We start from the raw sequence: 72,089 nt of genomic DNA, 5'->3' as shown, positions 1-72,089 counted from the left end.
ACCAATTCCAATAGAAACAAACTCAGATATAAATGACTAACATTTATAAAATGATTACTTGTCAGCCACTGTTCTAAGCAATTTACATGGATTAACTCATTTAATTCTTTTTTTAAAAGATTTTATTTATTTATTTGACAGAGAGAGAGATCACAAGTAGGCAGAGAGACAGACAGAGAGAGAGACGAGGAGAAGCAGGCTCCCTGCTGAGCAGAGAGCCTGATGCTGGACTCGATCCCAGGCCCCTGGGATCGTGACCTGAGCCGAAGGCAGAGGCCCAACCCACTGAGCCACCCAGGTGCCCTAATTCTTAAAATAACTCTTTGAAGTCAGACTATTAGTTCTCTCGTTTAACAAGATGATAGATTCAACTTTTGCTGTTCAATTCTGGAGAATCTCGACATGAACCACCGGACTTTACCTCTTCCCAGATGGAGACAATCAAATTGCTTTCTTGCTCCCTCTGGTTTCCCTCCCCCTTTTTTCCTTCCTTTTCTCCCCACCTTCACATACTTAAATCCATTTTGGAAACCCACCGGGAAGTAAGGTTTCAAGCAAATATCCTGGTTCTGTTCTTGATGAATGACGTCACCTTGCGACTATGAGTCATGGAGCAGACGTTTGGTTCTTAAGTTCTTCAGAGCATGGTAGTTACAAGACAAAACAAAACTTCTTTCTCTTGGCAATAATTGGTATTATGTTCACCAACTGTCGGATCTTTTTTTCTTTTTTTAATCAGTTCTCTCTTTCCACAGAAATGGGCAGAGCAGCGAAAAAGGAACGAAGGAGAGGGAGAACTCCAACTTGCTACACATGTAATTGAGAACAAGGAAGGAGCAAAACAAAATAGTCCCTAATAGTTTTGTAAAAATACAATCTAATCATACTTGAATTTATGATGGCAAGTTATTCTGATGGCGTTTGCAACAACAAAGGTAATGTTTTGTTTTATGTTTAGTTTTTGAGCTGGGAACTATTGATTGCCAAGTCATTAAGGCACATCTCCAAGATTGGTTTTGCTTGGAGCTGGTGTTTTGTTTATCTGAAAGAAAAATACTGCCACTGTTGTTGACTGTTACAGACTTGTAGATGGGACATTTTATTTCTTTTGTCTCATTTCTGATTGATTTGGTAAAATGTATTGAGTGCTAAAAATATTCCAATTCAGGGAACGAAGGGGAAACAGGACATGAAAGATATGAATTGCACATTGAACGTGCACATCACTCTATTTGGGGTGACAGGACAAGGACATACTTGTATGTATGCAACAACTGGTTGAATTCCGAATTGCAGTTACAAATTCCAAAGTACAGTTACTCGTGTGTGTGTCAAGTAGATCGTTACTTACCTTGTGGCTTCTGGCAGGAAAAAAAAAAAAATCATTCTTCCCTGTAAGAGAACACTCACATTTCTGGGAAAGAAACATAAAATCGACAAGATGGCTTGTTGTGTGTTTCCTTTATCTCTACTCTGAAATTCAAGCACTGTGTTTCACAAGGTAATTTTTTAAAAGATTTTATTTATTTATTTGAGAGAGAGAAAGAGAGCACGCAGGGAGAGGGAAAGAGGGGAGAGGGACAAGCAGACTCTGCACTGAGCACGGAGACCCACATGGGGCTCAATCCCATGACCCTGAGATCACAACCTGAGCAGAAACTGAGCGTCAACTGCCTAATGAATGAGACACCCTGGTGCCCCTACAAGATTATTAAGCCAGTAGAATGTTCTCAGTTTTCTTGGGGTAGTCACTGAAAGGATGGAAAAGGACCTGGAAACCATATGATCTAAGTAAGCAGTGCTGTTGTATGACCCTGCAGAAATGCTCCTTTTCTATCCGAGAAGTAGATTCTCTTTGAGCAAAGCTCAGTGTTTAGAAGCCAGTCTTCTTTTCTTTATAGATTTTACATCTGGGGAGGAAAAGGCTATAGGGAAGAAAGTTGCAGAATGGACCCCCCTCCTTTTGCACATCTTTCCCAATTTTGGAGGGCTTTGCCACACCATGAAAGAGTGACCCCAAAGAACTCAGGAAGGTCCTTTGCACATGGAGGAAGGCTGTGGCTGGGAGTTAGTCTGTCTCTGCTTGACGACCACAAGGCGTGTAGGTTATGCAGGGCCCCTTAGCTGCTCTGTCTCAGTGGCTTCATTTGGGGAATGGGGTTAGTGACACCAGCGCAGGGTTATATTGTCATGTACGATTCAGGAGCACATGTGAAACGCCTTGAAAATGTGGAAGTATGTTATATGTACAACGTACTGTTCTTTGCTGATGGAGACTGGAGACTCTGCAACAAACACTGAGATGCTTTCTTATATAGGGAAACTACCTATTGGTCATGGGGGTGAATATTTTTGAGAAATACTGGTTTGGATTCTGTTTCCTAGAGGCCAGTGCTATCTTCTGAGTAAACATCACTACCCGACAATTTTGATCTGGGTGTTATTCTTTCCTAACTGAAAGGCAAGACAAGTGTTTTATTCTACCAAGAGCATCTCCAGTGTTTTAAATTACAACTGTACTCTGTCATCATTTGGGGAATATTTGGGTAAAGTGACAGGAATGAACCTTGTAAAATAATTCATACTTAAAGAGCACACTTTACTTCAGAATATCAAGTCTTGCTTTCAACTTTATAGCATCCAATGCTGGTATCATCCACTGTTTACATTTATTGTGTTTGAATTTCATGTTTTTCAAAGTTCTAGAGAGGCAGAAAGAGAAGTAGGAAGACGGGGATTGCTCCGATAGCTCATTCCCAAAGCGAGCCTAACACTGATGAGTCCTGTGGGGATTAAGGCTTGGCAAACAGAAGGAATGGAGGCCAGTGGTCTTGTCACCCCCACCTCAGCCTCACCTGGGTCAGAGAGTGATGACGCATACCTGGGGGCCACCCAGACAAATGAGAGCTAAGTTCTAAAGCCATCTGTTCTCAATGTCCCTAGATACTGAACCCAAGATGCTTCCATCCTGAATATGACTCATCCGAACTCCAAGCTCTGGGACTTCATTCCTTTCAGTTTCTCCACCTTGACTTCAAAATGTCTCTCAATGTTCAAGCACAAATCAGGTCTTCAAGTGCGAACCCGAATAATTTGATAAAAACGTGGTGTGATACGCCTGACCGTTCTGTCCCTCCTTAGTGTGTGGTCCTAGTCTGTTTAAGGACTGAGGGTGGTCTCCCAACTAACAAATGGCAGCTCTGAGAGACCTCCGCAGGATTCACGAGTCTCATGGGAGACACAGCTTGGAGAAAGGGAAGGTCACCTTTATCTAGTTGGAAATAAATTTGAGAGTCTCCCAAACACGAACCCAGAACGTTATTAAAAACAATGAAAGAAGCTCTGCCACGAATGTTACCCAAGCAAATAGCTCAAGGGCCAGTCTTCTGGGACTGAAAAAATCACGTACATGTGCTTAAAGCCTGTAGGAGTCCTCCTGTGTCACAGCTGTGCACTAACTGAGTTTACTGACCCCAAATACCAAGTATGAGAATAAACCTGAGACAGAGCTCATGCTGTGCTCTTCGCAGGAATGAGCTCGAAGCCAACTGCAGGTTTGGCGGGAAAGACAAAGGGATGGGTAGGTTTTCTTCCCCGCAAATCTATTTTAGAGGCTCAGCAATGGGGCAGGAATGAGGTTGAGGAGAAAAGATATGAATAAAGGTAGCTACTGGCGATAATTCATTTTTAAAAGAAAGTACCCAAATGGGGAGGTATTATCTCTAAATGCAACCTCAACTACGGTGGCTATGTCAGACTTTGACAGGATACTTTGGGTCACTGTTCCTCTAGGTGCTTTTCTCAGAGAACAAATTTATCATCCATCTCTGTGGCCTGTTTTACCTAAACAACTGAGATAGACTTCTAGGGGACAAAACTAGAAACAAGAAGAATTATCTAGAATAAGTCCTTACAAGGAGTAAACTATTCTATTCCTGGGCAAGTTCCCCTTCTCTCTGGCTCTCACAGGTCATGAACACTAGGCTTTGTTCCCCCACTGAGCACAGAGCACCCTGAGACTCCCTGATTCATGAGCTGACCTAGAACTTTTGCACAGTCTGGCCAGGCCACAGATACTTAAGTAGGAATGCCTGCTTTCAGTTAATAATTGCCCAAATAACTACCCAAAATAACTACTCAAGCTCTTCCCAGGATACTTATTCAAACTATATGATACTTTTGTTAGGACAGAAATCTGGCTTTCCTTCCGTATTGAGGGAACACATTTAGAGCAGATACTCGGCCCCAATATTCCAAATATTGACTTCTTGGTTTTTCTTTTTCTTTTCCTTTTTTTTTTTTTTTTCCAGTTCAAGTGGGTATATTGTTTTTTATTTTTTAAAAAAGTATTTTTTTATAAAGAGAAAAAAATGAATGTTTTGAAAGGGAGTTTTCTACTCTTCGCCTGTTACAATAAAGGAAGATACTTGAGGGTAGAGGAGAATAAGTAGTGAGTGAAATAATAGCTCATGTGGTCATCAGTATTTAATGAGCTCCTCCTGAGTTTCAGGTAGATACTGATACTCATGACATGCAAGCAAAGGTTGGCGTTGTTAGCCCCATTGATAGATAAGGAAACCAGGCTTCAGAGACAGGAAATAAGACAATACAGAGGGGGAATGTGGATTTGAACTCACAGTGTTTTCAGACAAGCTTGTGTTTTCTCCCACTTTACCACATTTCTTCTCCACTTACTATGTTTATTAAGATCAGTATTTTCTTTCATGAACAGAGAGGACAGGAAGGAGCCATGTTTTCTTGGAAGTGATTAGCTGGGGATGATCCTTCACCTTCTCTCCTCCTAGTGGCTGGTGTCACCCTGGATCAAAAACCTCAAACACCAAGTACAACCCCTTTGCCTTTTCAGATTTCCAGCCTCCATCATCCTACCTTTGGCCAGCCAAACTCCTGTGATACGGCCCAACCCTACATTTCTAATCCCTTCTGCTATGATTTCCCTCTAGGCATGCAGGACGCAGGTCCACCAAGTGACTAGTGTCCTCTTTTATTCTCAGCTCTCCCACCTCCAAGACTCTTCTGGAACCGCCCACTCTCCCAGGGAGACCCTTCCCCCTCCCCCTTCCATGTTCACCAGCCTCACTCCTGCCATTTTGCCCAGCCCTCCTCAGAGCCCTCCCTTACTTCTCACAGCTGGAAGCAATTTCTCCCTCTCATGAACTTTAATAGCCTTCTCTCTGAATGTTTTGCATACACTTATCACTTTTCACATTGTAATATGATTACTTACATTTGAGTCTTATCTCACCCTTTAGGGCCAGGGTAGGATCTATACCAGATTCACTGTAATCCATAGAGTTTAGCTTTTCCTTGTAAGGATGTTAGATTTAGAAGAACTGTATATTTAAAGAGGACATCTAGCTAAATTTGAATTTCAAATCAAGTATACTTTTTAAGTATAATATTTGAATATGCACAATATACTTCATGGAACATCCTTATATTTAAAGAGTCTTCATTCTTTACCTGAAATTCAAATATAGGTAGGTAGCCTGCATTTTACTGGGGACCCTTACTAATAGATGCTCAACACATTGTTTTTAAATGAATGGATTTCATCCTAATGGTCCAAGTCTGTGGTACCCTTAGTACTTATTGAACTAAGCTCAGAGAGTCATAACTGATATATTTGGAAAGGATCATGATGGTAATTGAGCCCGACCTTCTTGTTTTAGGATTATTTTTAAAAATGGGATCTCTCCAAGACTTGCTCCAAATCATGCAACTAACTGATGTTCTAGTGTACACGTCATGGAAACTGGAATAGATCACTGAAGTTTCAGAGAGAGCTAAGGATGGAGAGAACTTGAACCTCATGTCCGTACGTGCTCAGTGGCTCCTTTGGGATCTTCCATTTACAACTGTTTTAGCCCCTGTTTTACTGATCTTTACGTCTCTACACATTTGCACGTTGTTTCAAATTGTAAAGTCTTAAGAATCAGGGACCATCCTGTCTGTTTGGTCACTGGTCAAACCTGCCTGCTAAATGGAATAGAGTTATGAGAAGACCCCTGATACACATCAAGAGAATGGGGATGAACCTCAGTAAAGTGATCAGGCCCTAGTTTCAGCTGCCCCTCCCACTCTGGCAGCACCTCCTCCCTCTCTCCTTGCCCTTTGGAGACTCAGCCCAGCCCACCGGGCTTCTGTCCTTGGTGGGCCTCCTCCCTCCAGCACTTCTTCCTCTCTTCAGAGCCCTCCCGCTTTCTTTTAACAGCCAGGTGGAAAAAGAACCTGACAAACTCATCTGAATATGGATTTAGCGGCCTTAATGGGCTCCTCCTCCCAGAACCAGCTCAAATGTCCTGCTTTGTGTGAAGACTATTGATTCCCCTGGAGATTAGCAGCTTCCTCCTGGGAGCTGTCATCACATTCCATCCTTCCTTCCTTCCTTCCTTCCTTCCTTCCTTCCTTCCTTCCTTCCTTCTTTCCTTCCTTCTATCCTTCCTTCCTCTCTTTCTTTCAGATTTTATGTATTTATTTGACAGAGAGAGACAAAGGGAACACAAGCAGGAGGAGCAGCAGAGGGAGAAGCAGGCTTCCCGCCAAGCAGGGAGCCTGATGCGGGGCTTGATTCCTGGACCCTGGAATCAAGAACTGAGCTGAAGGCAGATGCTTAATGACTGAGCTACCCAGGTGCCCCTGTCACCACCTATCAGCTCTCTGGTATCCTTCTTCTCTAGATGAGGTATAATTAACTGTTCATAAACACGCACGTGCCCAGAGGCACACATGCGTGCGCGCGCGCACACACACACACACACACACACACACACAATTACCTCTTCAAGGACATGGACCATATCATCTATACACTTATACTGCCCACATCTAATACAATATCCATCTAATACTAGGCAATCAATATACATTTGTTAGATAAATATTTTGATAAATTTATGGAAATGGGATACCTACGTCTAGAACAGCCAGTATAATGACTCTTTAATGATTAGAAGCTCAAACGCTGAAAACGGCCACAAAAGACGACTTATTTTGGTCTCATGTTTTAACGAGCCGTCTTCAGTTATGTCTAGCAGTCAGGCCTGGAGAGTCCTTCTAAGAATAGGATCATTACTGGCTCAGGAGTGTTTACAATGCCAAGCACTATAAATCCTAAACTGTTTTGTTTCTTTTAATTATTGCCTCCAACTATGCTATTTTGAATCTCTCTCTTTTGTTTCTTTAATTGCATCTTGGGAAGATTCCACAAATTTTGGGCCACTTTCAATCATTAAAACATAGATTTACCAATACAAAACAGGAGGGGAGAAGCTGAAGCTCTACCCCTAGTCCCCTCTCTTCTTTCTAGGCCCATTTTCTTTGAAACTGAAGGCAGGAAGGAGGGACAAGAGACTCAGAGTTCATCCTACAAAACCAGCTCTATTTTGGACCAACATGGAAGGCATTTCTGGAATCCCCCTGGTTTGGAGTGGCTCTCCTTTGCTCGTGGCTTCTGTGGATGTGGTGGTCTCTGTAAGGAAGGAACACTTAGTTTCTTGGAGAGGTGTTCAATTGTCCTCAGGCTAGACTAACTCCACCTCTGATGTAAAATTTTTAGGAGGTTGAGGGCTCCCTGCCTTGGTCCTATGGCTGCTCAAGCTGCTCTAAAGATCCTGCCCTTGACCCAAACACTCTATCCTTTCATTTGGAGCCTCAGATTTCATATTATGGGTTCTCTTCCCAGGTATTTATTTTGGTGCCGTTGAGCCCTGCAGGCACGGGCTACACCAGCATACCTTCCGTATTCATAATGTCTACAAAAGAAATAGGCACTTTCTGCCATGTTACAAACATGTTCTTATTCTGGATTCCTTGTCAGGTTGTCCTAAGGGTTCTCTCCCCACAGTGTTCTACTGTTCTCCAGTGGGAGCTCTATGGTGGGCCGCAGGTTCTACAGATCAGCGAGGGAGAAGAAGACAGAGTCTCCTGTTGGTAGGCACCTCCATTTTTACGTGGGATTCTCTTGCAGCATACGCCCCTTGACCATCCTCTCAGACAGCTTTCCTTAAGTAGGGTCACTGGTCTTCAGCTGGTCAGTTCTGAGAGATGCTCTGGACCGGCGTCACTGGAAGTGGCGCCCCCTGGTGCTGGTCTAGAACTGCCTGCAGAGCTAAGGTGGACTCTGTCACAGGGCTCCCTGAAAACAAGCTCTTCAACGGTTAGCAAAGCCACATGTTCCAAAGCAGCCTGGGGCTTGGGAACCCTTCTGAAGTTGTTTCTAAACCCATACTTTGTTATGCTGCTCTCATCTTTATCTATGTGTATTTACCAAGTGCCTAGTTTAGAATTTACAGACACTGTCAGTCCTGGGGAAATTTAAAGCAATCCTCCAGGCTCGGTTGCATAAAAGCCCATTTTTTTTCCTCCATGAAAGAGTTCCAAAGAGTCACCAGTTCAATTAACTTTCTGTTTGTTCATTCTGAAGTTATCCAGACTGCTTTTTAAGAGCGCAGTTTCTAAGAAAAATAAAGTGGATCATACGGATTCAGCATGTTGCACTCAAAGAGCATTAGTAATATAAAAATAATAAGTAATTAGCGCTCGGTTTTCAAAAGTATGAATCCAGGAACTGTAATGTGCTCCGAGGGGAGCTGGCACATTTGTCCCGGCTTGAGCCCTCAGGCTATTTATAGACCTTGCACAGGAAGGCTTTTCGTTCATGATGTTGTGATCCATCTTCTGTGGGTTAAATTGTGTTCTCCAAAAGAGGTGTATTGAAGTCCACATCCACAAAGTCTCAGAATGTGACCTTATTTGGAAACAGGGTCTTTCTGGGCACAACCAAGTTAAATGAGATCATTAGAGTGGCCCTTACTCCTATATTACTGGTGTCCGTGAAAGAATGGGAAATTGGGACACAGACGCACATACACAAAGAATGTCATGCGAAGATAAAGGCAGAGATTGGGGTGGTACATCTACAAGCCAAGAAAAACCAGACACGGCAGCAAACTGCCAGACTCTGGGGAGAGGCACAGAAAGGACCCTTCTTCATAACCTGAGAAGGAACCAACACTGTTGACACCTTGATCTTGGACTTCTGGTCTCCATACTGTGAGATAATGAGTTTCTGGTGTTGAAGCTACTCTGTTTATGGTACTAGCTATGGCAGCTCTAACACATAACACGTTTTCTTAATCCCTTAATTTCTAAACTCATATACCAAGAGCACTCACCTCCCATTTGGGAGCAACAAACGCCATAGGAGGCGAGGCTAAAGCAGAGGGCAGGGCTACTGGGATTCTGTGGCCGGGCTGCCCAATGAGTGGTCTTCCCACCCTTACCTCTCCAGCCCCTGCTACCTCTCTCCCTCATCCGCTTTCTGAGAGATGTCATCATCTAGGAAAAAACCTTTATTTTCCCTGAAATGAAATTGTCTCCCCCAACTCAAATGTAGAATTCTACATTGGCAAAGTGGTAAATAGTTGGGAACTTAATAAATAAAATCTTTGCAGTATTATTTGTGAAATAAAAATGAGAATCTTTGTCTTTTTTTTTTAAACCTATCTAGAAAAGGCCTCCATTTCACTAAGAAGGAAACTGAAATAATAGGCAAAATATATGGTTTCTCTCCTCCTCTCCATACCCTCTCCACCCCCTGGTTCCTGGCACAGAGCTTTTAAAACCTTGTAACATCCTAAGCAATACAAACACTAGGAGCATCTTTTGTTCTTGTTTTTGACCCTAGTTCCTGACACGGGGCTCCTAAATTCCTTGGAATTTCTTGGGTGACAGGAGTATCTTTTATTCTAGTGAGGTGACTCTGGGTGGGTTCTGGATGGATTCAGAATGGAGCTGGTCATCAGAAAGACCAAGTCATGATTAGAAGCTTAGAACTTTTCAGCCTTTCCCCCATTCTTAGGGCAGGGAGAGGAGATGGAGATCGAGTTAATGATCAATCATGCCTATGTGATGAAGCCTCCATAAATATTCCAATACGATGGGATTCAGAGAGCTTCTGCTTGGTGAAGGTATTCACTTATCAGGAGGTGGCACTCCAACCTCATGGGGCCAGAAGCTCCTGCACTCGGGTCCACCCTAGACCTCATTCTGTGTGTCTCTTATCACATCCTTTATTACGCAGTAAATGGGTAAATGCGTTCCCCTTAGTTCTTTGAGCCATTTTAGCAAATTATTGAACATGTTGAAGGGGTCATGGAAACCCCAATTTATAGCTATTGGTCAGAAGCACAGGTGTCAAACCTTGGACCTGTGATTGGTATCTGAAGTGGGGCAGCCTTGTGGGCTGGGTTCTTGTGGGATTTGATGCTAATCCCTGGTAGCTAGTGTCAGAATTGAATTGAACTGTAGGTCACCCAGCGGGCATTGGAGAATTGGTCAGTGTGGGGGAAAAACCCACACATTTGGTGACTGGAATTGCGATAGAATGTTGAGAGGAGAAGCAGAGTATTTCCTTTTCACTGGCCTAGAAAAGAATAGAAAGTTAAAACATTATTTTGCACTGGTAATATGTCCTAATTTTTGGTCCTGAAAATATAGTGTCAGACACATAGAAGTTTTCAATGAATTCCCACTGACACACAGTATATTTATAGTCTATACAAAATCTTTGTAATGCTTGTTGAGTTTGCTTTATCTTGGGGTTAGAAGCTTAGTTCTAGCCAGGTGGTTTGCCACTCTGCTTTCTGTCTCCATGCTTAAAATGAAAACATAGGAGGTTAAATAGAATGTCCACATTCTCCCACATGACTACACACTTGCTGTGGTTAGGGGAGAAATAAAGTGATTTCAAGATAAATAATTCCTTGTCAGTCAAGGTGAAAAATCCCTTAGCAGAAGACGGTTTGTTCCCAAGAAATAAGGTCAAAACTGTGTAAACATTATGATTAGGAATTTCTCATGGAAAGCAGATAGTGGTTTTCTTAAGGAAATCAATTCTTGGAGTAGGAAAATTTATAAAATGTGTTTTGTTTTAGTTAATATTCATCCCCGGAGAAAAACCCCGAGAGGAGAGCATGTCAATGAGCAGAACCAGAAGCAAGTGGCAATCAACAAATGGCAATTCTGTGAGGCTTCCTTTTAAGACAAAGGAAGAACCCAGGAGAGCCTAGGACTTCACCCTCTTTGGAGTGATGGTATTCCTAGAGAAATAGGGAGACGTGGAAGCTGCCAAATTGTGGAAAAAGAGGGTTAGGTATGAGAGAATATCTACCTAGGACATCTCTGAAGACCTAGAATCTTCTTGTGAGGCTCCCAACCCACCCCAAAGCCTTCAGAGGGTCATGATCCCTGGAACAACACAAAGAAGCCAACAAGTTGGGTGAAAGGATCCATCAACTAAACCTGAAAGGAGCCATTCAATGTCCCATAGCCCCTCTCGTTGGTTTTGTGTGTGTGTATTGCAGGGAAGTGGCAGAGGATAGAAGGTATCTAGGGATACAGGCCTTGCTACAAGGACCTAGGGATACAAGCTGCAGAACGGAAAGAGAAGGGGTTTGCTGCACAGGCTACAGGAATCAGCCCTGACCCTACTGCTACGCTGCAGGGTTCATTAGGTGGTGCAGTGGAGCAGCGCAGGGCAGGTCTTCTACCATGAGAGTACTTGGGTTCAATGTTCGGCTCCCTGATTTCCTAGCTATATGGCTATGAGTAAATTGTTAGTTTCTTTGGTGATTTTCACTTTTGGTTTTTCATCTGAAAATGGGCATAGAAACTAATTCATGCAGCTGTTAGCATTAATGAGGTAATGCATGCAGAGGAACTGGTATCTGGGACATTTTTTGTAAACACAATTTCTTACTATTAAAACACCACAAACAAAAGATATTATAAATGAGATATATCATAATGGGCTATCCTAGCAGCAATATTCAGTATGAATTTTGAATCTATATGGCCAAACTCTTGTTTACCAGGTTGAGTCTGCTTAATAAGTAGTGGATGAAAATTGACGGGTGAAATTTTTCTAAATACCAGGGATGAAATTAGATACTATTACTTCGTACTTACACCAAAATTTTTTGATAAAACACGCAGAGTATCTTTCTTGAGAGAAAGCAGAATTAGGGTCTATGAAAAGATGTTGGGAACTCAGAACTGATTTCCCTTTCAGGCTTCACTAAACAGAGTCTATATTAGACTTACTCTAGATAACAGAAGTCACTAGCATTAAGGGACTGATAGGAATGACAACATGACACTAGAACTGTGACAAAAGCTGTTTATCCCCAGAGTTTTCTGATTTGTGCTACTCTGTCATTACTGGTTTCATTGTAACTTTCTCTTCCAAAATTTGTTATGAATGATTAATTTTAACATTATTATTCTTTAATTTTTTTCAATGTTTTATTTAAATACCAGTTATTTAACACATAGTGTGATATTAGTTTCAGGGGTAGAATTCAGTGATTCATCCCTTGCATACAACACCCAGGTCTCATCACAACAGGTGCCCTTCTCAATATCCATCACCCATCTAGCCTATCCCCTACCCACATCCCTCCCTCATTATGTTCTCCTATCACTGAGAGTCTCTTTTCTGGTTTGCCTCTCCTCGCCTCCTCATCTGTTTTGTTTCTTAAATTGATTAACATTAATATTCTTTCTTGTGACTCTCACGAGCTCCCTTGAAATAACTGGAAACACTACACGATATTTTAATGACAACACTGGAAATACCCAGGGCATAAAAATTATATTTGGGAAAAAAAGTCATATTGAACAAATATTTTTATCAATGTCCAATTAGTTTGGGCTATCAATCCCTAAGGTGCTCTATATTAACTGTGTTAAAACAAGATGTTGGTGTGAAAGGTGGTGAGGAGGATCCTAGAGGGGTTCGAGTATAACACAACATGTGTTTTCTCCCTTGGATCTGGTTTAGAGCTCATCATAAATGAGCAGAGGACATGTATTTCATGGTTTCAAACTAAAAAATCCATTTGAATCCACAATAAAAATTATGTTTAAACCATTGCAAATGTAGAGTTCAGTTCCCAAATCCACTAACAAAGATGAACACAACTGAGGGATGAAGTACATCAATGGGTCTGGAATGATTAAAAGATAATCAAAGCAGACAGCTACTTTGACTTCAATGCTGTTTTTCTTAAGCCTGAACTCTGCACATGTATTTTAAAGTCAATAAATTTAGAATCTAATTTTTCCCCCTAGAATATTGTGTTTGATGTTTATCATTCTACTTCCGTTGACTTTCAAGGGGCATAAGGTTAACGTTAATACAACCACGCCACCCAGTGAACATGCGATGCATACAGAAATGTTACTCGAATTTGCCATTTTCTTTAAATATTCACACATTTTCAGTAGCTCTATAGCCCCAAACTTTTATATCAAATTATACACAAAATAGTAATTCAAAAATCTATAAAAGCATTGTATATTTTAGTTATTCATTTTAAGTAACTATGGTTAAAATGTGCAAAGGATATTCCAACACTTGTGCAAAGGGTTTTGCATATCAGATATAACCTGTAATGTTGCTGAGAAATAGATGTTAGATAATGCATTGTTTTCTATCTTATGAAATGTTAGGCAGGCATAAAACTATGACACTCCTTTGCACTATGTGTTATCTACATCTCTGGATATGTAGCTTCAAATATTTTGTCTGATGCCCTTCATAATTTTACTTCAGTGGGCTACTCATGATTAGTCATAATTTTTAAGAAATGAATAAATATTATTAAGTGATTTAAATAATGGCATCAACGATGCAGTAACGAATCTGTGAATCAGTCCGTGTGATGTCAAAATGCTGTCATGATTTCAGACAGCATTACGATCCTATCTTACACTGACCAGACCATAGTCAGAGTGTGGTTTTCAGTCTAATGTTCAGAAAAGTTGAGTCGAATACTTTTTTGGCCATCCTTTTATTTTTCTTAAGAAATATAAGCACATAGAGGGGGGACCATAAGTATATACAATCAGAATCTCCTTTTACTCTGACCCCTTTTCCCTCCTTAGAGGTTACTATTACTGATTTCTCCTGTTAGATGAACCTTTTTTTTTTTTTTTTTTTTGGTGAACCATTTTTAAAAAGCAGCTCCTTTCAACAACAAACATTAACTGGGTGCTCCGTTTGTGCCAGAAGTGGTGTTAGGTGCTTGGGAATCAAGTCATTAAGAACAGCCCTGGATAGTCGTTGAGACAGACATGAAACAGATTATTTCAGTATGACAGAAACTTTTATTTATTTATTTCTATGTATACAAAGAATCCACTGATCTCTTCCAAATGTCATGGACCTGGACATTTTCATGTGTATCTCCCACAGGCACGTCTTGAGTTTGACATGCCTAAAACTCAACCACTGCTCACCACCAAATGAGTTTCCCTCTATAAATCAGAATGACACCCCATTTGTCTGGGTGCTTGAGTCAGAAAACTCTCACAGAACGACATTTATCAAGCATCTACATTTAAGGACCTGTACTAGGCTATGAATATATGACAGCTGGACTCAACCCCAGGTTCCTGGGATCATGACCTGAGCAGAAAGCAGATGCTTAACGACTGAGCCACCCAAGTGTCGCCACCACTTCTTCTTCTTAAATTCTTAAATTCCTTTGGGATCTGTTTCCTTCACATTGGCGATACCCTTGTACAGGCTGCTGTCTTCTTTTCTCTGGATTACTATAATGACGTCCCAACTGGTTTCTCTCCCTCTTGAACTTGTTTCCTTGCCACTCTTGAATTCCATTTTTCTCACACTAGCCAGGATCATCACCTAAAATATAAACCTAGTCATGTCAAAATCCTTCAAGCTTTCTATTGTCTTTAGTAAGAACTCCTTAACATGACTAGAATATTCATGATCTGGTCCCTGTTTACCTCCTCAGCCCTTTGTCTGGAATCTGTGTTCCTAGACTGTGCTCTCCTCTCCTGAACGGGCCTTCAAGTGACTTACTACCTCTATCTGCAGCACCTGTCTCTCCTCCCTTCTCTCTCCCCCACCCCCGCCAATCTGTTTAACCTGGCCAATTCCCAGATATTCTCAAGCATGGAGCCAATCAGGCTGAACTGCATTCTTTTAAAACGTATTTTTATTACCTGCCTCCGTTCCCTATGAGAATGTCAGGTCAATTGTTGGATTGGTTTCTATCAACCTGTTCACTATTTTTTTTTTAAGATTTTATTTATTTATTTGACAGACAGAGATCACAAGTAGGCAGAGAGGCAGGCAGAGAGAGAGGAGGAAGCAGGCTCCCCACCCAGCAGAGAGCCCGATGCGGGGCTCGATCCCAGGACCCTGGGATCATGACCTGAGCCGAAGGCAGTGGCTTAACCCACTGAGCCACCCAGGCGCCCCTACCTGTTCACTATTATGTTTCTAGTGTGTAGCTCAGGATCTGGCACAAAATTAGGGGCTTAATAAAGTTTTTTGAATGAAAAGATGATTGCCAATAAAAGCCAGGAGGAAAGTCAACTAATTCAGACTGTAGATTAGGTAAAAACTTCTTTAAAGGCCCTCCAAAAAATAAGGGAGGATAACAAAGTCAGGCAAAGAAAATCAGGATAGCCCAGAGAGTCAACAAAAATAAACTGCCTCATGACCCGGAAGTGGGTGTGATGGGAGGTCAGATTGGAAACACAAACAGTGACAAGATCATGAAGTTCTTAGCATGCCAGGCTATGAAGTTAAGACTTTACCTTGGAGGTGATAAGAAAGATGGATGGAAGAAATATAAGCAGACAAGTGAAACGTTTAGATTTACATTTGGGACTGATCATTATGGCTCCTACTTACAAGATGAATTTGGGGGTGTGGGCAGGGGTGGTAAAGCTAGAAACAGCACTAAAATAATGGAAATGAAAGGGATAAACTAAAGTTGGAGTGGTTCATGCACCCTCCCAAGTGGATCTATCTAGAAGCCAAAGAAATTATTGGAGTCACCAAGAGGACATGACCACTGGTTGACCTGTGAGCTGGACACTGGCAACTGGAGGCTCCTCTCTCCACCCCCCATTCTTGGAATGGGTGTCCAGCTTGCCTTCTCTACACCCAGAGGCTGCTCCAAGGACACAGCCTTGAGATAGTGATGTACTGTTGAGACCCATCTGGATTGTATACGTGACTGAAAGGATATAAACTTTCAAGATTTGGCAGGCAAGTCAAGAGATCTTCTCCTCTTGCAGCCACCCAAGACAAGTCTTGTATATAAGTTCCTGTTTATCCAACCCGCTACCTACCAATCCAGCACAGCCTACCTCTTTCTTTTGCCTCTCCCTGCCGTCCAACTATGGGCCTGGTTTCAGAATACACCTAGGAAGGCCCCAAGGAACTTGTTAACCAATAGAAGTGAAAGCCTGAATCTCAAGGGAGAAGTCCGAACAACAGTAGTTTTAGGCTTCGGGAACAAACAGATTAAAACAGTGAGTGGATGGTACTCCCAAGGAGAAAACAAAGACAAAATAAGAGTAACGATGATGATGATGATGATGATGATGACGACGATGATGTTGGAACTTATACTATTTAAAGAGAGGAGAGAAAGAGCCAGCTAAGAAATATGAAGTAGCGAGAAGAAAAAGGAGCAAAGCAAAGGGAGTTAGGTTTCAAGGAGGGACTGATCAGTGGTAGTAATACAGCTGAGAGGTCTAGAAAAAGAAACACTGATCGGCAGCCCAGGCAAATGAGTAAGAGGAAGGTACGCGAGGCAGGGACGGACACGGGGACGCAGGACCTTAAGGTGTGTGTTGCATAATGGCTTGAATTTTCTCAGTTAACTTGAAACAAGGCTACTACTGGAAATGTGTGTGGCCCATGGGGAACCTCTGTTCCAATGCATGGGTGTCTGATGGCAAGTAGGGAGTAGAATCCATCTTCGTATTTTTGCCCATTTCTACCACCCTAGATTAAGTGAACCAAGTTTTCGGCCTTACTGATCTGCTAAAAACAAAGCAGAAACAACAATTTGGAACCCCTCACTTTTTAAAAAGAGATCTATTTTAACCTAAAGTAGAAGCTATCACTGAGCACCACCTGCACTAAAGGTAAAGTCCCAGCTGCAGGCTGTCATTGTCTCGCTGAGCATCCCCATCATGTCACTCAAAGGTCCGCTCAGTCCTTACAGGTCTGTCATCCAGCCTGGAAAGTGCAATCTAGAAAGGGAACATGGAATTAAAATGAGATCAGAGACAGGTATAAAAACTGTAGATGCTTGTGAATGTGTTACATGCTTAAAAACACCTTTCGGACTACACTGGCCACCTTCTCATAAAGATGGGAGATGAGGATGGGAAGGGGTAGTTTGTAAGAAGGCCCTGAAAGCTCTGAGGAAACTAATGGACTGTCAAGAAGCAGGAGGTGAGCCGAAGCTGGAGACCACAAATGTGTCATATACCCCTGTGTACTGTTTCCTTCAGGGAGCCGAGCTCGGGACTTGTGGGATGCATTCAGGGCCACAGTTTTGACAGGCACCTGGGTCAGAGGCCTTAGACACAAGGAGTTTGGATGCTGATAAACCCTGCAGTCTAGGCTGGGAAGGGAGGCAATGGCCTGAGCACTGACAGGGAAAACGAAATAGAGCAGATACAGATCATGTGAGGGTGTCCAGGTGCAGAAAACCAAGACGACACAGTCATAAAGAATACTAGGTTCAATATTCTGCTGTAGGTAGCGTCTTTATGGAGGATGATTAAAACTCTAGAAAGTCTAAGTTGAGGTTTCTGCCATTCCACCCTCCACCTCACACTACTCAGTGACAGGCAACTGTATTTTTTAAAAAGTCATATTTATCGTTAGATAATTTCAACAAATACCCATTAGCCCTTTCATACTTTTAATTCTAATATAACTATCAAATTTCCACACCTATGGTAAAATTATCCCCCGATTAAACCATTATATTGTAAAGTTGTCTTATTTTTCTTCCCATTGGGTCCATCCTATTCTTGGGCCACATACAGGTCACTCTTGTCTTGTCTGGTTTCTCAACAGTTCAGGTATTTGTTGAGTGCTTACCATGTGCATAGGGCCCAAATACAAATAATAATCAAAATAACAGCTAATTCTTATGGAGTGCTCACAATTCTGCTGGGCACTTAACATGAACAAATTCATTTAATCTTCATGACAACCTACAGATCAAATAGGAGCATTATCTCCATTTTGCAGAGGTGGAAAGCAGCTTAGTTAGGTGAAACCACTTGCCTGAGTCCACATAGGCAGTAAGTAGTGTGACCAGAAATTTAAACCCAGCTACTGATTCCAGAGCTGTGCCCTCCACCCTTAGGTGTCTCCCCTTTCCCTGCCTCTAAGGAGATGTGCTCCAGTGGAGGGTAAGTGAGCACAAGTAACACATTTGATTCCGCAACTGCCAATAAAAAGTCTTTTTTTTTTCCCCTCTCTCTCTCTCCTTTCCTGACTCTCTGAGATCTTTAAAATTCGATTGTCCTAACCTCCTTTTGAGTTTTACTACATTCTGACTTTGAGATTTACCTAAGTACATGGACTTAAGGAAAAAGAAGCCCTAAACCACTTAATATGAAACGTATTTTTGTTAGAAATGGGCATACACTTCTCTATCAATACTCACAAAAAAGCACCAGAATTTGTCTACTTCCAACACAATTTTTCTAGCATGACTTTTCACTTTATCCAGTCCAGACGCCCCATCCAACATAGGACCTTCACCAGCTCCTGCAGTCGGACGCGAGTCCCATTCTGGCCTCTAATGCCCCAAACCCAGGGAAAACCTCACGACCGCTCCACCGACACTCGTTCGCTCCTGCCTTGCGCGGCAGAATGCGGACTTGGGGTCACGTATGAAGCACCTTTCACTCGGGGACGTGCACGTTTGGGGAAGAGTCGGTGTCGGGAAGCACCTGCCGGGCGGGCTGTTGTGGAGACGCCCGGAGGGAGGGAGAAGCTAAAAGTCAGGAGGCCTGGCTCCTACTCTCAACAGTGCCGCTTACTACAAGCGGGGAACAAACCACTTCCAAGCCCCCGTCTGCCGGAAGAGCCTTGGCTTCCTTTCGCCTCTCCAAGCCGTGCTTCCCAACGCAGAGTAAGGGGACTGGGGTCTGGATAGTGGTTGTGCTGCTGCTGAGCCACCGTGCGCGGCCTCGGCCGGCTGCGCGGCCTCCCCGGTTGACATCCCTCGTCTGAGGACGGCATCTACTCGCCCCCTTCCTCCTTCCCCTTTTAGTGAGGCCAAACACTGAAGCCGAGCGCTCACACTCGAGGTCAGAATGTCGGCATCAGGATCATCAATCCGGGACTCTAGGGCTTCCCCTGCCCCGTGGAGAGCCCCACATCCGCTCTCCCTTCCCGCCCTGAGCTTAGCTCAAGTCTCTACAAACTGTCCCTCTGCTTTTGCTCCCAACCGCGGGCCCCAGACGGGCTCCGAGGTGCGGAAGAACCGTGCGGCGACCATAGCCTCTGAATTCCCAGCCCTTCCGGCAAACCGCGGCGCTCCCACTTCCTGTGGAATCCAGGTCCGACTAGACGCCGACGCCACGAAAAACGGTTCCGGCCCCAGCCCGGCGCCCTCTCTCGCGGCACAAGCCCCACCCGCCTCTAGTCTATTGAGCCTTACCGGCACCCGGCGCGGCGGCCGAGGAGGAAGTGGGCTGGGCGGAGGGGGGCGGGACTTTCAGAAGGAGGCGGCAAGTTTGAAAAGAGACAACCGTCGGTGGTTGATGTCTTGCTGACTTCTGACTGGGCCCGCAGCAGCGCCTGAGCTCTTCGCCCTCCTGCGGGCGGCCGGCTGGCGCGGTGAGGGAACGCGAACAGACGCGGGAGGACGGGAGCCTGAGTGCGCCGTCCCTCCGGAGGCGCGGGCCGGAGCCCACACCCGGGCCTGGCAGTGTCTCGGTTGCGCGCCGCGCTGGGGCGGGGGTGCGGGGGTGGGGAGGGGCGTCTGGAGGAACCAGCCCCGGGAGATGGGGTTCTTCCAGTTTGGTGTTGGTCCCAGAAACAACCTGAGCTTAGTTCCTGCGAAACGATGAGTGTTTGTTGTCCCTTGGACCGTGTGAGGAGAAACTCGAGCTGAAGCTGGCCAGTCGGAGCTTGTATTCATTTTTTTTTTTTTTTTGAGCCCATTTATTTAGAAGGCGGTAGGATTGAGACGCTCGTCAGCTTTGCACACATCTCCGTTGCGCACACATCGCTTGGCGGAGCGAAGGTGTCATACTTAGTCTAAGACTCGAAGGAAAAGGGCAGTGTGTGTATGGCACTCTGCGTGCATAGCACCTTCATTTTCCCTGAACGAGTTCAGGAAACTTTTTCCTTAATTTATTGAGGTCGTTTTTGTTTAATCTTTGCCTCCCGGAATTTTTATTTCATGAACTTGTTTTAGCAAAACGAAGAGTGTACGATTGAACAGGTTTCTGTCGGCATCCACTCTGTTCAGCTTCTGGGTGTTGCGAGTATAAAGAAACCAGAGGGATAACGAGCAGTTGATACCACCTACTTGCTAGGCGGTCTGAGGGTCACCCTACGTATATTACTAGGTTGTTTATATGCTTTATCCCACTAGAGACCTCATACTGTTCAGCTGGAAGGCCTTTTCCCCCACCTCCCAAAAAATGCATTGGAATGGAAATTGTACTATCACAGAAAGATAGAAATTGGATATGGGAGATGATTCCAAAAAGGAACATTGGGAGTTTGGGAAACATCTGGGAGGAGAGACTAACTTGAAACAGAAAATTCATTGATTTATTAAATATTGGAGTGTTTTAGCAAACAACAGAAAAATTTGAATTTGATGTGGAGGGTAGGGTTACTGAAGTATTTTTGTAAAGATGTTACATGATGCATTTGGTGTTTATAAGGATTAATCTGATAGAGTGTGCAAGACACATTAGAGAAGGATATGCAGTAATGATTATGAAGGTATTTTACACCTACTCTTTCTCTCTTGTGATAATTTTTTTAAAGATTTATTTATTCATTTGACAGAGAGAGAGAACATGAATGGGAGGGGCAGAGCAGAGGGAGAGGGAAATCCCAAGCAGACTTCATGCTGAACGCAGAGCCTGGCCTGGGGCTCCATCTCGTGACCTGAGATCATCACCAGCACTGAAACCAGGAGTCTGTTGCTTGACTGCCCCTCTCTCGTGATAATCTTTGATCCGGATGTAGCTTGTTTTGGAAAAGTGATTTTTTCTACAATCTTTTGGCCAAGTATTTCTGTCAGTGTTTTTTAAATCTATGACTTAGATGAAGTTGAGGAATGTGTGTTTATGCTGAAAAGGACATTAAATATGTGAGGTGTCAGGATCTGGAGTCCGAAAGATGCTGACTATGGAATGAAAGTGTGAAATTATAAATTCAGTAATGGGAGGGCAGATCCTTGCTTATGGTTCAAATAATTCTGTAAGAAAAACATGGGGAAGTCCTGGCTTGATATCAGTGGGTCACACTGAGGAGTTCCGGGAGTTTTCTTTAATTGTGTGTGTATATGAGAGAGAGACAGTGACCGAGACAGAGAGTATGTGCTACGGTCGTAGACTAGATTAGCGGTGGCTGATGTCTACTTATATTAATACTCTGCCTGCAACCTGTATCTGAAGTATTGCGTTCAGTTTGAGCATTACATTTTAAGAAGACATAGACAAAATTGTTTTAGAGGAAAGTGAGTAGAATGGTAGTTTCTAAAATAATATCATGTAAGCAGTGGCTCTACTTAAATTATACTTAACCTTTGAGAAGAGATGGCTAAGCAGATGTTTAGTCTTTGCTAAAGACTAAAGGCTAAAGAGATGTGATATCCTTCTTCACATTTTTAAAAGTGGTGTCATGTAAACAGAAGTTAATGCATTGTTTATAGCTGCCTTGACGGGAAATAGGACCAGTGGGTCAAGATTACAGCAAACAGATGTCTACTCAGTGTGAGGAAGAGTTACCTAATCTTGAGAACCACACTGAAGTGGAAAAAAGTTGCCTTGGGAGTTAGTGAATTTTGTGATGTTTGCCCGTGTTCACGGAGAAGTGCAAAGTTGTTTGTCAGTCATCTTTCAGAACGGCTTTCCGCATTTATCAGAGGTTAGGGAAATTGTCGAAACTTCTTTTACCTGTAATAGTCTGTGAAACATTAGGCACCTAAAGAAATGGATTTCCAGAATTTGGGCTCATTTCAGTTTGTTTGCAAAATTGAATGTATTCACATTGGGTCATTTGAATTATGCTACTTCCTCACTGAGTAGGGGATCTGTATGTAATAAACCCGATATTGTTCACTGCGAGGCAGAGGCAGTGCTGCTGTGGCCAGTGCTCCTGCTCTTGCCACCACTGCTGTTCTGCCGGGCACAGCTAGAAATAAGAAAATGAAAAGGTGTCAGCTTCTGGGGGCTCAAAGTGTAGTGTCACAGTTCTAGAAACATCACAATACACTGTGGCAGGCGTTATAACAGTTAAATGCAAGGCTCTAGGACATGATTTCTTAACCTCAGCATTATTGACATTTGGACTGAATAATTCTTTGCTGCGGTGGAGGTGGGGAGGGCACTTCTGTGCATTGTACGTTGTTCAGCAGCATGCTGGGACACTTACCACTAGATTCTAGTAGCACCCCATTCCAGTCCTGACCCCCAAAGATGTCTCCACACATACCCTGGTGTCCCCACACTTGGGAGGGGAGGTGCGAAGTTGTGAGAACAACTGCTGTAGGGAGACACAGGTGGGAGTAGCTCACATCTGAGGACATTAGGGGAAAGTGGTGGTGATGGTAGCTGTTGTTTTAAGTTATCTCTCTGGTGATTGAAATTCCCACCAATTACAGCATTCTGTATTTACTGTATTTTTTCACCTCTCTCTTCCCATATGCATCTTAAATCTTACTACCCATCTCACTATGTATACATCAAATAGGATGTTAGATCAGAGTACAGTTTTATTATCCTTATGTTGATACTCTTTATATATAACACTTCTGCTGATAGCATTGCCTATGTATCTTGCCTTGAGGATTAATTCTCAGGACCAATCTTGTTAACCCCTAAGTCCCCCAAATTTAACAAAGAAAAAAAACCCAGGAACTTTCACGTATATTCAAGCAAAGTCCTCTTTCCCATATGAAAGAGAATAGCATTAGGAAATTAGAGAATGACTGAGCCATTTCAGAATAAAAGATATTTCAGGACAGACACACACACACACACACACACACTCTCTCTCTCTCTCTCTTATAATTTAGGATATACATATGTATGTGATTTGTGTTATCTTATGAGGGTGTTTGATGATAGTTAACACGACTATGAATGGTTCGACATTGGCTTGTTAGTTTTGCTTATGTTTATCAGCTTCCCGGTAAAGAGAACAGCTAGTTGTGCCATGTTTCTGACCCTTGCTTTTTCTTCCTTCCAACCAGCAGGAGATTCCCAAGATGGAAACTTTGTCTTTCCCCAGATATAATGTAGCTGAGATTGTGATTCATATTCGCAACAAAATCTTAACAGGAGCTGATGGTAAAAACCTCTCCAAGAATGATCTTTATCCAAATCCAAAGGTATGATGTGGTTGTGTTTGCATGTGGATGATGGTATTTAAAAAGAAATGAGGGGCGCCTGGGTGGCTCAGTGGGTTAAAGCCTCTGCCTTCAGCTCAGGTCATGATCCCAGGGTTCTGGGATCGAGCCCCACATCGGGCTCTCTGCTCAGCAGGGAGACTGCTTCCTCCTCTCTCTCTGCCTGCCTCTCTGCCTACTTTGTGATCTCTATCTGTCAAATAAATAAATAAAATCTTTAAAAATAAATAAGTAAATAAATAAAATAAAAAGAAATGAAACTACTCGGCCTATAGGATTTGCAGAAGGGCATGTACCCTACTGCTTGATGTGGGCCAGTCATTTTAATCTAGAAGCAATCTCTCACCAAATGTAATTTTAAAATAATGTTAAGTTTATGTGTGAGGTGACATCTACATTTCCATTAGGAATTCGATTCCTTAATATAGTTGTTTTCTTTAAAAAAAAAAAGAACACTTCTTAATCATAGATGTATTAAAGTATATTAAATTTTTTATTACTATTGGAGTGGTGGTCTGAGTGTACCATTTATTGGTAGGGCTTGAAGGAACCTATTCCAAGTGGTTTCCAACCATAAAAAGTGCTTCGAAACAATTCTCTTTGGAAGCTTACAGATTAATTTTCTTGTATTATGCCCCAAGGGGGGGATTGACTTGTTTTGACAAGTCATTCTTATTTCTTTAGTTATTAAACACAAAAATAAACTATTTATATGTCACAGAAAATCCCAAAGTCTCCTTCCATTTTCCTGTGCTCATCTTGAAGTGATAACATAATAAAACCCGATTTAATGGTGTAGAACTCAAACTTTTTGATCTCAGTCCCTTTTTAATTCTTTAAAATGGAAGGAATAATCTCAGAATAAATGAACTTGCATATGAATCAGAACAAGTTCTACAGGCCAGTATTTGGCAGCTCCTGAATTAAAAGAGAAAACTTTTGAAAATGCCTTGCTACTCTATTAAATTTATACCCCCAGGATTATAGTGTTCACTTAAACTTTAACATCTCGGGAAACCTTAACATCTCAAGCATGAAATAAGTTTGCCCATGATCTTAAAAAAAAAAAACGAAAACAAAAACAGAAACACTCTCAGCGTGCCATTATGTCTGCCTCGTGCCTGCAATCTATTTTGAAAGACTAAACTGTCTTCCCTGATGCGGATGGATTGCTTGGATTGATTTTGGGTATACTTGCTCTTATTCTGCATGTAAGCTTAAACAGCTGATCTTACTGAGCACTTATTACACCTGAGCAAACTGTTAAGTACACAGGTATTTTAAAATTTGGAAAACTAAATATTTCAAGAGAAAGAGAGTAATTTTATCACTCTGTTCTTTGCATCCGTTGTCGACAGTGGCAGCTGATGGTGATTCCGCTCGAGAGTCCTGCATCGGAGTACTAAAAGGTTGTTTTTCTGTTGTAGCCTGAAGTCTTGCACATGATCTACATGAGAGCCTTGCAAATAGTATATGGAATTCGGCTGGAGCATTTTTACATGGTGCGTTTCAGATGAGGCAAAATTACTTTGTTTTGCTGCATTTGCTTTGTTCACACGGCATACTGGTTTCAGGATAGGAAGTTCTCGACTTTATTTTTAACAAAATCCAAAGGCTTATGTAAAATTAATGTCACTTGCAGAAAAATCTTGGGCATAATAGTGGCATACATTGATAGCTTTAGTAAGACAACAGTACTAAAAGACTTAAATGACACAGTGTTTTAGGGTAGTTATGAAAATTAAAGAAGAACACGTGTAAAATTCTCAACATAGTTCCTGACGTAGTAAATGCTGACTTCACCCCTTTGTTCATTCATTTAAAAAATCCTTACTGAGCATGTACTGTGAACCTAGCATTATTGGTAACGACTCTTGTTTTGTGCTAGGATCTTTATTGTTAACTAAGTTTTTAACATTTGATGATAAATGTTATTTTGATCTTAATTTATGATTAACAGGGGGTGCTCAGGGGAGTGTATGACTCTTGATTTAAGGGTCATGAACTTAGGGAGCCTACTTAAGGAGAAGAGAAGGTAATTTTGAGGTTGTAGATTTTTCTCATTTTATCTAATCAATGTGTAACTTAGGTCTTGTGATATTACGTTTAGATGCCAGTGAACTCAGAAGTCATGTATCCACATATCATGGAAGGCTTCTTACCAGTCAGCAACTTATTTATTCATCTGTGAGTAAGGGGTTTTATTTTTCCGAGACTATAAACATTCATTGTTTTCTTTGCATTAAGCTTCCTTAATGACAGGATTTTCTTAGAGAAAGAATTTCTGTCAACTCCCTCTCCACTCCATCAGTACACTGAAAATTGTAGACTTCCTTCAAATAGAACTAATTGCTTCCCTCTGTGGCACTTTCAATTCTGCTTTCAGTGGAATTTTAAGATGTTGTGAATCTAAAATTGTTTGGAGGTTTTGAGTTTTTAAAGAGTCCTAGTACCTCCAAAAGTGTGTGTTACTTGTTAGAATTTATAACTACCTTGGCATTGCTTGAATACTGGCGTAGGGAACAGAAAACAAAACTCTGTGCTACAGAGTTTTGCTTGGTAGTAGACTTCTGACTTGGTCTTTGGACATTGAGAAACATATCCGGGAATCTCTTGGAAAATAAAATGTTTATATCAAATGGTTTATATATAACTTAAAATATTCTTTGTCCACTTCATCTTTAAGGGACTCCTTTCTGCCCGTCTGTCGGGTGAATGACTTTGAGATTGCTGACATTCTATATCCAAGTAAGTGAGAATTCAAAACAATTTTTAATATTTGACTTTAATATTTTATTTCTCCATCAATAAATGTAGAAAAAATTGGCTGTAGAAGGTCAATTTTAAGTATGAGTTTTTTCATATCCTATTACTGGAATTGTTTTCCCTTGAAGGTCCATAGGAAAGCTGTTTTTCTGATCCATTTTTCTTAGCTCCTTACATTTAAAAGACATCCTATAAATTTGAAAGCATGAGTATGAGTAATATGCAACTGGATTGTGGATTCATCATACCAATTTTCTCCAATGTAGCAATTGCTTTTTACTCTGAAGAAAATATCTTTTAACAGTGATAAGAATAGTCTTGATATGATATTAACATGTCAGTTTGTCTTAACTTTATTTAAATGTCCCTTAATTCTTTTGACTCTGACATTTATACATCAAGTTATTTTATGTTGCAGGAGAGTCAGTGTGCTATTTAAAAATGTTTTTTCCCTCTTTCTGATCTACCTTTTTGTTTATGGATCTATAATTTACACAAAATAAAATTTCAACAATTTTAAATGTGTAACTAAATGAATTTTAACATAGGTACATGGTTGTATAGCCACTGCCACGACCCTAGGTGGAAATTTCGATGGCCCTACAAAAGTTCCCTCGGGTCCCCTCGTAGCTGATTACTTCTGACCGAGCCCTCTTCCCTGGCAATCACTGATCTGCTTTCCATCACTGTTGTTTCTTGACTTGTCTGATAGTTGATGTAAATGAAATAATAGTCTGTATTCTTTTGTGTCTGGTGTCTTAACTTAGCCGAATGCTTCTGAGATTCATCCGTGTTCATGGCGTTTATCAGTAATTCGTTTCTTTTTATTTTGGAATAGCACTCTATTGTAAATAAAGCTGTGATTTATTTACCCGGTGACCAGTTGGTAGCCGTTTGGACTGTTTCCACATTCTGGCCATTGTGAACAAGGCTGCTCTGAAAGTAGGTTACAAGTCTTCCTGAGGTCATGTGTTTTCATTGCTACCAGCAGTAGAAATACTGGCTCAGGTGTTGAGTATATTGTTAACGTTTTAAGAAACTGCCCAACTATTTTCTAACATGGCGGCCTCATACCATCCACAGCGTCTGTTAGGTTCAATTGCTCCACGTCCTCCCCTGCACTGATATTGGAAAGTTTTAATTTTAGCCATTCTAGTGGCTATATCACTGTATCTCATGGTTTTAATTTTTAGTTCCCTGATGACTAAAAGCAGCATATTTCCATATGCTTATTTGCTATCTGTATATTTTCTTTGGTGAAGGGTCTTTTTGAATCATTTTTTTAAGATTTTGTTTTTTTAAGTAATCTGCACCCGTTGTGGGGCTAAAACCCATAACCCTGAGATTAAGAGTCACATGTTCCCCCGACCGAGGCAGCCAGGCACCCTAGTGTTGTTGTTATTGTTGTTGTTTTGTTTTTGGAATTGTTTGCCTTATTATTGAATTATAAGTCTTCTTCAGATGTTATAAAAACACATAGTTTATCAGGGATTATGCAGATGTTTTCTCCCAATCTATTACTTGCCTTTTGAATATTGTAACAGTGTCCTTTGAAGAGCAAAATATATTTCCATTTTGAAGATTCTAATCATTGTTTTTTGTTTTCATAAAAGTGATTCATAAAACCATTTTTGGTGTGTACTGTTAAGAAATCTTGGCCTCAGAGATGCTAAGATTTTACTCATATGTTTTAAGTGTATCATAGTTTTATTTATTTATTATTTATTTACTTATGAGAAAGAGCGAGCGAGAGTGTGTATGTGAAGTGGGGAAGGGAGGGATAGAGGGAGAATCTCCTTGAGGTTCGTTGGGTTAGATCTCACAATGCTGAGATCATGACCTGAGCCAAAATCAAGTGTTGGATGCTTAACTGACTGAGCAACCCAGGTGCCCCAAGCATATTGTTCTGGCTTTTGTTATTTAACACTTGAATTTTTATATATGATGTAAGGTCAGGGTCTTTCTTTTTTATAGTTTTTTTTCTTTTTTGCATATAGTTATCAAATTATTTCAGCACCACTTATTGAAAAGATTCTTCTTTTTCCCATTGAATTACTGTGACAGTTTTGTCAAAAATCAATTGATCAACCACCACACACCTATTAGAATAACACACATCCAAACACTAATAATATGAAATGCTGGCCGTTTACTGCCAGAGCTCCTGAGTGAGCTTTGGTGTTTCCTTTTTTCAGGGAATTTATCCACTTCTTTTCATTTGGCAAGTTTATTAGCATAAAGTTGTTCATAATTTTCCTGTATCTTTTTAAAAAATATTTTATTTATTAGAGAGAGAGATCATGAGTAGGCAGAGAGGCAGACAGAGAGAGAAGGGGAAGCAGGCTCCCCGCTGAGTAGAGAGCCTGATGCGGGGCTCGATCCCAGGACCCTGAGGCCATGACCTGAGCCGAAGGCAGAGGCTTAACCCACTGAGCCACCCAGGTGCCCCTTCCTGTATCATTTTTAACAGTCTTGGGGTTCAGTAGTGATGTCCCCTCTCTCATTTTGATGTTTTTCATTTGTTTTTTCACTCTTGTAGTTTTCCCAGACCAGTCTAGCCAGAGGCTTATCAATTTTGCTTATCCTTTCAAAGAACAGCTTTTGGTTTCATTGGTTTTTCTGCATTTCATTTATGTTTCTGTTCTATTGTTTTCTGTGCTTACATTGCTATTCCTTTCTTTCATGTGTAGTTTGGATTTGCTGTTTCCACCCTCCCCCACCCCCTTGTTTTAGGTAGAAGCTGAGGAAGTTCATTTGACTTTTCTTCTTTCCTAATACAGGTGTTTAGTGCTATAAATTTCCCTTTTGTCAGCTTTAGCTGCATCCCACAAACTGATGACCGATTGTTTCTTCTGTATGTGTGGCTGCATATGCCCACATGCCTTTGGATTATAAATTTGATCTTGTCTTCAGCAGGGTAGCCTGTGATCTTCTGCTCCTGGGGTTGAGGCCACATCCCTCCTGGGATACTTCCTGCTGTTGGCAGTTGTTCCAGGGTTATCACTGGCCAAAGATCACCTCATTTGTCTCTCTTATGGATGGCTGTCCTGTACTGCCAGTCATCTGGTGTCTGAAATTTTTTACTTTCTGTATTTTATCTGGTTTTCTTGTTGTTTAAGATGGGAGAATAAGTCTGTTCCTTATTATTCTCTCTTGGCCAAAAATGGTTTACCTTTTTTTTTTTAAAGTTAGTAATGCAAAAATAATTCTGATCTTTATATTAGAGCACATTTTTTGCGCTTTGGTTAATTATAGCATGCACACAGTCTTGTTCTATGCTCTATGAGCAAAGTATATCGTGGGAGAGGATGAATTTTTATTTTTACATTGTTTCAAAGATTTACTTAAGAAGTCTTGCTTTCTGTTTTAGAGGCAAAACGGACAAGTCGGTTTTTAAGTGGCATTATCAACTTCATTCACTTCAGAGAAGCATGCCGTGAGACATATATGGAATTTCTTTGGCAATATGTAAGATTTAAGTATATTTTTGAGTCACATAACAGATTAGTAATATCACTTATGAACTACTAAACTATTTTGAAATAGTAGTCGCAGATAACTGTCATATGGCTGTTAGAATCATTTATTTTAATATTTATGTAAGTTGCAGATTTTTGTTAATGGAAAGCATGTATCAGAATGAGATTTTCTTTGCTATTGGATAACATTAGGGAAAGGCTGGGGTTTTTTGTTCTAATCTTATAGCTGAGGCTCCTTTTCCTATATTACGTTATGTAAGGGGAGAAATAGTGACAAATGCATGTTTTTTCCTTTGGAGTTATACTGTAGTGTTCTTTATTTAATTGAGATATTTGAGGTTTATGTTTGCTTTCTAAAGAATGGCCTAAAATGATGTTTTGTTTATCATGCTGGCCCAACATTGCATTATAAGATCCAGTCCAAGTAAATCACTTTAACAGATGGAAACTCATTTCTTTAACAGTTTAGAGAATTTGGAAAGATTATGGGTCATCCATGTGATTTGTTTCCATCTGTCCCAGTTTTGGGTTATCATATTCTTAGTAAAGTGCCAAAGTAACACCAGACTATTAGAACTTCCCTTCCAGTGACACTGAGTTGTATAGATAGAAACTTCCCTGTACAAATCGTCAAGCTTAAACTTCCCAAACACCACACACTCTCCAAAGCTTCATGTGGATTTGCTAACACACAGAAACATACAATTTTGCTTGGCTAATTTTTCCTCATTCTTTTAAGACACAGCTCAGACGTCTATCATATTCACGAAGCATCCCGTGATGTTCCTCCCCAGCCATTACCCTGGTTGGCTGGTGTCGTTATCTTTAGTCCTGTAGCAAGTTGGTTTGTGGACTTAATGCATGTATCTGACCCTTCGAGAATGAGCTACTTAAGTCCCAACTATAACTACTACTTCTTAGGTATTTTTCTTGGCACTTAGCCCAGTACCTGACTATGGTAAGGACTCAGCATTTATGTGTGAATAAGTAAATTCCTCATTCACTCGTCACAAATGCCTGTTCTCTCTTAAACATATCTTAATTCTGATGGTGAAAGCTGAGGACTAAGCATTTTGCAGCGTGTACCGGTAGATTTTTTTTTTTTTTTTTAAACACATGTTGTTGTGTTTGTGTTGAAAAGCACTAATATGAAAATTGCTTTGATAGAAATCTTCTCTGGACAAAATGCACCAGTTAAATACTGCACACCAGGAAGCGTTAATGAAATTGGAGAGACTTGAGTAAGTAGGAGTTTTACAAATTAAATGAGTATAATTTCAAGATGCAGAATGAATCATGAATAGTATTTGACAACCCTGCAGGATACCTCAAGTCTCCTTCTTCTTCCTCACTAAATAGCAGACTTTTTGAGTTTATCTGTTCCAGAGAAAGAAAAACTCATTCTCCTTCTAACTGTTAGTGTATCATATGTTCTTTTACTTTATTCTTGTTATTAGTGAATTAGCATGAGATGTTTAAAGCCATTAACTTACCTCCTAAGTTATGTCTGGAAGTAGTTATCTTGTATAGGAGCAGTAATTAAGTGGACTTTCTTTCTTTCTTAAAGCCAGTTAATTCTGTTAAGAGAGCTTTGTTTTGTTTTGCCTCATTGGTGCCACTGGAGTTATGAGTTTTTGGCCAGAAAGATCGATTTTGAGCAGAAGGATTTTCTATCCCTTGTACTTTCTTGCTGGCTCTGAGTTTCTTTGTTTCACTGGAGAGCTTTCCTAACCTGCTCTGGTATAGAGTGTCTCAGAGACAGCAGTAAGCTGCAAAGACTGGGAACAGGAGGCAGATACTAAAATCTGACAGGTAAATTTAATGTAAATGAAGTTAAGAGATAAATGACAAAGTGGGGTGTGGGTATTTGTAGCCTACGCAGCAGAGCAGCACCGTCCCTAGTGAGAAAGCCTGTGTAATATTCCTAACACGTGGAGAAACCAAGGGCAAAAGGATAATAGAAAAATGGGCAAAGGCTAAGAACAGGGCATTTAATAGAAGAATGACTACAAATAGATAATTAAAAATAGGTAAAGATTATTAAACTCATTAGCAGTCAGGGAAACGATCATTAAAACCATAATTCTGTGCCATGTCTCAAAACAGAAGTTGAGAACCATGTGCACGGCAGAGACTTACACAGGTAGGAGCTGTTAGGACGGATGGGCCGAGCGAAGGGAGTGGCTGGTGTAGGAGAGGGAGGCAAGGAGAGGAGCCAGGCAGAGCTGGCACTGGACAGGGAAGGGAATGTCCCACTGCTTGTATTAGGAGCCAAGTTAGAAAAGGCAGGTACGAATGCAGATGAGTCCGTACGCGGACTCGCTGGTGGAAGGCTGAAGGAGCTCATTGGATCTTTATTTTCTGTGTTGCAGAGGCCAGGTCAGCTATTTTAAATCTCTGTCACATGGAAGGATGAGAATTCAGAAACATGAAAGACAGTTGTTTTGCGTGTTTTTTTCACTTGAGTCATTTGAGGACAGAGACTATTTTGGCCTTGCAGAGTTAAGGACTCGATATATGTTATTTTCATCTGTTTTGCTATGTTTAGTTCTGTTCCCGTGGAAGAGCAAGCAGAGTTCAAGCAGCTTTCGGATGATATTCAGGAGCTGCAGCAGTCACTGAATCAAGAATTTCGTCAGAAAACGGTATCAACTGTGTTGACCTTAAAAATTAAACAGCCAGTTATCTTATCAGCAAAAATGGGTTTATTTGGGAATAGCAGAGAATTGCGATTTGGTACAAGTGAGCTGCAGGAAAAATCATAGACGAGTCCAGCAAACAAAGGAGAGAGACGTTGTTTTATGGAGGAGGAGGAGGAGGTTGCGAGGGGTTGCTTGGAATCAGAGTCCTTGGAAGAAAAGCAACAGCCCAAACACAGAGTCTGATTCATTATATCACAAAAAATTCTTCCTTTTAGACACTTTGTTTTTGCTCAAAGCTAGGGAACACGAGCAGAAAGCACGGCAAAGTAATTGCTATGCTAGAACTTCGAGAACGCTAAGAGAACCGCCTTTCTTGGGTCTGAAAAGACTAACCTTGCACGAGGGTGGTGATGGTTTCTCACTGGGGAAACTACAGGGGTAGTGGCTTTCCTGTAGAGACGTGGGGGACCTCTTGCCTTGGGCGGGGGCCTAGTTGAGGAGGTCCCTTGGCGTCCACTGGGCCTACTGCAGGGTGAGAGCTCCCCCTCCTGGCCTCTCGACTCCATGTGAGTGAAGTTTCATTGTATTTTCATAGTTGTTTGCTTAAAAAAAACAAACTCTTTTTTTTTTTTTGTGGATGGGAGCGGTAAGAGCACGTTACTTTTAGTTACGAAAGCTCTAGGGTATGTTGCTGTGCCCCTTTGTGCTCCTTGTCACGGATGTAAACTTGTGTCACGTGTGGTTATCTATTTGTGTTGCCCAAGTTCTGTGCTGTCTTGTTGACTAGAATTTTTTAGGATTTGCCTTTTTCTAAACTTGCTGTTCCCAAACTGTAAGGAAGCACCGTGGACTTGGCAGGAAACCCTGCGGGGGGGCACTTCAGGATATTTTAAAATTTCACGGGAAACTGATGGTCAGCACATTGTGCTCTGCTTGAACTCCTGGCTCAAGGCAGTCCACAGTTCCGGCAGCTCTGGCGCCTTCCATTCGTATCTTTGTGAACCTGGGTTCTGGCTTTTGTCCTGGAGAAGAACCAGTACCTGAACGTCCTCACAGAAGAGGAAATGAGGAAGTCTTTGTCCAGTCTGATTCCAACCTTTGTGAATTAGTGCAGTGCCCAGTAGGACCCATCCAATTTAGAAGTAGTTGTGGTTATTTAAGAATGAAATAAACATTATTTTTTTCCAATTTGTATGCATGACATTTTCAAAGAGCTACTAAGTTGTTAGGACTCGAGGACTTCCACAGTACTCGGACCCCACTGCTTACTAAAGGAAACTTTAGGTATTTCTTGTGGTCCGGGGCATCGTAAACAGAAAGTTTGAGAATATCTGCTCTAATCCATTTAACTCCTCTCCTTCCTTACCTTTATTTTATGAGAAAGCAGTGAGAGGCTAAATTTAAATTTGTTTTGGATCATCGCAGAAAACAATTGTTGGCTTTTTTCCTTAGATAGTGCTCCAGGATGGAAATTCCCAAAAGAAGTCTGATATTTCAGAGAAAACCAAGCGTTTGGTAAGCATCTTTTCATATAACCAGACTTACGGTTTGAATATTTTCTGTGGGGGAGTATGTTAACTGTGTGCGTTGTTACAGTAAAAGTTTCTCCCTTTTTCCTTAAAATGAATCTAGTTTAACTTTTTTCAGGTTAAATATAATAGCTGACTACTGGTTTTTTTTTTTTTTAAATGGAAACACAGAAATGTGTGAGGAGAGTGAAAATCACCTGAAGGCTCACCACATGGTCTGAGATGTGCGTAGATGACATTTCTCTATGCAGAGCCATATGCAATGTTCCGTCAGAGGTGGGAGACTCTTCATGTCTCACACCTGTCTTTTTTCACTGAACCCAAAAGAGCATAAATAATTACACGCCACCGGAGAGACTCCTTGTCTTAACGGCTGCTTATGGTTGTGCGTCACACCGAGGTAGATCCTTCTGGCATCCTATTGGTGGACACACACTGGCTTCTGATGTTTCTGCTACTGGACAGCAGTGTGTGTGCTGCACATCTACACACACACACACACACACACACATACACACACACACCGAGATCTGTGTACGGGGCTGCTTTTTTTCTTAGACCATATTCCTACTTGTAGGATTTATGGGTCAAAGGGAATACACATTTAAAACTGACCCACCTTGCCAAACTGACTTCTAAAAAGATACCCGTTTACGTTCCTACCGACACAGTAGGGTGTTCTTTTCCTCACTGTCTTGCCAAAATGGGAGGTTTGTAGTTTGCTTTCTCTGTTGCTTTTATAGGAAAAAAAAAAAAAACCCTCATTTTCATTTTGATTTTTTTGCTTCTTAATGATTTTGACATCTTATTCAATGGTTTGTGGTTATGTCTTATTTTGTAAACTACCTGTGTTCCTGGCTTCTTTTGTTTTTTTTTAAGGAACTTTATGAATTGGGGATATTAACTACTTCTCTTTTGAATTCATGATTTTTTTTTTCCATTAGAAGGCTTAGGTTTTTAATGTAAAATTTATAAACATGGCCTTTCTGGTTTGTGGCTTTAATTCTATACATAGAAAACCCTGTCCTATTTCTCATGTTTTTAGCCCCATTGTACTGTTATATCTTCCCTATTAACACTTACGCTCTAGAACCACCTGAAATTTAATTTGATGTCATATAGTCCTTATTTTTCTGTCTCTCATTTGATTAGCAATGCTTTCACGCAAGTAGTACTGACAATGTTTTTATTCATTTCTTTCTGTCCCACTTAAATCTACCGTTAAACAAAATCATTTTGTAATTACAGTATCAGATTTAGGTTTCTTATAAAGTGAAGAAACGTAATGAAGGTCAACATCGTTGTGAGGAGGGTGGCCTCTGGTTTTGTAGAGGATGAAACACATACGGCCATTTGCTGAAATAACAGATATGTTGTGTCAAACGTTCAATTTTGGCCTCTGCGTTAGCTGATCAAAATGTAAGATCATTTGTGGTTCTTTTTAGTTGAAAATCATCGGTAGACAAATTACAGAAGCCGTCCAGTAACATAGTCCTGTTATAAAATACTCAAATGACATACCTTTGTGTATGCATACGTGTATGTATAGTGAGAGAGGGAGTCAGACATAGAAGGCCCTCTTCCCTGGGCCTGCTTCCCCCATAGGCTCCTCCCTCCCATCCCTTTCCATGACATTATGTGCTCTAATGCAGACTCATGCAGTTATCTTGCTGTTTCATTATTTAGTTCCTAGAAATGGACTTGTGTTGTTTGTTGATCTGTAATTGATTCTTTCACTTAATATTTCTTGGAAATTTTCCCATATCGATACATAGTATCTCAAAACAAAGTAAACACAATTCATCAGCTAATACTTAGGGAGGATGTTCATATGAATATTTTTTATCTTTTTATATAATTTTAGATTTATAAAAAAATTTTCACCAAATTCTCCGATGCCCTTCACCTCAATTCCCCGAATAGTTTAAATTCAGGAGAGTAAGGAAAAATGGGTTTTAATTCAGTCGGCATGTACTAAGTGCCTCCTCAGTGCCATGGCTTTGTCTGTGTTCTGGGAGAACAAAGATGACTTCTCAGCACCCCAAGCTGTGCAGTCAAATTCAGTCACACAGATTAAGTACATAATTACAGCATTGCATGTACAGTGATTGTGCTGTTCATAGAAGGAACGCAGAGGAAGTGGGAGCAGGATTTCCAAGGATTAATGAAACTCAGGGGCGGTACAAAGGTGGCAAGATGGTATTCAGGAGGACCGTACTGATCAAAGAGAGATCATGTGCATCTGCTCAAACTCAGGACTGGTATTAGCAGGCTGTAGGTACAGAGGGCACTGGCAGCAGAGGACCCCGTGAGGACCAGAGGAGTACACAGTGAAGGACCTTGAATGTCCTGCTAAGGGGCTCGGTCTTTGGCCCATAGACAAATGGGAACAAATAAACAGATGATCTTAATTTTCCCCCCACTACAACGAGCACAGGTCCAGTTTCTTTGTTCTTTTCCATTATTGTAATGGTAAGTGAACGATTTTGTTATTGTATCTAATATGTAAATATGTTTTCTCAACAGAATGAACTAAAATTGTCAGTAGTTTCTTTGAAAGAAGTACAAGAGAGTTTGAAAACAAAAATTGTGGATTCTCCAGAGAAGCTAAAGAATTATAAAGAAAAAATGAAAGATACAGTCCAGAAACTTAAAAATTCCAGGGTGAATTTCCTTTTTTTGATTTTAATGCTTTTCTCTATATTTTTTTTCTTTTAGCAACTTCTGTTTAATTGTGTGTTCATTTTGTGATTTCTAGTTTATCCATACTTCTTTTCCTCTTAAGATTTTTGCCCTTGTCGCTGATATGTAGCTCTCCTGGAAAGTAGGTGTACGGAAAAGAAGTAGAATTTCGAGACGTTTGTCCAATGATGCAAAAAGTTTGGGGTACTTTGGCCTGAGTGATCAGAACAAAAATTCTCTGTTCTCCTGAGGCTTACTTTATATAAGGGAGAAAAGTATTAAGTTTATAATTAATGATATAATTACAGGTATGTATTATGAAAATATATAGGGTGTGCGCGTGTTGGGATCGGAAGTACATGGGAAATCCCTGTACCTTCTGCTCAGTTCTGCTGTGAATTTAAAACTGCTCTAAAAATACTTTTTTAAAAAGCACCAAAAAGAAATTAAAAAAAAGTATAGGCTTCTTTGAAATAATGTAATGAGGGTAGCCTAATTTAATGTTTTGGAAACCTGGGGGTGGTAAGGGGAAGGAAGTAGAAATTGATGCTGACATCTGAAGAATAAATTGGTTCTCCTTCTAAATTTGTGCATGGAAGACCATTGGAGGCAGAGGAACAGCATGTGCAAATTCTTTGAGGTACAAGGAAGCGAAGTATATTCCAGGAACAAAGCCTCATGCATACGAAGGGGAGTGACATGAGGTGACCATAGGAAAATAAGCAATGGGCAGATTATTCAGGGTGCTGGGTTTTGCTTTAGGAGCAAGGGTACACCACTGTTTGGTTTAAAAGGGGGATGTTGGAACAATTTATGTTTAACAAGATGATGGGTGTCTGTGGGAGATGGATGGAGGCGCAGTGGGACAGAAGTAGAAGTGGGCAGACAAGTTAGCATCCTTGGTGGGGCAGGGCTTTTAAACCATCAATTACTAGAACTTTTCTGGTTTATCCCTGAATTTGCTGTTCTAGTCATTCCTAATAATTAAGAATTATCACCCAGGAATAGACAAAGATTACCAGAACAGAAATGAGAGCCAAAAACTATATCTGAGTATTTATGAGAAAAGTATAGTTTATTTAATAAAAAACAGTTCTGTTTCAATTGGCTGTTCACTTAGAAGAAAAGGGAGCTGGGTCTATATCTTGCACCATTTACAAAAATAAATTTTATGTGATTACTTTCTTATCACTTAAAATTGTTTTATTTATTACTAAAAAAAGTGCTGTTAATTACCTTGGGCAAGATACTTTCTTATCACTTAAAATTGTTTTATTTATTACCAAAAATAAATGTTATGTGAGTTAAACAATTTTAGAAATTTTAGGATAATGTTTGTGTAATCTTGAACTGGGATAGATTTAAAAAAAAAATTTATATAGAGAAAAGGAGATCAATGGAACATGTTCATAATGCGTATGAGAGGGAAAGGGATTATATCCATGACATGCAAAGATGTAAAGAGTGGTTACAGATTGGTAAGAAAAAGACAACAAAAATGTGCAATGGTATGAGTAAGGACTTCACCGAAGACAAAATCTAATTGATTAAGAAGGTGGGCAGAGGGATAGGCTGGTGGGGAGAAGAAAAGTTAGTCCGTATTGTTACAGTGGTTGTGGGGAACATGTTCATTTTCTAATTTTAGAAGAGGAATTAATCTTTTAAAAAAGAATCAGCCATAGTAATAGTTATTATACAGATGAATAGGAAGATCATAATTGGTAATACAATTGCCCAGGAGCAATTAGGAGCAGTTTGAGTATTAGCAGACACGAACTCTTTTCAAATCATTGTGAATAATCCGTGGAAGGTACTTCAGTGAGTGATTTAGTAAAATTGTGGCAGTTTTCCTTTGTGTAAGGATATTTGGCAATTAAGAAGCATAATTATATGTACTTAGACAAATGTCAGTAATAGCGCTTTCTTAGTGACCTAGAAACTTAATTGTTCTCTGCTCTTAAGCTTTCAGTATTAAGTGCAGAAATTATTTAAAAGCAAACAAACTGACAGTACTGCGGTTTCATAAAGGAGACTATCAAACTGGTTTTTATGTTTCTTTCTTTGAAAGCAAGAAGTGATGGAAAAGTATGAGATCTACAGAGACTCCGTGGACTGCTTGCCTTCATGTCAGCTGGAGGTGCAGTTATATCAGAAGAAAATACAGGACCTGGCAGATAACAGGGAAAAATTAACCAGCATCTTAAAAGAGGTTTGTGTTATGTGGAATTTTAATGTTTTTATTATGGAATGGTTTACTATAGTTCCTTGGCTTTGCTTTTACTTTGTGTTACTGTTTGCCGAAAGGAAGGCAAAATCATTCTAGAGTATAAGAGATGTGGCAGTATACGCTGAGCAAGAAAACATTTTTCTTCTTAAACACAGCAGTGGTTAAGACCTCTGTTAACCTTCAGATGAAATGAATGATTAATTAACATGGCATGTTGCCATGTGTATTTTGGAGGAAAGTCATGGAATTTTAAACCTGTTCTAACAGTTGGAAATGATCTTCTCACCAGTAAGCCCAGAGTCCCAACTCACGGCCTCACACTGTACCTGGGATTTAAGTTTATGCTTAGTGCCTGCCCTGAAGATAGAGAGCCAGTGCCAACGTTCATTTCCCCAGGCTGAAAGCTTGAAAATCCTTCTCTGCTTCTTAACTTTATCATAGTAACCCGCATTATCCTCAGGATCACTAACAGTGCGTTTGACAAAGGATTTCTTTTTTTTTGAGGAAGTAGGGGTTAGAAGGTGAGGTGGTCTGAGATATTCTATCCCAACCGTACACTCCCTCGTCTGCCATCCTGAGTCAGCAAAAGGTTGTTTTTAATGGTTCTAGGATTTCCCCTTTTCTCTTTTACTCCTCCTCCCTTAGTTCAGACCCCGAACCCTCTCTGTGTAGCTTCGCCGGGGTCCTGTTCTTTCCTAGCATCCGCAGTGTCCTGCTCTTTTCTCCTCCTGACACTGCCTTCTACTGCTCAGCTTTAGGGCTTAAACGGTTTTATCTCACTTTCAAATTGTATCTCCGTATAGCTCATCCCAGGAAATAGATGTTCACTTTGTTTTTAAATCCTAATTGGTTGTATCGACTTAAATACTTCCCATCAACTACAGAGCCTTAACTTGGAGGACCAAATTGAGAGTGATGAGTCAGAGTTGAAGAAGTTGAAGACAGAAGAAAATTCCTTCAAAAGACTGATGATTGTGAAGAAGGAAAAACTCGCCACAGCACAATTCAAAATAAATAAGAAGCACGAGGATGTCAAGCAGTACAAACGCACAGTGATTGAGTACGAACTTGTTTTCAGTTTAATGTGTTAGACAGTAATTGGGAAAAGCTAGTCCATTTTCTCCCCTAGGATCCCAAAACTCCTATAATTTCAACAAGGCATTCCACCTTTGGGTGACTAAAAAAGATTAATTAATTATGAATCTTACAGTGTTAGGTTGAGATTTAGAGCTGTTTTCAGTTCTAGATTTTTCCCTGTCCAGATACCACCCTTCCAGATCCTTTGCAGGATTCCCCAGAAGGGTTCGGGTGCCCCTGCCCGTTTCAGTGCATTTAGAGGAGTGGGCTGGGGCTGCATCAGATGAGTTACCCTGTCCATCTTATGCGTATAGCTGGGCTCTGGCATTATAGCATCTGTGTATTGAGAAAAGGTCCCATTTTTTTTTAATCCAGGTAAGAAGTAATATTTCACTAAGTGTTTTATGGCCGTTGTTAGCCAGCATGCTGGGGTATTCCTGTGGTAGAGCCTTCTTCCCATAAGTTCTAAGAATGTATTTTTAGAATATACTCCCCAGATAGTGTATGAAATGTCCGTGTTTCAGCCTGCAACGTGGTGAAGATTTCCTTTGTTCTGGCTCATGCAGATGAAGACAAAGGGCAGAACTGGCGGATTTTGTATTTGCTGCCAAACCGCCTTGCAGACAAGTTGTCCGAGTCCCATCCACTCCCCGCCCCCTCATGCCCAGTAGTACGTTCATGAGCTTGGCTGGGGGAGTGCACCTTCAACCTTAAAGTCTCCGGTGTAAATGACAGCCCTCGGCCACAGCACCCACTGGGGTTCACAGCTCTTTGTTTTTATGTCTGAGAAGGAGTTTAGGCTTGTCAAACAAATATATGTGATCTCTTTGGAACCAAAATTAGAGTTTCATGTTTTCCTTTTCAGATGCTTGAGCGGAATTAAAATTTAGCTGTCTGTTTTCCTTTAGAGATTGCAATAAAGTTCAAGAAAAAAGAGGAGCGGTCTACGAGCGAGTAACCACAATTAATCAAGAAATTCAAAAAATCAAATTCGGAATCCAACAACTGAAAGATGCCACTGAGAGGGAGAGGCTGAAGTCTCAGGTGAGTGGGTGGCCACAGGTGCGTTTCTGAGGGTCTCACCAGCTCACAGCGGCGACTCTGCCAGCCTCACTGGAGGGTGAGGATACTGCCAGCTCTCTGAAGTGGAGATGGACCCCCAGTGCCTCGGTTCTGATTGCATTTACAGCCCCTTTTCCATCACCAGTGTTTGTTGGGGTGTATGCCTCCTTCTTACATTTTCCCCCATGTCCTTCCCCTGACCTAGCCAAGCATTGTGCTCTGCAGTAAGAGTGCGGTGCTCCACAAGAATCCTGAGCTTTTGTTTTTAATTAATTCATTTTTTTAACTTACATTCAGTTAATTAACATATAATGTATTATTGGTTTCAGTGATTCATCAGTCTTACATAACACCCGTGCTCGTTCTGAGCTTCTTTGATAGATGAACTTGGATAGTGATTTTAAGTAATGTCCTCTAAAGTTTCTGCAGTTTTGTTTTGTTGTTTTGTCCTGATAAAAGGATCCCAAAAGTATTTCCAGGGGTTCCTGGGTGACTCAGTCAGTTAAGCATCTCCCTTCTGTTCAGGTCATGATCCCAGGGTCCTGGGATCGAGCCCTGCATCAGGCCCTCTGCTCAGTGGAGAGTTTGCTTCTTCTTCTCCCTCTGCTGCTTCCCCTGCTTGTGCTCTCTCTCTCTCTCTCTGACAAATAAATAAATAAAATATTTAAAAAAAAAAAAAAAGTATTTGTCACCACCAGTGTTAAATGTATTTGAGTTGTTACCTGAAACGGAGCAGCTGAACGCAGTCCCTATGTGATGAGACCTTCCATGATCTCTTTATTGTAATTGCCTAACGTTACTGCTTTTATTCTTGGCTTGTTTCAGTGTATTTATTTTATCGTTTCATAAGCAGTTCTGAGTTTAATGAGGACAGACGTCCGCAGTTCTGTCCTTCCAGAATGTCGGGACAGCGCCAAACTTAAGTGTTGACCTCTTTCTATCTTTTTCTTAACCACCCGTGTCTCCAAGAAGTCTATTCCTGATTTGTGTGTTATATTTCATTTTCTCTGAACTTTTGAAGTTTGGCCTATATCTTCCAGATTTCCCCGAAATGCTCTACCAGAAATCACTAAAAACAGTCCTTTATCGGGTGAAATCCCGTGGCCTCTTTTTTTTTTCCCCTCATTCTTTTTCTCCTTCCCTTTGTTGACATGTTGGATCCAGGTTTCCTAAAACCCTGATACCTGGGAAATATTTAAATACTTGCTGTCTCTACCTTCCACCAGCCACATCCAGTTGGCAAGTGGTCCTGATACTAAAAGCCACCGTACACCATCCCCTCACCTGTTCTCCAGAACTTGTATCCCCTCCAGAGATGGCATTGCTGTCCGTGCCCAGGGAAGCATGCGCAGACATACCCGAGCTCTGTCTCGAGGCTGAGAGAAAGGGACAAAGGAAGGACGGACGGAACAAAGGAAAACAAAAGTGAATGTCTTTCCCGCCATGGTTGACCCAATCTGCTGTCCTCACTTTTGTGTTCTTTCCTTTCTTTCCACATTTTAACTACTTTTTCACCAAGGCCCAGCCCTCCGTTTATCTCTAGAACGCGGGTTAGAAAGATCATGGGAGATATTTAATCCTACTTCCTAATCAAAGTAATCAATAAGTTAATATTTATTTGTTATCACATGGTCAGGCTTAGCTCGTGAACCCGCTACCATGTGCCTCAGCACTTTTGGCCTGTTGGTCGTAAGGCACCCCTGCCGGCCTTCCCTCACTGTGTTGTGTCTCTCTGTGTCTCACGAAAACGTGTTCAGTTTCTCGACAGTAGTGATCATGTATTTGTTACCTTAATATGTCCTGTCAGACCATGCCTGGAATGGCTCCTTATATGTAGTATGTTTTTCATCAGTATTTGTAAACCTGGATGGTCATCTAGCATGGCGTTTCTTAAAACCGGCTGCGTATTAGAATTCAGAAAGGAACAAACAGCCACCCGCCCCAAATGCCCTGAATTAGAATCATCAGCAACGGGGTTCATGAACCGGAATTTTTTACTGTGGCTTTTGAGAACCATTGATACGTTGTGCTTCATTGTTTTCAATATCATCGAGCCCATAACCACTCAGGCTGTTCTGCTAGGACCGCTTTAGTGGTTAAAATGTTATTTCTTATTTCGAATTTAAAATATAATTTCTGTACTCAAGTGAACCAAGATCTCTCTGGAACAAATCTGTATCGTCCTCTGCTTAATATCACTTCAGACATTTGAGGATAATGATCATGGGTTCCTCCAGCCTTCTCATCTGGGTTAATGAGCCCCAGTTTTCCAGCCATTCTTTATATAGCTTAATTTTCAGATTCATTACTATCCTGTTTACTGTCTTCTCCCCTCTGTTTCCTGTTTGTCATTATTCTGTTTAAAATGTAGGACCCAGTACTAAACATAGCCTTCCAGATAATGCTGTGACCAGTCCCAAAGCACTATGCTTCTGTTAATGACGTGTGGTACTGGCTCGGAGTTTCAGCAGCAGCATCTCGCCTTTGGCTCATACTGAGCTGGTGATCAATTAAATGACCCCGATCCATTCCACATGTAGTTCTGCCTGGTTAAATTGCTTCACCAGACTTGAATGCAGCCATTTCTTGGGACTTTTAAATCAGAATTTTACTAGTATTTCTCTAAGGCTTCATCTGTTTACTTCCATGCGGATTTCAAAGTATCAAGGTCATTTTAAATCTTTGTATCATTCACATTAATGATATTTCATGACTTAGCGTCACCTGCACATTGGATAAACATGCCTTTTTCTCCAAAATAAAAATGTTGAGTAGAATTGGGCCCTTGGATACAGTAGGTATTTCTTCCTTCAGACGGACTTAGAGCACTGAGTAGAACTTTGGATACAGTTGTTGAAGTTGCTAAGTTGTAACTTTTCCCAGTCTGCATTGTGATACCCATGTGTCCTGAGCAGCGAGGGAGAGTCTAAAATAACTGTAGCGAATCATGAGGCATTTTTCTCAAGAGCTCCTTTTAGCTTCCTTCCTCATCCCCCTCCATGAGAAGGAAAAGATGGGCTACAGTTGCCCATTTGTTCTGGGTACAGTTTCTGTGAAATCCTAATGATCACATCCCTTCTCTCCTTAAATATTCTTTCCCAGAGATCCTTATCTCTACTGCTTTCTGTTAACACCTTTATTTAGATCGGCTTCTAAATTGGTGTCCTGTTCTGTCTGCTCACCCCAACTCTGCTCCTTGGTGGAGCTGCCTGTCGGATGTTTTCAGTGTGCTCGTTCGTCACAACAGAATAACATTTATAGAATGACTTCCAGCAGCTTCCAGCATCTCTCCTCCTCGCTCTCCTTTCTCTCTTTCCCTTTTACTACACTTCTTCACAAATTTCTTCTTATGCTTTGATGGCATCATCATTTTTCCATCACAAAGAGTTGATATTTTGGACTTTCTGTAGATAATCCTGACATCCAGACAAGCACCAGGTTAGTGTTCGGATTTTCTTAAACGCCGTTGATACTGTGCACCACAACCCCTTTCTGTTCTGCTCCTGTCAGCTAATTTTGTAATGCTCATGGATTGTGGCAAAGACTTGCTAAATTTCTTCCTTGACCTAAGATTCTGTGCATCACATCTGCCCTGAATGCTAAGGGCTGCCGGAGTTATCCTACTAAACTATCCCTGTTGCTGTACTTTCCTGCTTAAAACAGGAGCTCCCGGTTTCCCCGTAGAGCACATTCTGTCCCTTGTTCACCTATGGCCTGTGCACCTCCTGGGCGCCCCCTGACTCGGAGTCGGTCGTGAATAAGGAAGGCATGATCCCTGCCTTCTAGGCTGTTAAAACTTTAGATCCAGGCTTAGTCATTTCCATTATTTACAATTTACTAGAAAGCATAGCCTCTGTATAACTTTCTCTGATTCCTATGACACATTGACATATCTTCGCTCTCTCTCCTCCCTCAAATACTCCTGGAGTGCTTTTCATTGATTGCAGATCATCCGGGTTCCTGCCGTCCGGTTTGTAGCTACCGGTGGCGTGCGGCCATTTGCATTTACGTTTAAATTAATTGTAATGAAAAATAATTAAAATTTAAAATTTAGAACATAATTTTAGCCATCCTTTAAGCTCTTGGTATCCAGTCTGGTCTGGATTATATGTTCCTTCAGGATAGAAAGCACATCTGCATTTTCTACTGTACTCGGGCACAGTGCTCCTTCTAGAAGGTACTCAGTAATGTATTTGGTTGACGAATTAAATACGTACTTGTAGGGTAATGACTGGCTGCAAATCCCCACGTGTATTATATACACTTGAGCCATGAACAACGCAGGGACTCGGGGTGCCAGCAGCGCGCACTTGAAAATCCACATGTAACTTCTTACTTGCTAAAACCTTAACTCCTAATAGCCTGCTATTGACAAATAGTCTGCTGGTAACACAGACACCGGTTAACGCGGGATCTGTACTGGATCCTGACATTATGGAGACCAGAGCAAAGAAAATGTTAGGAAGAAAATCATGAGGAAGAGAAAATACGGTTCTAATCCATACTGTATAAAATCCATGTATACATGCATCCATGCAGTTGAAACCCATGTTGCTCAAGGGTCAGCTGTCCTCTTAAATTTATCTGATGCCAAAGTGAGGAAGTCCCTGGACTGGGGCGGCCCGGTGGACCTGTGTGCGGTGACGGGGATGCTCTTCTGTCCTGCTCAGTACGGCAGCCACTGGGTCCCTGTGTCTGTGGAGGAGCTGACGGGTAAGGGCGGCCCAGGGGCCTGGAGGTCTTAAAATGTCCGTTTTCTAGCCACAGGCACCGGCAGTTACCACACAGACACCACAGAACCAGACTTGAATTTTAAAAATATTTCACTCTAGTGAAGCCATCACCGTAAGGTGGATTTGTTTTGTGGATTAATAATGTAAAGTTCCACTTGGATACGGAGTTTAATGGGAACCTGAAATAGCATCTGTGAGGGCTGTGCTGGTTCCCGTTAATGTCCTCTAAGGGTTGCTTGTAACTTCAGATGTGTGCTTGCTTTCTGTTGATGTGCCCTGGAGTGGGCTTTTTTTTTTTTTTCCTTAAGTCGGCTCCGTGTCTGGTATGGAGCCCAGCGTGGGGCTCAAGCGCACGACCCTGAGATCAAAACCTGAGGTGAGATCAAGAGTCAGATGCTTAACTCCCTGAACCACCCAGGTGCCTCTGCAGCGGGCTTCCACTTCTCGTTTCTGGCCGCTCTACCTGTGAGGTTTGGTTCCTCCACGAGAGTATCTTTGTTCGTGGAAGGAAATGGTTTCTTTAGGTGTGTCCAAGTGGCTGCTTAGGTGTTGAGATTGTGGATCTTTATCTAACCACACTGAGTCTTAACAGTTTCTTAGAAGTACTAGCTTTCTGCCAAATTTATTCAGCATCCTTTTTAGTAAGAATAAACATACAGTCCTATGGAACTAGGAAGTTAAATTGATCTATAGCTGCTGAATGTGCCGAGTTTGTTTGTTTTTTTTAATGGTGTTTATACAAGCTAGCAACTAATTCTCCTTGTTTTTCTTTTAAGATTGAAGAAAGAAAGCTTTCAAAAATGTTTGACTTATTTTCTTAATAATTTGTACTCCATCATAGTTGTAGTAATGCGATGCCCAATTAGATCTTAGAGATCTAAATAGACTCTTGAATTTTTATACAGGACTTAATAGCGATCTGCGTCTGGGTTTTCGGAGCGTGTCGGCCTTAAGCACCCGTTTGTATCTGTATTTGCTGACTCTTAAGCATCCGCTCTCAAACTTGCGTAGATGTGAGAATCTGGAGAGAGTTTGGTTCTTTTTTTGAAACACTATGAATTGTAATAAATTATAATCTCTGTAAGTTGTGCAAAATCGGAAAATATCTATACTAAAATTTAAACTAAGGTAAGTAGTAGCCAAACTATAGGTTTAAGAAAAATTTAATGGCAGGGACAATTAAAATTGAGGACATTATACTCATTTCCTGCTCCTTCCTCCCATGGGAAGAGAACTGCTGTTTTATTTCAGTGATAAAAAAAAAACCTATCAACTTGAGAGTACCACTTCTTCTTGTGTCTAGATTTGAGAGTTGTTTTGTTCAAGAAAAATGAATAATACAAGAATCGAAATTGCACTGGATGAGGATGAGATAGAAGAAAGTGTTTGCAGGCTTCTTCTGTTATTGTAGTCCATCTGTAAACCTGGTTCTTTCATTTTTTCCTTCATTCTTAGCACATTCACATAGGTTCATATGAAAACTCATTACTGCTTATAGTAGAATTACCCGATGGGTTTACTAAAATGTCTCTCACGTGTATTTTTCGGTCGTACAGATGACTTAGCACATCTGTTGACCTATCTTTCAGTGGTGACCGGGGCCAGATGCAGAGGGTCTAGGAGTCTGCAGTAACCCAGAGACTTGTCTGGACACAAAAAGCTCCAAAATAAAAGCTTTTCCTTGGCAATTACAAATACATTCTTCACGTTTTGAATCCAAGTCATTGTTACACGTCTCTGCTCTGCTTCTTCTAAATAGCAGACTTCTTCGATGTGTCTGTACTGCCTAAAGAAGGGACTTTAAAAACGAACAGGCACACGTGTGTGTCGGGAGGTGGGCGGGAGTGCATGTGAGATTGTTTAGGCTTTAAAATATTAAGAAGTCTTAAAGAGATGACTGGAATTCTTGTAACTCTCATCAGTTTAGGATGACGCATGGGATAATTCTTACTCCATTTCATTTTCCACTTAGGAAATATTTCTCAGTTTGAAAGCTGCTTTGGAGAAATACCATGAAGGCATTGAAAAGGCCACAGAGGACTGTGGTGCTCAGCTAGAGCAGAAGACGGCTGAACTGAGGAAGAGGATGTTCAGAACGTCGGCCTGACGGGCACAGTCACTTGTCTTCCTGTGATCAGCTCACCGCCTTCATTTCACCTTTGGAAAGGGAGGAGTTAAACTGAAGTCAACAGAAGTATCAGAAGCAACACATGATGTTCTGTATACTCTCATAGGTTGTTCTTTTGTAAGATAATGCATTTAACGTAGACGTTTATTAACTTGTAATTCAAGTAACTTGTGTAGCCATTCATATCTCCACCTCTGTACGTAGTCAGAATGAAACCAGAGTAGGTGCATTTGAAAGATGCAATTTTCCTGTTGTTGTCCGGGCTGTCGGGCTTTGTTTGTGGCCATCAAGCAGTGTCGTGTTCCTGAGCATTGCGGTGGGGATCTCATTTGATCCTTCTTGGTCAACTCTGGGTGCACACTTTTATTACTGCTTTATGGGTGAAGAAGCCGTGAGGGTCTTGAGATTAAACAGCTGAGTCGGAATGCGTGGTGCTCTGTATGATGCTGGAGCCGGGAATGTGCCCCTGTATCACGCTTTCTCACGTATCATTTGAAAGAAAGTTTGAGTGTGGGCTTCCGCCCTTGATCCTCAGCCTCTGACTCCGGCTTGAAAACTTATATCTACACCCACAGCTCCAATCACTGAGACATCCTTGCAACTTTTTCTGCATTGAGTACATGCAATTACATTTTGCCTTTTTGTCTTGAATTTCACACTTGCATGTCCAATAATCAGTAGATGTTTTTAACCTTTTGGCATTCTGGTGGAGCCTAATGGATACTCTCATGCATGTTTTTCATGCAAGAAATGAAATACAGGATTGCAAGGGGAACCGATGAGATTCAAACAAGATTGTCACGATACTTAACTACATGTTCTGCTAAATAGTATGGCTAACTACACTTAGTTGGAAACCTTCCACTTTCCCTTTTGTGCACCTCACTCTTTTATAACATTCAGTTGGCAGAACTGTGGATCGAGGTACCCAGCTCGGCCCCTTCTCATGTCTTCCCCCATGCTTCCCCCATGCTGCAGTTTGCATTGTCTTTTCCTGCCTGAGAAGCTTATGCTGATCTCACCAGGCTCCCGGTCTCTACCCACCCCTACAAAGGCATTGGGGCATTCTAAACTTGCAAGTTAGATTATGTCAGTGATTTGTACAAAGTGTTTTGGATTTTCAAACTGCTGCTGGGATGCTGTGGTGACCCCACAGGGAACCATGAAATAGTTGAAATTTGTAAGGGAAGCATAGAGATAGTGGCTTTATTGGACGCCATTGCAAACTGCTAGCCCAGGGTGGCTCACAGTTTCAGTTAGATCGCGATGCATTCCTTTCAATGAAAACATCTTGATGAAGTGGGTTTCTGGCGTTTGCTGTGATAAGTATCACATTCTTAGGGAATAAGAAATGAGGGTGGTGACATCCAATTAATAATTGGTTATTTAAGAGTAGAATAAAAATGCCTTCAGTTTTTGTGTTATTTTTCTTAAACACACATTGTTAGAACAGAAATGCCCATTACACTGTTTTAATCTAACTACTTAATGATGGAACTATTGAGTGTTTGTTGTTTTTTTTGGACAAGGGGCACAGTGAAAGAATTTCCAATTTTCCCTCTCCCCACCCAGATACATAAAAAGCCACATTCAAGAAGCCCTCAGTATAATCCACATTTAAACCTATACTTGGCTGTTTCAGTTGAAGACTGCATTACAAAATTTGAATTTTTTTCCCCAAAGTCTCCTTGAATATATATGACGTCCTTGGGCCATATAGCTTTTTAAAAACCATATTAACAGGGCAACGACTTTCTGAATGAAAGGAGAGAGCAGTGTGTATGTGACATAGGCTGAGGCCTGATCGCGAAGGAACTTCTCCCCATATTTAGACTGCAGGCATCTTTTATGAGTCCGGCTCGTAGCTATATGTAGAGCAAATATTTAATTTCAAATTCAACTGGCATATTTCAAGGAACTAATCCATTTTATGACAAAGCAAGGGAAATTGAAATATCACCTTGCAGGCTGAAGTTAATACATCTGATTTTAGCTTAACGGGATGTTTCCTATTTTTAGTAAGACCAGAAAAGTTTCATATGAAATTCCATTTCAAATTCAGGGCCCACCACCGACTTCAATTAAGTTGGTTCTCTCCCTCTGATTGAAACCGGCCTCTCATCTTCCTACCCATATTGCCACCAGGGGGCATAACAGAGCTTGCATGACCAATGCCAGAATAACGATTTTAAGATTTGGAAGCTGGAAAATTTAAAGGGATAGTTACAGCTCAAAAAAAGTGTCAGAAAGAACCCAGAGAGAATCTATTTACACTCAAGATGGGTTCTAAGAGGTAACTTAAAATTATTTAAAATTTTGCTCACAAGGATGACCACACAGCACCAATTTCAGACCCAATTTTGTTATCTTTTTAAGATTATTTTATCTAAATCATTCTTCTAGTGCTTGGTGCTGGATTTCCGGCTCAGATTTCACGAAAGTATTAAAACTGAGTTTCCCTGAGACAAGAATTTGAGATACCCCATACGAGGATAAGCAAGTTACTTAGGAAACGACGCTTGATAGCCACCGGCATTGAGGACTCTGGGGGACATCCTTTTTTTCTTATAGGATGATTAAGACAGTCTCTACCATCATGTCCTTCTCTAATCCATCCCTACCGCCACCCCATAGATCTCCGTTTGGAGGTCCCCTTGGTCATCTCTTCCTGACTGCTTTACCCATTCTGTTCCCATTCTGGGAACAGTCCACAGCCCTTGGAAGGACAATGTTGCGATGGAGGGAGTTCAGTGCAGCACAGCAGTTCTCCGACTGGAGGAGTCTAACTTTTGCCTGGGGTACTTGTCACACATGCCTTGATGTGTTGGGTCCCTGGGAACCTACACTTAAGTTCACTAAAGTGGTTCTCAGAACCTCGATTCTCCGGGATCATTTTAAGAAGTGCTGCTAGGTGATCAAGCACTTGGCCTCAGAGCCAGCCCTCACATTACTATCTTTATTATAAAATGGCAATAGTAGCTACATCTCTAGCTCGTAAGGACTGAGGGAGTTTGGGAAAACAATTAGCACAGTGCCGTTATTCCAGGGGTAGCAGGTGCCCTTACAAATATGATTGTTAGTACACTGCTCTGGGGACCGATCTGATAGGCTTTCTACCTTCTGCACTACCTGCATGGCAATCCCTGACACCTACTTGGTGATGAATGAGTAAATGTTCTCTGAACTAACGGATCCAGTCTGCTCTATCACAATGGGCACAAGATCCCAAAACAAACAGTTCTCGGGGAAGACATCAGCTTTGTATTTTTGGTACAAAGAACAAACCTCAGGACACTTTGACCTTAACCCGGGAAAAGCTGCAGGTGCATTTCTGAGAAGGTGCAAACCTCCCTTGAGTCCACAGGGTGTCGCTGCTCGCTCTTCTTTCCAGGTAGAGCGGCGGTGCGGAGGGCGCCTCGCTGAGCCACCTGCGCGCTCCACACCAGCTTCCCGCCCCAGACCCGGAGCTTCTGGTTCAGAAGGGCCGGGGTGAGGCTCTAGAACGTGCCTTTCAGTCAAGTTCCCAGGAGAAGCTGATGTTGCTGGTTCGGGGTCCCAATTAGAGCTTTAGGGGAAGCCACCGACAGCCGGGTTGGGGTTTTTACAGGTCCCCGGTGCATTCAGGTCCCCCAGCGTCTTGTGAAGGTGGAGATGCTCACGTGGTCGGTCTGGGCGAGACCCCATAGTCTGCATTCTACAGAGCTCGCAGGCGATCTGGGCGCCACTGGGCCACACTTGAAATAGGACATTAACGGCCTCTTGTCATTGATTCCTCCTGCTGCCGGTTCTCGGCCCTTCGAGGCTGAGCTGATGCGCGCGAAGCGTTTGGCGCAACGGCCGGGCCCTGGTCACACACCACGTGCGCTCGTGGTCGTGAAGACCCGGCATGTGGCACCCATTGTATGTCGTTGGAATGCAGCCCAGCGGGTCAGGGCGCGGGTTTTGGAAAGACCTTGGAAATCCGTGCTTTCCGATGACCAGCCGAGTGAACGGGGCGCGTTAGGGAACGGCGCTGAGCCTTGGGTTTCTCGCGTGTGAGTCGGAAATTACGGTGTCTTTAAGCTGCTCTAAGGATTAAATCAGATAATAAACGCGGACTCCTTAACACCCTTTGTAAATGGCTGTTGTTACTGGTAAAGGTCGAGACCCTGAGTTGATCAAACTGGCTGCGGCCCCAGGTGAGCTCTTACAGCTGGAAAGAAAGAGAATCTAAGCCGAAGAACAAGCCTTACTGTTTGTGGGATTCTGACTCGGGATTGTGACACCCACTACCCGCACCAGTGTTCGTTTATGGCTGTGGGCTCTGTTGCCAGGCAAAGGAGAGAGGATTCGGAAACTATGGAGATGCTGAAAGCCATCCTTTTGACGAGATCGGAAGGAAAAAATAATGTCATGGAGACATTAATATCTTCTAAAAAGTTCTCAGAAATCAAATGCATTTTTTTCCAGGAGGGCGAAGCTGTCCCGTGTAACCAAGGCAACTTCCTATCAGTTCTCTTTCGGAGGCCAGGATTCATGTTTTCATCATTAGAACCTAGCACATAAAGGAAGCGAAATAATATTTGGTGAAGAGACTTCACAATCTTCAAAGGCATAGTAGGCTGCCCCTCAGTAGGTGCTTACATGAATTCTCTGCTTTCCCTGGAAAGTTCCTCTAACGGGGCTCCCTCTGTTACAGTTTCAGCACTCATGTCCCACATTCAGGGAACCCCTGCATTCTAGGCAAGCCAAGATGGTTGGTCTCCCTAGACATTTCTTATCCATGAAGCCCTATTCACCCCAGGCTCCCCTCTGTGGTCGGGCTCTCTTTATTTGCACAAAGTTTAGCCCCCCACCGTTGCTCAATAATTCAAGTGACAGCTACCAAGAATCCGTGATATACCAGGTCCAAACCGGGTGCATGGAGAGAAGTGAAAGCATAATTTCTGCTCTCCAGAAGTGTTCATGGATATTGTCAACTTTTTTTTTAAGATTTTATCTTTCTTTAAAAAAATAAGATTTTATTTTATTTTTTTTTAGAGAGAGGAAGAGAGCAGGAGCTGGAGAAAGGGCAGAAGGAGAGAGAGAATTTCAAGCAGACTCTGCGCTGAGCATGGAGCCCAACATGGGGCTCGATCTCATGCCCCTGAGATCACAAACTGAGCTGAAATCAAGAATCAGACACTTAACCGACTGTGCCACCCAGGTGTTCCGACGTTGTCAACTCTTAAAGACTTGATCTCCATCCAAATATTGCTAGTCTTCCTTTTGCTCCAATCCTTGTGTTAGTAATCCATGCCTCTGTAACACCTTAGGTCACCAAGCCACAGATTCTCCTGGAGAGAGCGAGGCCATCCTCTGCCAGCGCAGAGAAGGATGACTTTTTTTGCTTAAGTTTTATATGCAGGGGAAGGGAAACTGCTAAAGTACCTATGAGCGAAGATTCTTTTTCCAACTGCCCAGAAGTAAAGTCAGGGCCCCACATGCCCTCCCACCCTACAAAGTGTATGCCTAGAGGTACACCACTGTGCTCCCTCACACCCGTCCATCTGTGGGATCTAGGCATTCAAGGACAAAGCTCCTGTCTTCTACACACTCAGTCAGAGTCCCCCCAGCCCTGGCAACACATCCTAGCTCCCCCCCTTTGTTAAGCAAATGGAAAGGGAAAAAAGAAGCAAACATTGGTGTTTTAGCTAGAGATTCTCCCTCCTGCTGTGACTTTTTAACTATGCAGTGATGTACCTCATGTCTTGAAAGTTGGTAGTGTTCTAGGACTCTGTCACGCAACTCTAATTTCTCTTTATCTGCAATTAAAAATATAAAATATTAAAGATTTATTTGAAAAAACTATTTTCTTCCATATAGGATCTGACATTTTTTAACTTTTAACAGAAACAATCAGGTATCTATTAGCCATATTTCCAGAATTTTGGAGCCTGGAAGATAAACTACAGCCAGATGTGATTCTAGAGATATAGATATGTAGATTCTGGGAAGCACTGTTTGGCTCCCGAGTTGGGGTTCCCTTATAAGAAATACAAATACGGCTCTTTTCCAACTTCCGTTTCTATCGTGGCCCTCTGGGGTTACCACTAACCCCCTGCCCCATATATATCTTGGTTCACTTCAGCTTTCCTTTGAAACTCAAGACCAGTCCATCCTGCCCTAGTCCCAGTGATTTGACAGTTACATAGCATGTCCCAGATAGTTGACTTACTTTCCAAAGGTGGTTTCAGGGTAAAACAGGCCCACTAAGTCAGTTCTGCCTCCGTCAACCCCAGGAGAAATGTCCCCTTGAAGTCTTTGAAGTAGATTGGCATGCATGGGCAGATAACACTGCTGTAAATGGAACAGGGCTAAGAATCCAGGTCAGACTTGGAGTACCCACTGAGAAGTTTTCCCCGACTCTTACAGATCAAATTACTCCTCATTTTCTACTTCCCTGAAGGCTACCATCTTTTTTTTTTTTTTCCTTCCTGGTTACAAGGGAATTTCTACTAAGAAATTATAAATATCAGACATGGTGTCCTAGCCCAGAAACCCTGATATAATAGGTTACAATTTAATGTCTAATGCTACCAAATCACAGCACTAGTTTCAATGTAATGAAAACTCTAGAATGTTAATTTCTCAAGAGCTGGTTGAATCTATTCTGGATAGTCAGAATATCAGGCAGACTCTTTAGTGTTTAAAATATTTGGTTGTGACACTTAATAATCAAAATCTTTACATAATGATTGGATGCGAAGACACTTCTGTTATCCTAAAAGAAAGGTATTGTATTTCAGAAATATATAAGGCTACTACATGGCAAATAATAATAAACCTCCTTGTAGCATCCCCTAATTTTAAAGAGAGAACACAAATGCAATTAAAGCCCCACAATGACAAACCCCCTCACGGCTCTCAGGTAACCATTATCCTGAAATTGTAGTTTATTATTTCCATGAATTTCTTTATACTTTTACTATTAATAGGAAGCATCCCTAACAGTACATGGGCCTAATGTTGAATGTCATGTTTTATATGTTCTTCTGCAACTTGCTTTTTCTTCACTTACTGGGAACGACTTACAAGGGATGGCTCTATTTTGTTCACTGTTATATCCACAGCACCTAAAACTATGCTCCCAACACAATGAACACAGTGGACACTCAAGTCTTCCCGGACCGAATCAGCATTACATTCTTGAGCTATGTCTATATTTATATGGATAGCTCTTGTTTCATTTTTACTTCTGTGTAGTATTTCACTGCATGGTTCTATTGCATACTCCCATCAAAGGACAGAGCATTTCCTTTTTTTTTTTTTTGCTATTCTAGACACGCTATGCACTATGAAAATTTGTTTACCTTCCTATGCACATAGTGACATTTCTGGAATATACATCAAGTAGTAGAATGATGGACTCTCCAAAATGGTTTGCCATTTTATCTTAGTGCCAGTGATATTTGTGCATTCTGGAGATTTCCTATGTTTTTCACACTAGGTATAATCAGAATTATGTTGGCCATTGAGATGAATGTGAAATGACATTTCACTGTGGTTTTCATTTTTTATCTTCTTGTTTGTTGTTGAGGATAAACATTTTCTCCTATGTTTATTGACCATTTAGATTTCTTCTTTGGCAAATTACCTGTTCATATTTTTTTTTTACCACTTTTCTGTTTGGTTATTATTCTGTTTGGTTATTTTCCCTTACTGCTTTCAAGAATATATGTATTTTTAATTCTGGGTACTATCCTTTGTCAGCTTTACGAATGTCTTATTCCATTTGTGGCTTGTCTTTTCGTTTTCTTCTCACCCTAGTATTTTTCAAAAACTTGCACTGTGGTACTAATTACATTGAGCTGTAATTTTTTTTAAAGATTTTATTCATTTATTTGACAGAGATCACAAGTAGGCAGAGAGGCAGGCAGAGAGAGGGGGGGAAGGAGGCTCCCTGCTGAGCAGAGAGCCTGATGCAGGGCTCGATCCCAGGACCCTGGGATCATGACCTGAGCTGAAGGCAGAGGCTTTAACCCACTGAGCCACGCTGGTGTCCCTGAGCTGTAATTTTAAAATCCATTACATCCATTAAATCCATTAAAAATACCTCAGCCACCAGATTGTGGAGTTCTTGAAGGCCATGGTTCCTATCATTCGTGGTGCCTTGTACGTACTGGGGCCCAGTAAATACTTTTGATTTTGAGTTTTGAAATGGATAGGGCTCTGCCAGATTCCCATTTGAAGGTCAACTGACCAAGGACAAAGGGGTCACAATCTTCCTCTGGTGTCTACAGAGGTCAGTCACATGTTGAGGCCAACCCCTCCTGTCATAAAAGAATCTTTCCCCTGACATAAAAGAATCTCAAATTTCATGCCCAGGGAAGATGCTCTTTGGGACAATGATCTACCATCTTCCCTGTTTGCTGGCTTTCCCAGTAAGGTTGCTGTCCTTCCGCAACTTGACCTTGCTTCTTAACTTACTGGCCTGTTATGGGGTGAGCAGGACAAGCTTGGACTCCATTATGTGGCCCTTTACAGAGGACAGTTGTAACCCCTGATCCAGCAGATAAAGGTGATGTAATGGGAAGAATGTGATGATCACATACTCACGCCTTCAAAAGAAAAAGTGCACCTAATCTCTTCTGTCGCTTTCCCAACCTCGCCAGCCTATGTATGTTGTGTGTCACAACTCCTCACCTCATCCTATTTTAAAAGCTCAATAACAAAATATACAGAATATTTTAAAATAAACTAGGGGCGCCTAGGTGGCTTAGTCGGTTAAGTATCTGACTCTTAATTTTGGCTCAGGCCATGATCTCAGGGTCCTGGGATGGAGCCCCACAGAAGGCTCCAGCTTAGAGCAGAGTCTGCTTCTCTCTCTCCCTCTGGCACTGCCCCCACTTGTGCTCTCTCTCTCTCAAATAAATAAATAAAATCTTTTAAAAAATAAAATAAAAATAATCTAAATTAATGTTGGTCCTCAATAATGCCATCATTCTATCTTCAATCCGCCAATACAAAAATGGTTATTGTTCCCTAAAAATTTCTACCAAAAGTTGCCTCCACTGTCACCAACTACTTAGGAAGTGAGAAAGTGTCTTTGAATTCCTTTGTCACCCTCCCTCCCCTGCCTTCCTCCCAGCACCAGCCCTCCACCCCGCAGCCCCCACCGCAGTCAGTGCTGGGCACGGAAGTGGCTCCATAAATGAGGACTTAGGGCTGCTGATATTATAGCACGTTATTTAACTAGTTGCACTTTGTAGGAAATAACTGGGGCAGACAGGGGGGGACCAACGATGGGGGACGGGATGGGGGGGCAGAGAGACAGAGGGAAGCAATGAAGAATGATCGTCCTGAAAGCATTTGCTAATTTACAACTTCTGGGGCTGCTGAAACCACTTTCGGATTTTGCAGCCTTTGACATTTCTGCAATTTTTCCGTGTCTTTTCTGCTCTTCCAGGACCCCAGATAAGAAACCCTCAAACCTCGCTCTGTTCTGTAATAATGAGATTGGAAAGAAAAGATCTTTTTCATCTTTTTAACATTAAAAAAATACTAGTCAAAGCCCGGCAGTTCAACAAATATTACTCATGTCGTTGGCAAGAAGAAAAGGGTACTTCTGAATAAAAAAAAAAAAAAAAGGACAAGATGAACACAGAAGCATTGTTTGCATATCAGGAAAATTAATCTACGTAGGAAAGTGTGAGAGCCTGCAATTCAGAAAGCAAAGAATTAGGACAGCCCAGCTGAGAATAATTTTCTAGCCAGTTAATTTAATTGCATAAATCATTCCTTTGTTAGCAATAAAGAGATATAATTAAAATGAGATTGCCTCTAGTTCCTATTCTCTAGAAACTAAGGGGATTGATTTTGGGCAAAGCATTCTTCCAAATACCGGATCGGCAAATTACATTTACCTTTTTAGAAAAGCTAAATTATTTTGCCGTAATATTATGGTGGGTTTAATTAATTATAGATCTGCCATATGATCTTAAAGAAATAATTTATTTAATGTCCTTAGAACAGAAGTTTGCAATCATGTGTATATCCCTTTGGTAGATGGTGTGCAGATTTTTACAAACAGGTCAGAAGTTTAACAGGCAGCTGTCAGGAGGAATTTGAAGCACTGTAAGGATTGTTTGGGGTTTGGATTTGCTGTCCTTATTTAAAATAAAAAACGCCAATACTTAGTATTGCATAATTTAACTGAACTCATTTAGATTGGCTTTATTCTAAAATTGCTACTGGTAATTATTTGCTGTCTCTGAACCTTTGGGATTTAAAGAGCCTATAATTGTCTATTAAATAGGGGGAAATCAGATCAAAGAGGAATGCAAGAAGTCTCCTGCTATAAAGCACAGGTCTGCTGATCAGTCAATTGAATGTCAGAGAGAATTGCAAGCGGTGACAGAGAAGAGGCTCATTTTTATGGTAATGAATTTGAATTTTTAAAAAATGTACTAAACCCTACTTGCTTGCTGCAGTTTTAAAGTTCCCTGGCATTCCTTGGCAACAGGGATTTGTGGGGTGGTGGGAGGGAATCTCACCAGCCTTCAGGGGGCCTGGGCTTCTGGAAAACCACATCCCAGAGCTATGGCTGCCTTGGAAGTTCTCACACCACATCCAAGACTTGCAGGGGCAGGGGCCCCTCTTTCCATTTTAAACTTCAGTCACTTTCAAGTTAGTGGTTACTGGAGAATGGTGAGGCGCCTTGTCCTCACGGAGGGCTAGAGTAAAGGCTTGGCTGGATTGCTAACGCTTTCTTTCTTCGGTTAGGTGATGGTACAGCGATGCCTATTATTATTCATGATGTAGCAACATGACATATTTCTGAAAGATAAATACCTTCCTTAAAGGAGAACAGAGTGTTGTTGTGAAATGCTCTGATTCATTTTTCTACTGGAGACAATGTTCTGTGTGGCTGCTGGAGGTTTACATTATTGACCTGTTAGAACAAGACATACACCACCGTTTATCCGAATTCCTGGCTCATGAGAAGGCAGCCGGAGGAGATAATTGGCCCAGTGCTCAGGGGAAATGAAATCTTTCTGCATGATTTCCACTGCTTCCTGAAGATCTTCCCGAGAGGCTGGACAGTGAGGAAGACTATCTAGACACCCTGCTTTCACTCCCCGGGCAGACCCGTTGGATCTGTGCACCTTCTGCCTAAAGATCACAGAATATTCCCGTCTCTACCATGGTGGTTGCTGCAATGGACGCCTGGATCGGGCTACCAGAGCAGGGTCCAGCCCTCAGATCCCAAATGTCTGCTAGACTTGTCACCTAAAGCCACAGCTTCTGGTCTCAAATTCTTCCCCTTGGCTCACTTCTGGGCACCACAACCAACCGGCTGGTCCCTTGTCACCCTTTCAGTGCACTCAAAGCTGCCATTACTCCTTCCCTGTGCCTAGTCTTTGTGACTAAAACCATTGACTTGAGCAGACCATTAACACAGCAAAAATAACTAAAAATTAATGGGAGGTTAATCAACAAATGCTCTGATTTATTTGGAAAGTCTAGACTGAAAAATTAATGTGGAGGACATAGTGAGCATTTAAGCGATGGCTTCAGCCAACATTGCTATGAACTCTAAATAAAATGACATTGTTAGGATTAACAACAGCTCTTAACCCTGGAGCAGTTGCAAACTCATCACCCGATTCTGGATCATTTCTGCTACTTAAGCCCAACTTCAGGCAATTTGGGTCCTGTTCTGTATATTGTTTTTCTTAATCCACATCAGTCACATGGAGAGTCTGACTTGTTCTCCCAGTACTGTGGTTTTGCTCATTCTGTTTTCTATAGTCAGTATATTTTTAATTCAGTAAGTAAGGCATAGATAGTGTTGTTGCTTGAGTGCATCAAGGGAAATCCCAACACGCAACAACCAGGTCCTTCAGATGCGATACCTGTGCTGAAGATACATCTAGAAATATCGATCAGTGTTACCAGGTGTAACTAGAAGAGTTGGGACATCCTGGGCCACTTCCCAAGGGGGTGGCCTGATTCGAGGACCTCATGACATCCGTCCTTATGTGGAGAGTGTTTCATACACTTCCTCCGTGCCCCCACCTAGATTACAGATGAAGGAACTTAGGGTCCGAGAAGTTTGATATCCCAAACGTCTTGTATGTAGCCCACACACAGGAAGCAAATTGCCAACAGTTCCCGACAGCAGCCTCCGTTTTTCCATCAGTGACCAGGTATGGACCAGGTGATGTTCAATCCAACCATTTTGCCATAGAGGCTTTCATTTTTGTAATGTTTGAAAATAGGTAAAAAATGCCCACCAGCCCACAAGCATTTTAGGAACAAGCAAGAGTTTTAAGGGCTTTATCTCTGCGAGTCCTGATAAGGGCTATGACCATTACGTAGTACCATCTCTCCATCCTAGTATTAGGCATTTGGCCACAACCACGGGTCAAGTGCAACGCCACCTCTCCTTCATGTTCCAGACCACCACTAACCCCTCCCTCTTCTGTGTTCCACAATATCCTTTCCCTATCTTTTTGTGCGTCACAGTGGTTTCTTGTTGTTTTCCTACACGAGTAACTCCACCTCTATCTGTGAGCTTTTGGGCCCATTCACTGTTTGATCTCCTACATCCAGCACCATGACTGGTGTAGAGACACTCCATAACTCATGATTGCTGTTATTACCAATACGGAGGGTGGGGGAGTTACCCCACACCCATGTCCCCCATAGCATCCTTGTCAGGTCCCTGGCCTCCTGTACACAATTCTTACCAAGAGGTACATTTACTGTGTTGTACCATGCTTCACAAAGGACCTTGATCATGCTAGGTATATAATAAGTTTTGCAAAATGAACATCATCCTGAGCTGTGCCAGGCCTTTGGACAACTGCCAGGAGACATGTTCTGAGGGCATCCAGCTTACAGGGCTTAATGTTGGATGTGGGAAACTGTCATGCTCCTGAGTGACTATAGCTGGCTGTCTCCAGGGCTGTGTCTGAGGTCCCCCATGCAAGTTCTACCCTTTCCCTCAGCTCTGTAGTCTGCTGTTCCGATAGCTGCATGTGCCAGACCTTTCTTCTAAGCCCAGACCTATGCATGTACCTTTCTTCTGAGCCCCCTCACTTAGATGTACTATAGGGATCCCATTCCAACACATCCAAATATAATTCATCATTTTCATCTCCCCTTTTTAGCAGGTGGTACCACCAGCTACCCAGTTGCACAAGACAAAAAAGAAAAGAGAACCTAATTGAGATTAAGCCTCCTGTGGCATCCTCACATATACCATACTTTTCTATCAAAACACTCAACATTATTGAAATTATTACTAAATATCTGCCTTCCGCATTAGACTATAGGGGATGTCTTTCTTTCTATCTTTCTTTGTTCCTTCCTTCCTTCCTTCCTCTCTTTCTCATTTCTATTCCCATGGCCTTGTGTAGTGCCTGGCACATAATCAGGGCTCAGCAATAATTTGTGGAAGAATGCATGAATGAAATCAATGTCGGAATTTATTTTCAGATCAGACCCCAAATAGAAAATGGCACTTTTTCCCAAGAGGGGGGACAAACGTCCCCTGTCACTGCAGTATGCTGATGACCCAATGGGGCAGAACGCTGAGCTCCATACCAAGCAGACAGACAGAGAAACTATTCCTAGGGTGGAAAGTAATTAGCACACATTTGGCAGAGTGTATTGGAAGGAGGAGTGTATTGGAAGGAGCAAACATCCTTCGTAGTACTCTTGGAAAACACTCAGGACTTAGAGCTGAGAACAAACAAGGCCCAACGGCAGAGAGTCACTAAGAAAAATCTTCACAGAGCCATGAGGACCTTGTTATTTGGGACCATCACTCTAGAAAGACCAGTGTGGGGGTGAGGACAGAGGATAATATATGGCGGAGTCTCTAAAATTAGGGCTACATGGGAGAGGAATTTGGCTGTTGCCAGAACAGAGGGTTTTGTTGTTGTTGTTGTTTCTCTTGGCCACGTCGAGCTGAAGGGTATTTTTTTTTTAAGATTTTATTTATGTATTTGACACACTCAGAGAGAGAGAGCACAAGTAGGGAGAGTGGCAGGCAGAGGGAGAGGGAGAAACAGGCTCCCCACTGAGCAGGGGGAGCCCAATGTGGGGCTTGAACCCAGGACCTTGGGTCATGACCTGAGCAGAAGGCAGACGCTTAACCGACTGAGCCACCCAAGTGACCCTTTTTTCTAACTTCTTAATGAGGAAGGAACTGAAGAGGAGTTCCAAGTTCTATTTTATGGTTGCTCCAGCTGATTACAGGGAGTCCTTCCTCTGACGTTCACTTCTGTCCAAGTGAGTATGTTTATTTGCTGTTCATACTTCAGGGTTTAAGTCTTCATTTTTTCCTGAACTCCAATATCCTCGCTCAATTGGACTGGGTAGCTGCTCCGGTGACTCCAACAGTCAAACTTCTGGCTCTCAACTCAGCAGATTAGATAGTTTTGCTTAAAGAAGCTTATTTCTCTCCGGGTAAGCTACATAAAATTCAATGGAGTCATTTGGAAGATAATGAAATCCACGAAATGACTTGCCCAACCAAAGCGCAGAAGGGTGTTGTGAGGAAAGACAATCCAGTGGGGGCTCAGGGAGACCAGGAATTCCTCCAAGGCTGTTCTGACTCCGACACCCGGCCTGGATTCTCTCGTGTCCATTCAGAGTCCCGCTGTTTCTCTGAAGAAGTGACTTTGCCCTCCCAACAAACACTGAATGTCAGGACTGGCATATAAAACACAGGACACCCAGTTACATTTGAATTTCAGATGCACAACAAATAATTTTTTTAAGAGAAGTATGTCTTACATTTATATTTGTTGTGTATCTGAAATTCAAGTTTAATTGGGCATCCTGTAGTTTTTATTTGCTAAATGTAGCAATCCTAATTAAAATTCATTCATCACTACAAGAAGAAACAACCATTTTTCTCCGGTGTTGCTACTCACCATCACAGAAAGCCACAGAAAGTTAGACGGGAAAGTAAAATAACCTTCCCTGAGTTTTTGTCAATGGCTGTCACAAGACAACACACATACCTTACATTCCTTGGGCTTCTTCTTTTTTTTTTTTTTTAAAGATTTTATTTATTTATTTGAAACAGAGCGAGAGATCATAAGTATGCAGAGAGGCAGGCATAGAGAGAGAGAGGAGAAAGCAGGCCCCCCGCTGAGCAGAGAGCCTGATGAGGGCCTCGATCCCAGGACCCTGAGATCATGACCTGAGCCGAAGGCAGAGGCTTTAACCCACTGAGCCACCCAGGCGCCCTCCTTGGGCTTCTTAAGAAGAGAAAAGAATCAACAGCTACCACGTAGGGTGACATCTGTCAAGCTGGCGACTGGATTTTCACACATGACCTTCCATTCATATCTCTGCTAGCGTGGCAGTTAGCTGTGTTTTGTTGTATTTTTTTCTCCTTTGGTAAACCAAGCAAGTTTACGAGGCTGTAAACTCGACTTCAGAACAGGTGAAGTCTCTCCATGGCGGGACCACAGCCCACATTACACTGAGGCCACGAGGGATCCTTTGAGAAATCATAAACAACCATCTGATTGATTGGCTCTAGGAATTTAAATATCTAGGCATTCATTTTAATTAAGCCCTTCATTGGAAAACACATAACATAGACTACTGTCACTAGAACTGTGACAGCTATATTGCAATTTTATAGCCCAAAGTTTAATCAGCAGGTGCTGATTAATCCTGGTCTAAAAATCTTCCTTATCAGGCAGTTGCCAAATTCCCCATGCTTCAAAAGGGGAAGGAGCGGTGTGGGGGAGGTGGGTGGGGTAGGTCACCACTGCCAAGAAAATAGGTCGTTATCCTTTTTACTTCTGCACCCTTATTCTTTGGGAGTTTCCATCTCAGCTAAAAGCAAACTCTCTTCCTCTGCACCAGTGTCCTTATGACTATAATTTAATATTTTTGAAACCTTAGAAGAGAACTGCTTTTCAAAATGATCTGAGGTTGTAAGGACTGGATTTAAATGTTCATAGCTCCTGTCCAGACAGTAAAACGTAAGCCCTGTCTGTGTGTCACCTTCCCCCCTGACCCCCCTCTTCATTTCAGTACTCTTTCCCTCCACCTGCGAAGGATGCTTTTCTTGACCCATTCTACTGCCTTCAAAATCCCATCCTCCTTTGCTTGGCTAAATCGTCTTCCATCAACCTCCAGCTCAAAAGACACCCCATCTAGAAGCCTGTTCTGACCTCCACCCGGGCTGTGATCCCACAATTGCTTGGATGTGGCTACAGCAGTAGGTCATGTGCACTACATAATACATTTCTTATGTTAAATCTATCTGCTTCTCAAAGCAAAGTTTGTTTTCAGAAAAGTGAAAATTGTGAAAAACTAAAAATCACCAGTCATTCTACCACTCAGAAGTACAATGTTAATATGTTGCTGGTATTACCTTTCAAACCTTTTTCTATGTTTATGGTGATAAGTTAATTATAAAACATTTTCTCGGTTCTCCACCTCTGTCTATATTCTGGTCCTTTGCCGTATGTCTTTGTGGTTCCTTCCTTTAGGAGGTGGGATTGACTTTCCCTCCCTTTTGTCAACCTAGACTTTTTGTCAACCTTGTGACTTTATTTAAAAAATGGACGATGGCAGAAGTGATAATGTGGTGGTTCTGAGCCTTGTACCCTTCCCCTTTCTCTCTTGGAACCTCGATATGCCATGATAACAACCCGAGGCTGGCCTGATGAAGGACAAAAGAACATTTGGAGAATGGGTGAATCATTCCAGCTGAGGCCATCCTATACCAGCCAGCTCCCAACTGACCAGATAATCAAAGATGTCCAAACAAACCCAGATGAGAAGAATTGCCCAGATGAGCCCAACCTGAAATGCCTGCAAAATTATGAGCAAATAAATGGTTATTTTCAATCACTAAAATTTAAATATGAATTAAATTAAATTTAATTTAAATTAAAATTTTTAGGGACTGTTTGTTATGCAGCAATATCTTACTGATACATATATATATTTGCATGGTAGAGGTTACACCAATAACAACAAATTTGTATCTTTCTTTCCTCCTTTTTTTAAGATTTTATTTATTTATTTGACAGACAAAGATCACAAGTAGGCAGAGAGAGAGAGAGGAGGAAGCAGGCTCCCTGCTGAGCAGAGAGCCTGATGCAAGGCTCGATCCCAGAACTCTGGGATCATGACCTGAGCCGAAGGCAGAGGCTTTAACCCACTGAGCCACCCAGGCACCCCTCTTTCTTTCCTCTTAACATTTTAATCATAAATCATAGTAGAAAATTTCTGGCCAAGCGTTATGTTTATCACTCTATGATAGTCTACTCTATGGATGTAGAGTGAAACCTTGCCATTTTCCTATATTTTATATCTAGATAGTTTTAAAAAATCTTTATAATAGGAAGCAGCATAATGGGCATCTTTAGAGTAGAAGGAGAACATTTTGAAGGCCTTGGAAACATATTGACCAATTCCTTATCAGAAAGATTACAACTCTGCCCCAAATAGCTCATTTTACCACAATCTTGCCACAGTTAAGTGTTACTTTGAAATAAATTGTCAATTTGGTGGCCAAGAAAGTTATCTAATTCTTTTTTTTTTTTAATATTTTATTTATTCATTTGACAGACAGAGATCACAAGTAGGCAGAGAGTCAGGCAGAGAGAGAGGAAGGGAAGCAGGCTCATGGCTGAGCAGAGAGCCCAACGCGGGGCTTGATCCCACCCTGGGATCACGACCTGAGCCAAGGCAGAGGCTTTAACCCACTGAGCCACCCAGGTGCCCCAAGTTATCTCATTCTTTTCTATTTTTTTACACATGAAGTTGGAATGATGTTCTTTCTTTATTAGCTATTTCACTTTGTTCTTTTGTGAGTGGGCTCTTCCTCCATGTTTTTTGTTTTTCTTTCTTTAGTAGCTGGGCATTGACTTGTACGTCCCCTATATTAACAGTGTATATTGTCAGTAGCTACTATTTATTTAGTGACTACTAAGAAGCTAACATTGCTCATGAAGTATCTCATCCAAATCTTCACCAATAAAGTCTTTCAAGGCCTGGAGAAATTCAAGCTTGTACATAGGAGGTCCAAATTCTCGAATCTGACTTTTACCCTTAGATACAACTACATCATTTTGTTGCTCACAGTTTTGTGAGGTGTTTTTTTTGTTTGTTTCATTTTGTTTTATTGTGTTTTGTCCTAACTTGTTTGTTACCACATTACAGAGAGATTATTTCTTTACCAGTTCATCTGTCTTTCCCACTTGACTGTAAGCTTTTTATGGTTGGAATCATATTATTATACCTCCTACACCTAGCATGGCTCCTGGACATGATATACATCCTATAAACACTGGTCAAACTGAATTCTTTGGGGGCGCCTGGGTGGTTCAGTGGGTTAAAGCCTCTGTCTTCAGCTCAGGTCATGATCTCAGGGTCCTGGGATCGAGGACCACATCGGGCTCTCTGCTCAGCGGGGAGCCTGCTTCCTCCTTGCTCTCTGCCTGCTTCTCTGCCTACTTGTGATCTCTGTCTGTCAAATAAATAAAATTAAAAAAAAAAACTGAATTCTTTGCTCTCACATTAATACTGAAACTTGATGACCAAAGTTTTTGTCTGATGGGCTGTTGCATATATTAGAAGCTTCCCCTTCCCCAACCAGATATTATACAATAAGCAGGTTAATCACATTAGATTATTTTACTTTGTCAATTTGTTTTCCCAGAATGAGATAGCAACTGATGCCAGATCCATGGTCTATAATCATGATTGAAAATAAATATCACTGGGTTTCATCATCCCCCAAAGCCTATAATCTTAAACCACCTGAAGTAGAAAGTCATTTACAATACTCTTGAATCTTCTTCTATATGACAGGAATTTGGCCAAAAGTACATTGGTAGTTCCTTTCCCCATCCCTCAAAAACTTAATGATATATCCAACTATTCCTTGAAAAATTGTTCTGGAAAAAAAATCTAAATTTAGTTTCTGAAGACAAAACCTGTGTCCAAGTTTTTTGATCCTTTGGTCACTTTGAAAATAAGGTCCAGAGCTATGTTTAAGAGAACACCCAGCTATCATAATGATACATTGAACTGGTGATTCATTTTACAATGCCAATTTAAAAATTGTGTGTGATTCCTCTGCCTTTAAATTCACCCTAAATTGGTCCAATTTTGACCTTTGTAAGCTTTCAGAGAGCCAGATTATACCCATTATTTCTATGGAAGATTTTGGAAATCCTTGGTGAAAACAGAAAAAGTTCTGATCAGATTCATAAAAGGGAGCCTTTCTGATCCACCTGTGTTTTTGTCTGTGGGTAGAGTTAAATCTCCTTGGAAACAGGAAGGGTGATGCCCACATATATTTAAACAACGAAATAGTTACCAGGTTAACAAACGAGTCCTCGTACGTGCTTACTAAAATTTGTGTGTATTTGCTTTCTAAAGCAAATCAAAATTAAATAAGCAAGACTCTTTCCTTTCCTGGTGGGACCTCTAGCCACCTTGGGGACAGACTGACAGAACTGCTAGCTTCAGCCTAGGGAAGAGTTGAAATCGCCTGGAAATGCTGAGCCGTGCCTTTGTATAAATGTGCCGCACCTGGCACTAGTGTTTTAAAACCCCCTGGAGAACGTCACCAGTTTTTTAAAAGCTGAGCAACAACTTGCCGGGCTCCAAACTAGGTCAGTGAAGAGATAAGGTGGGAACTTTCTGTGAAGATCAACTTCTCATTATATTTAATAACAGTTTCAAAAACAAGGTTGGGGGGGCATGCTGACAGTGAAAGAATCCACTTTCTTAGACTAATGCACACAGGATTTCTCAACGGAAAACCACCTGGCCCCAGAATTCTGAAGTCTGTTTAATGACACTCCAATAATTTTTAATTTAGGTTTTACAGGAGGGGTTTTTAACCAGTAGATTGGAATCCTCTAGCAAATATTATTTTCTCATAAAAGTGTTTATATTATCAGGTCAGAAATATGTAAATAGATCAATTCGGTGGCCTAGCATGAGTAGTCTAGTAAAAAGTGTCATATATATACGAATGTATAGATGGTCACTGTGATGTTTCAAAATGATGGGAAATGGACAGTGTAGATATCAGAGGCTACCTGCCTATTCTGAGGACTAGGTAAGTAAAATTCCTTCCTTGTACCTTGGATAAAGGGAAATGCTGAAAGAACTAAGCATACGTGTCAGAATTACAAAAGTACGACACAATCTTACGTTCTGTTCCTCATTAATACTATGCATTTCCTTACATATTTATTTCTGGATACTTTATACATTTTCTGCTGATGTGTAAGCACGGGGTATCTTTTTCAATTACAGTTTCCAGATGATTTGTCAGTATCAAAGAAAGCCATTTAATGTTGATCTTATATCCAGCCACTTGCTGAATTCTTTAGTAATTCTAATAGTTATTTTTATATAGTTATTTTATATAGTTTTATATAGTTATTTTTATTTCGGTTGAATCTCTTAGAATATATATATATATATATATTTTAAGTTGAATATACAAATAAATATATATGTATATTCAAATTAAAATATAAATTAATAAATATAATTTAATTAAAAATAAATTAAATGTTTATATATATTTCTTTTTGTTTATTTCATTAACTATTAATTCCAGAATACTGTAAAACTTGTGATGAGGCAAGCATTTTCTCTCATTTCTGGCTTTAGAGAAATACACTCACTGGTTCATCATATAATTCTACATTTGTTACCAATTTCTGTTTCATGATTCTTACTGTTTTTAGAAATGTTCATTCTATCCAATTTTAATTAGAATTTTTGTTATGAATTGCTGCTTACTTTTAATAGATACTTTTTTTTTTTTTACAATCTTTGCTCAATGTTTTTTCTCTTTTAAATAACATGAACATATTTAAGGTAAAAAATCACTGAAAAGTAACTTTTTTTAAAATGCATTTAACAAAAATAAAACAACTATTTATTGCTGCTTTTCCTCCACCTTAACCTTGGAACAAACTCCACTCGATCATGAGTAATTTTTAATGTGTTATATGACTCTTTGTTAATGTTTTTGTTGGAGTTTTTGTATCTAAATTCATAAGTGATAATGGGCTATAATTTCTATTTTTGTGCTTGCTTGTACCTTTTCTAATCTTTGACAATGTACACAATATCCTCTCCTAATACTGGTCTATTCAAATCTCCTATCTCATCTGGACTGTTTTGATAATTTAGCTTTTCTGGAAATACATCCATTTCAGGTACATTTTTCAAATTCTTAGATTATATCATGTGTATATTTAAAAAAAAATTTAGTCTTAACTGTGTTTTTAAACCTTTCTTGCTTCTGAATTTGTATCTTTTTGTTCCCCTTCTTCTTTCTCATTTATTTCCTCTTGGAAATAAGTGTTTACATTTTTTCAAATTGTTACAGCTTTGCCATTGTCTTTTTGTTATTTCCTAGTTTCTTGGCATTGTTCTTAAGAGAGTGTTGGAGTCTACTTTATGGCCAACTGCACAAATATGTGTTCTCCTTCCATAAGATACAAATTTCTATATATCTATTAAAACAAATGCACCTTTTGTGTTAACCAAATTATTTCCTTATTTACTGAACATCTACCATGCGCTGGGCATATACAAAGTACCAGGTTCATGGTGACAACCAAACAGGTATGCTCCCAGCTTTAGAATGATCTTTTTCCCTCTTCAATTTTTAATAGTTTTAATGAGATAAACTTTACATAAAATAAACTGTTACCACTTAAAGCACACAATGAGATGAATTTTGCCAATGTGTGTGCTCAAGAAACCACAACCCCAGTCATGACACAGGACATTTTATCATTCCCCAGAGTTTCCTTGTGCCTCTTTGGAATTCATCTCTTCCTCTGCCCTGGCCCCAGGCAACCATTGATCTCTATTTTGACACTGTAAACTATTCAGCATCTTCTAAAATTTTCTATAAATGAAATCATACAATATATACAGTTTTGTGTTTAGCTTCTTTTTTCAGCATAATGATTTTTGGATTTCATCCAAGCTTCTGTATATGTCAGTAGTTCATTCCTATTTATTGCTAGGTGATATTCTATTATATGGATACAACACAGTTTGCTTATCGATTCCCCTCCTAGAGGACATCTGGGTTATTTACAGTTTTTGCTATTACAGATAAAGTTGCTATGAACTTTCATGTACAAGTAGTGGTGTGGACATATGTTCTCATTCCTTTTGGGTAAATAATTAAGAATGGAAAGGCTGTATTCTAGGGAAGCTATATTAGATTAATAATTATAGATAGCACAACATTGGATTTGGAGTTTGAAACCAATATGTGATTTTTTTCATTTAGCAATAAAACTTAATCCATATATATTTATGGACCCAGCTGATCTATAAAGTCTCACTTTATTTTTATATGCTTCCTTCTTATTTTTCTACTTAGATATTCTCCTTAATAACTTTTCCTCTATTGTAGCATTTTCCAGAATATGTTCTATAGAATAATAGCCCTATTGAGATGCTATACAAAAAGTAGTTTTTGTAATCAAATAAATTGAATAAATGCTTCTTCTTAGAGATTTGTAATTTGTATAGAATTTTAAGGGCTCTGTGAAGTCCTGCTTAATACTCTTCAGTGGTTTCCCATTGCTTTTAGACCAGATCCCTGACCCTTAGCACAGCTTGTGAACTCCTGCAGTCTGGTCCCTACCAACCTCATGACACTATCGGACTTGATTTGTTCTGAGAATATGCCAAGTTCTTTCTTGCCTCAGACCTTCACACAAATTGTTCCTCTTGTCCCGGGTTCTTTTTCTTACTTCTGCACCTAGATAACTCATTCTTCCAGTTGACAAGTCAAATACCATTTCACTGGGGAAATCTTCCAAACTATAGATCAGGTCCACATTATATATTCCCAAAACATCATGTGCTTTTCCTCTGTAGCACTAGTTATAAGAACAAATAATTAAATAGTTACTTGTATATATAATTTGATTAATTGTTGTTTTCCTGGATGGATGGTAAACTCCATAAAAGCAGGAACTTGTCTGTCTTGTACATCAACAGAACCTCAGCATCTACCTGTTCTATATGAAGAGTAATCACTCCATAAATATGTATTGAATGAATCAAGAATCCAAGTAATTTCATTTAACATGACATTCCCTAAGCTTGACATCTTTTGCTAATATTCCATAGAATTCTTATCTAGTCAATAATGCTGCTAGGAATGCAGCTCTGTAGGGTGTATGTGTGTGTGTGTGTTGCTAGTGATTATCTTATTCACTTACTCAATAAATATTTATTGAGTACTGTTATGTGCTAGGCATCTCAGCTCAGAAGCACTGTGGGTCAGTGCCCATGCAGCTTACCTTTTAGTGGGGATGGACTTTTACACAATAAATGTCTAAAAGTCAATATGTCCAGTGGTAATGAGAGCTGGTGAAGAAAAAGAACAGAGTGAGATATGAAAATAGGAAATGGGGATTGTGCTTTAATTTATGCAGGTGGTCGGAAAGGACGTCTCCCATAAAGTAACATTCGACAGAAGATGCAAAGGAGGGTAAGCTGTGCTTGCTTGCTGCTCTTTCCCAGGAGAGTGAACAGCAGTGGCTAAGTGCCTGACCTGGGAACTCACTTGGCAAGGAGATGAGTACTGCTATAGCAGAAGTACGGACTGTTGGGGGCGTGGCGGATAGGAGGTCATAGAAAGTGGAGTGGGGGCAGGGCATGAGACTGTGTAGGACCATGAAGAGGCTGCTGAGAGCTTTGGATTTAACTCTGAAGTGGGAGGTGAAGGTATGGAGCAGAACTGGGGTGAGATGTAACATATTTTAGAAAGGTTGCTGACTCTTGCATGGAGAGTATCAGGAGGAAGAAGGAAAATTGTTAGGAATCTCTTGAAAAAGAGAGATGAAGGACATAACCAGGGTGGTAAATGGCACAGAGGGTGGAAGAGAGCAGGATTCTCTGGACATGCAGGGTAGAGACATGGAGGAATAGGGATTAGGTGTGGGGCATCAGAGGAAAACAGGAGTCAAACATCATTTGGGGGATTTTTGGCTTGAGCTGCTGTACAAATGGGGCCACTTGTTAAGATGGAGGAAGACTGAGGGACACCCCGGTGGCTCAGTGGGTTAAGCTTCTGCCTTCGGCTCAGGTCATGACCTCAGGGTCCTGGGATCGGGGGTCCTGAGATCGAGCCCTGCATCAGGCTCCCTGCTCAGCAGGGAGCCTGCTTCCCCACCACTCCCTCCCCCTGCTCTCTGCCTGCCTCTCTGCCTACTTGAGATCTGTCTGTCAAATGAATAAATAAAATCTTTAAAAAAAAAAAG

The 72,089-nt window shown here is 41.1% G+C and overlaps 1 protein-coding gene across 2 annotated transcripts; it reads left to right on the top strand.

Moving 5' to 3' along the window:
- The first annotated feature begins 19,680 nt into the window (after nt 1-19,680).
- Nucleotides 19,681-49,318, top strand: NUF2 (NUF2 component of NDC80 kinetochore complex). Of its 2 annotated transcripts, none has more exons than XM_032845492.1 (14): nt 19,681-19,726; nt 23,328-23,465; nt 24,911-24,985; nt 25,594-25,670; nt 26,170-26,231; nt 29,620-29,717; nt 30,896-30,969; nt 32,277-32,373; nt 33,823-33,885; nt 36,426-36,563; nt 38,650-38,790; nt 39,693-39,868; nt 40,794-40,929; nt 47,653-49,318. In XM_032845492.1, exons 2-14 carry the CDS (start codon nt 23,343-23,345, stop codon nt 47,785-47,787), a joined length of 1,395 nt encoding a protein of 464 aa, XP_032701383.1. In that variant the 5' UTR covers nt 19,681-19,726; nt 23,328-23,342; the 3' UTR covers nt 47,788-49,318. The 2 variants fall into 2 exon arrangements, with proteins under 2 accessions (XP_032701383.1, XP_032701382.1); XM_032845491.1 differs by having other exon boundaries at nt 19,685-19,726; nt 23,331-23,465.
- The last annotated feature ends 22,771 nt before the right edge of the window (nt 49,319-72,089 follow it).

This window comes from Lontra canadensis, unplaced genomic scaffold (assembly GCF_010015895.1).
Source record: "Lontra canadensis isolate GAN:19392208 unplaced genomic scaffold, GSC_riverotter_1.0 scaffold164, whole genome shotgun sequence".
Lineage (NCBI taxonomy): Eukaryota > Metazoa > Chordata > Mammalia > Carnivora > Mustelidae > Lontra > Lontra canadensis.
This window is presented reverse-complemented; position numbering and strand designations above follow the sequence as displayed.

Excerpts from the sequence above, each read along its gene's own strand:
- NUF2 (XM_032845492.1), top strand. The coding sequence starts at position 23,343 with ATGGAAACTTTGTCTTTCCCCAGATATAATGTAGCTGAGATTGTGATT. Across the intron at positions 25,671-26,169 it reads AGCAACTTATTTATTCATCT|GGACTCCTTTCTGCCCGTCT; the intron begins GTGAGTAAGGGG and ends TTCATCTTTAAG. Across the intron at positions 26,232-29,619 it reads TGCTGACATTCTATATCCAA|AGGCAAAACGGACAAGTCGG; the intron begins GTAAGTGAGAAT and ends TTTCTGTTTTAG.